The 72089-nt window shown below is 39.6% G+C and overlaps 2 protein-coding genes across 4 annotated transcripts; one reads left to right on the top strand and one right to left on the bottom strand.

The window, feature by feature from the left end:
• Positions 1-22540: 22540 nt before the first annotated feature.
• Positions 22541-61079, bottom strand: Ap3s1 (adaptor related protein complex 3 subunit sigma 1). Of its 2 annotated transcripts, XM_021214410.2 has the most exons (7): positions 60880-61079; positions 53171-53262; positions 49552-49663; positions 33786-33857; positions 32155-32262; positions 29169-29209; positions 22649-23245 (listed from the first exon to the last, which is right to left on the bottom strand). In XM_021214410.2, exons 1-6 carry the CDS (start codon positions 60946-60948, stop codon positions 29174-29176), a joined length of 489 nt encoding a protein of 162 aa, XP_021070069.1. In that variant the 5' UTR covers positions 60949-61079; the 3' UTR covers positions 22649-23245; positions 29169-29173. The 2 variants fall into 2 exon arrangements, with proteins under 2 accessions (XP_021070067.1, XP_021070069.1); XM_021214408.2 differs by lacking the exon at positions 29169-29209 and having other exon boundaries at positions 22541-23245.
• A 93-nt stretch (positions 61080-61172) lies between these two features.
• On the top strand, positions 61173-70369 carry Atg12 (autophagy related 12). 2 transcript variants are annotated; one of them, XM_021214890.2, is made up of 4 exons: positions 61186-61585; positions 65005-65141; positions 67426-67488; positions 68229-70369. In XM_021214890.2, the coding sequence occupies exons 1-4, from the start codon at positions 61420-61422 to the stop codon at positions 68286-68288; spliced, it is 426 nt and encodes a 141-aa protein (XP_021070549.1). In that variant the 5' UTR covers positions 61186-61419; the 3' UTR covers positions 68289-70369. The 2 variants fall into 2 exon arrangements, with proteins under 2 accessions (XP_029403100.1, XP_021070549.1); XM_029547240.1 differs by lacking the exons at positions 65005-65141; positions 68229-70369 and having other exon boundaries at positions 61173-61585; positions 67426-67487.
• The last annotated feature ends 1720 nt before the right edge of the window (positions 70370-72089 follow it).

Raw genomic sequence — 72089 nt, 5'->3', positions numbered from 1 at the left:
CTGGTCTGGGGAGGGGGAGAGGGAAGATAGTGAGCTCTTAGAGGTAACACCTAGCTGAGGAAGTGAGCGGCTAGGGAAGGTTTGAAAGTCCAACCCAGCCCTGGATAAGGTCTCTTTGCTTTCTCTTAGGCAATGCTAGCATGCTTTCCCTGCAGAAATAGACTGGTCCCTTTAAACTGAAAACCATAATAAATTCTTCTCTCCAGGTGCTTCCTCCATCCATCCTGTCACAGAAATAAGACAAAATGATGAATACAAAGATTCATATAACTTTAACTGTTCTCAAAGGGAATGTCTACTGGGTTGGATTTCATACACTCTTACATCATCTTCTCTACCGCCTACAACTCATAGCAGGAAATATTTACATTTCAATAATGTTAACAATAATTTATTTACTTTATTTCAAACTAGTAAAATCTTATTTTTATTTTGAGATGTTTGTGACAAATAAGAAAATGCCCAGTCCTTTTAAATTGAGGTCATAATGACCATATAATAAGATAACACATGACCCATTTCAACAAAGCAGGATTCTTCAACTGTGGGAGGTCAGCTTTCTAATTCTTTCACCTGTAGCCCAGACTGAGATTTTTGCCACACCTAGAAGTAGAACCCTCCACATGTGACTTTAGAGGAGAACACCTCGGGTCTAAGGTTCAGCTGTTTCCTCTCTTGAATTCCCTCGTGGTGTCTATTGTATTTCTCCAGCTGGAGTACCATGGCTGATCCCACAAGAACACTGAACTCCAAGAATACCATGTCTCCCAGATTTGCTGAGGGACTCTGCACTGGCCTGGTTCCTGCCTAGAAAGAGGCTCAGACCAGCCAAGCCACCTGAAAGAAACAGAGGTCATCCAAGCTGACTGAAAGAAGCTCTCTTCCCAGTCGAGCTGCCTGGAAGAACTCCAACCAACCGAGCCACCTGTAAAGGACACTCTCCAGTCCACTGAGCTGCCTGGAGGCTGTGCAGTGAGCTCCAGGTTCCCAGCTTGTGTGAGCTGTCACCCATGCTGGGGTGGGACTCTGGAGACACAGCTGTCTTTGAGTCATTTCTGATCCTGTAGTCTCTCACCCAAATTCCTGTAAGTAACCATGAAACTCATTGGTTCACTAAATCGGACATTGGTAGTTTTCACGCTTTGGTCTGTCATCAGTTCCCTATCTTCGGTGAACAGTGTCACCCAACATGATTACACTGTCTAGTAAAGCCTCCCCCAACTCCTTCCTTTTTTTTTTTTTCCCCAACTCCTTCCTAAGAGCCCACTCTGGGAAATCCAGACTAAAGGTTTGTTTCTTAGATAAGGGCAAACTTCCCACAGAACAAAGCAAGCTGTCATAGTCAAATGTTGTACTGAAGCCAGATCTCAGGGACATCTGCTGTGTGGACAGGATCTGCTCAGCCAACCCTCACCCTTCAAAGGCAAGAACCTAGATCACTCCTGTATCTTTCTACTTTCCCTTATAAGCCTTTCACTCAAATCAAGAAACTCAGAGCAGAGGGGAGTGCCCCGGGTCACTTTGTTCCCTACTCAAAATGTTGGAACTATTGTGTTTGTGTTTTCTTTTTTCTTTCTTTCTTTCTTTCTTTCTTTCTTTCTTTCTTTCTTTCTTTCTTTCTTTCTTTCTTTCTTTCTTTCTTTCTTTTCTTTTCTTTTTCTCATGAGATACAGAGCAAGGAATGTTTCAAAGTCCTTAACCCTCATCTGGTAGTGGTGTCTGCTATGGAAACATTTGTTCAGTCAAGCATCCGGCCTCTGAACACCTACCAGAGCACTTTCAGATGTGCCTTTTTGAGTAGTGCCTTGGAGGTATTCTGGCGGCAGAGTGGAAGCAAGCCAAGAGGAAACTGAAGGGGATCTATTATAGCAAGTAGATTGTTACCAGACCAATGCAATGCGCCCACGGAGCTTTTTACGGTGAAGCCTATGCTCAAATGTCACTCAGCACTGTAATTGCTTTGTCCCAGACACATTTTGTAGCTAACGTGCCTGCCAAAGGCTGGGTACTTCTCTTCCATCTGAAGAAGGAAGTTCTGGGGTAGTTATCCATGAAACAGAACTTGGAATTTGAAAAGGAAAACTGGATCACTCTTTGATGTCCACTGTTGTTACTCTCCCTGAACACCTCAGAGTATCATGAGGCATGAGGCACTGGATGCTGGGGTTTGTTTAGCATCATCCACTGTCCTCATCCAGAAGGTAAGGAGCCCACACTTGATGTATGAACCAAAACCCGGGGGGCGGGAAGGGCTTACCAGGGCTGCCAGATGCCATAGAAGTCTTGAGCTTTGTTACTTTCTTCCCTTCTCCTGCCCTACCCACTCCCGTATTGCAGGAACAGAAGCCTTACTAAAGCACTCAGCACAAGGCTCAGAGGAAGTAGTAAGAGATCAAGAGCTCTCATCAAAACATCAGGATGTTAGTGTGCCGAGACACAGGCTCTAGACAGCTGTCCAGATGTTTGCACTCCAAGGTCTCCTTTATTATATTCCTTCTCTTCCTGAAGCAATAACTCCTTTCAGGATTCTGTGAACAGGGTCCTTTGAAAGAATGTTCTCTTCTTAACCAGAAAGAAAGAAATCAAGAAAACTAGTCCATCTGAAATAAACATCAATGGCTGGGTGAGAAATCCAGATGGGATCCAGGATGCTGGTCTTAGAGAAAGGCCACAAAGGACAGCTCAACAGAACCCAATAAGGTCACTTTCAATCCGCTCCAGCCCACCACGACAGAATGGGAGTTCAGAGACTTCTAGCACACCACTGCTAGCTCCCACTGTCCTAGTTTTCTTTATCCTCTGGGAAGGACAGTCATGAGACTCCTTTGGTATTCTGAGATTCATCAGCTAGTAAAATATTAAAGTGGAATTTTGAGAATGCCACTGGATCAGAGCCTCTAATATGCTAAGTTGCTACATTCCTGGTATTATTCAAATACAGAACACAAAGTGAAGTCAGTCAATGTACTGTCACTGAATTAACTTATTGGGAACAAAATGGTAGACTACTTAGTAACAGCCACATCATACATACTGGCATATCAGAATGTTTATGAGTCTCCTGTTGTATGAATTGCTCATTTCTAATTGTGGGGTGCTAGCATGGACTGCCCTTTCTCTCTCTAAAACCTTGAAGTCCCAACCCCCAGTACTTCACAACTTAATTATATTTGGAAATAAGGTTGTTACAGATGTAATCAGTTAAAAGGAGGTCATCTTGGGGTAAAGTAGGCCACCAAGCCAACATAACTGGTGATTATTAAAAGGGGGATGAATGGAGCTGGACAGATGGCTCAGCAGTTAAGAGCACATACTGTGATTCGCGAAGTCCTGAGTTCAATTCCCAGCCCCAACTTTAAGTAGCTCACAACTGCCTGTAACTCCAGCTCAAGAGGCGTGAATGCCTTCTTCTCCTGGTCTCTGTAGGTACTACATTCCTGTGCACAAACCCATCCACCCACCCCCATACCCCCCACCTATATACATAATTTAAAAATAATAAAATACAGTATTTTAAAAGGGTAGCATAGACTAGACCACCACATGAACATGAAAACAGATTGAGCATTGAATATATAAGCCAAGGAAAACTACAAACTGTCAACAAACCTGTAGACACTATGGAGAGTTCTAGAACAGGACCAGAGGGTATGGCTGAGCTAACACCTTGATGTTGGGCTTCTAGCTATTCTCCAGAACTCTAGGACAGGTCTGTTACTAGAAAAGGCTCGTGTACGGTTCTCTGTTACAGCATCTCTAGAAACTCAAACAGAAGAGGAAGAGGTTTGGGGCCACAGGAGCAGACCCAGTACATGCAGGAAGAACACTTAGAGGTTTGGGGCAGTGTTTACTTACCAGCGAGTATAAATCTATTCAGACTTTTATCCATCTATTTCACCATAATACAACTTCTTACAAATGGTAATACTAAGCATGGGTAGCAAGCCCTGGGTAAGTCATAGCCTCATACTTAGAAATAAAATGAGAGGAACAAGAAATCCTTTCCCATTAAGTTAAAGACTCCATGTACCTTGAACTGGGGTTGGAGGACAGGAATTTTATTTGGGCTCATTTGTTGTTGTAAGTAACTTGAGGACCATTCTTTATTCGCGACACCTATTACTTACAAGTTGCATAGCTAGCCTAGACCATGACATTAGGAACAGAAACCTAACACTGTTATTTACAGGAATTTACAGCTTGCTTGTAGGGATAAGATTGGGTCCCTTGAAGAAAACAAATTAGATAAAGCAATTGGAACTCTGGTATGGTAGAATTGGTATAAAATATTACTATCATTAAGGTTAGGTAGCAGCTTAGATAAGAGACTGTTGATAGCACAGGGTTCCTGCTGTAAGACACACAGTCCTAAGATGCTGGGACCAACAGTTCCTGTCACCTCTGCCACCTTGTTACCGCATGTGCTAGCTGCTCAGAGTGTGTGGAAGTTGTTCAATATAATAAATAAACAGCAGTCATCTGTAAAGGAAGCTGACACCTCTCAGATATGAGGTGTCTTAGTATGGAAGGCCCTCAGGCATCACGGGGCCTTGAGGTGGGGGCAGAGAGGAGCAGATAGAAGCAATGCAATCAATGGAGAGATAAACTCAATGGAGCCTTAAAGGGATGGAGAGCCTTCTTTTGAAAATCTGCACAGGAATTTCATAAAGAATGAAAGTAGCATGGCCAGAATGAGGCAGGCGTGGACCTGCCTTTTCCCTTTCCCAGGGACAGGATCATTTCGGTTATAGCTTCTGAGTAGCGACCAGCCCTTCTGTCTGCTCCCTTTCCCTCAGTTGCTGGGGACTGTCAGGTGATGCTGGAGTTTTCTATAGTGAAATCAAAGATGTAGCATCATGCCACACCCATTCCAGTGGAGAGTCTTCATGACAAGTCCAACAGCTTGCTTGCGGTCCTGAGGCACAAAGTTTTCACAGAAACTTGTCTCCTGGAGTTTCTGGCATCCCATAAATGGATATGCTCCACATTTGTTCTTATGAGAGTCAGTGAATGGTCCTGCATGCTTTCCTTCAATATTGTTTTATTATAGGTACCCCCAAGGAATGATCTGACAAATAGCTAGTTAGATTGAACATTGCTTCCTGGCCTTTACCGGTGTCCCAATGTCCTAGGCAGTCCTTGAGCCAATTCTGGGCTGGAATTTAGTAAGAATATTACTTATTCAGATGAAATGCTTCCAGTATTAAAAGAGAGATAGTAAAAGAAATCAGGCATTACAATTTACTAAATAGAGTTAGAAATTTCAGGGCAAGCTTAACAAAGTAAGTTTAGAATTCTTATTCTAGTCATGTATGGCAGACTATATTACATAATAGAAGAAAGTTTGGTGGGCTCCTCTGGTAAATGGAGGTCCCTCACAAAACACTTAGAATAACAGCTGAGTCACTCCCATATACAGGAATTTACAATGGTTTAGGAAGAAGACTGGGCAGCCGTTTAAGAAGGAACTAGAGTACTGTGTTATTCACTGAAAGGTTAGCGAGTACAGACCCTCCCTAGTACATATTTTCCCTAGCCCAGAAGAATAGCATAGTTAGGTATTTACTAAAGCTGGCTGGTGGTGGGTTAAACAATAGAATTAGAACCATGGTTTGGTCGTGAAAGCCCTTGCCCCTGGAGCGTAAAGCCCTCACACCTGGCTTCTAAGAATAAGCTGACCTTAGATAGGGCTGACTTTGTCTCAGTTGTTACATTGCCTGGTTCCTGCCAGTGTTTTTTGTTTGTTTGTTTGGTTGGTTGGTTTGGTTTTTTCAAGACAGGGTTTCTCTGTATAGCCCTGGCTGTCCTGGAACTCACTCTGTAGACCAGGCTGGCCTTGAACTCAGAAATCTGCGTGCCTCTGCCTCCCAAGTGCTGGGATTAAAGGTGTGTGCCACCACTGCCTGCTTTCCTGCTAGTTTTTATGTATGCATTTTTCTGTTTTGTGTAAAGAGTCATTAAGCATCGGGTAACCTCAATATACCTTGGCTGATGTGTCACCTAACTTCCTTATTTTCTTCTGTAATATAAGTCTGATGCTCGCTTTGAGAAATTACATTCAGATCCAACACTCCCTTGTGTTCGTGTCTGTCACTCTCTGACTCCTTGTCCACCTGAGTACAGGTCCCACAGGTTGATGGACCGACTGAGTCCAGTCCAAGGCAGAATTGTGTTCCAGGAAGGAAGCACAGTATGTCGTGTTTCAGAGAAGGGGGTGACAAAGACAGGGGCTTGTGGGTGTATTCATGTCACCTGGGACCCTTGGACTTTATGATGCAGTCTTCTTTATTTGGTTGTATATGGAGTTTCTGTTAATGTGTACTGTGTTGACTGTTTGAAGTAAATTCAAACTCCAATGAACACTTTGGGGGTCCCCATTAACATTAGAAGGAGACTGAATGGGAGGGGCTTTGGGACATGGATACAGGAAAGCCCTGGGTATACTTTTCAATCCTGTGTAATGTTTACGTTGAGAAAATAAATCAAAAGCAGTGTTAAATAGCACCATTTGCACTTCAGAAATGAGTACTAACTGTATGATCCTACTATGTAAACACGACTTTTAAAACTCTTAGTAGACTTTGCATATTTTCTTTGACCAATTTGTATCATATTTAAATTTTTACACCCATCACCACTACAGGTAAAGTTTGAGAGGAAAGAATGTCATTTTTATGGAAATTTTGATATAAAAAGAAATGAACCATTTATTTTTACAATAGGTTTGGCCCATGTCTTAGTCAGGGTTTCTATTCCTGCACAAACATCATGACCAAGAAGCAAGTTGGGGAGGAAAGGGTTTATTCGGCTTACATTTCCATACTGCTGTTGATCACCAAAGGTTGCAGGACTGGAACTCAAGCAGGTCAGGAAGCAGGAGCTGATGCAGAAGCCATGGAGGGATGTTCTTTACTGGCTTGCTTCCCCTGGCTTGCTCAGCCTGCTCTCTTATAGACCCAAGACTACCAGCCCAGGGATGGCACTTGATTACTAATTGAGAAAATGCCTTACAGTTGGATCTCATGGAGGCATTTTCCCAACTGAAGCACCTTTCTCTGTGGTAACTCCAGCTGTGTCAAGTTGACACAAAACTAACCAATACAGCCCACAAATGTTTGGTATCCCTAACATGGGAAATGATTTGACTCTTAGCAGCAAACTCAGATGTAGACTGACAGACATAGCTGAATATCTTAGTAAGTTTGAAGGTTAGAGATGTGAGAATGAGAGTCTCTATGACAGTGGGGGATGGAGAAAAGTCTCTTTAATGACCCACAGAGCAATGTCCCACAGCCTGTCCCTGGAGTCTCCAACCCATGCCTTTAACAACAGCAACAACCAAAAAGGTCTAACTTTTATAACCTTGTAGGGGTGGTGGAGAGTTTCATGTCAAGTGATTTAGTTCAGCCTAGCTTACATGACAAAGAGCCTGGGAGAGCTAGGTATCATAAATTGAGACCTCTCAAGTCCTGGCACAGTCTGCCTCTTAACTCTGTCGCAGAGAGTTGCAGAGAGGCGATGACAGATTTGAGCTGTAGGATCTAAAGGTTCACAGCCATTTTCTAACTGAAGTGAGCATCTCTTTCAGCAGCTGTGAGCTGAGAACTGACTCTTTCGAAAAACAACTGGAACTTTGCCCCATCCCTTTCCACACACAATGTTAGTGTTTGCACATTTCTTTTCTTTTTTTAAAAAAAATTATTTATTTTCTTTATTTACATGCTATCCTGAAAGTTCCCCATACCCCCCGCCCCTGCTTCCCTACCCACCCACTCCCACTACTTGGCCCTGGCCTTCCCCTGTGCTGGGTCATATAAAGTTTACAAGACCAAGGGGCCTCTCTTCCCAATGATGGCCAACTAGGCCATCTTCTGCTACATATGCAGCTAGAGACACGAGCTCAGGGGGTACTGGTTAGTTCATATTGTTGTTGCACCTACAGGGTTGCAGCCCCCTACAACTCCTTGGGTACTTTCTCTAGCTCCTCCATTGGGTGCCCTGTGTTCCATCCAATAGCTGACTGTGAGCATCCACTTCTGTGTTTTACACGTTTCTTAAAATCTCAATCTTGACAGTTGTATCCATTTCCATTTGGTGTCTAGATGTCCATGTCTGTGAATGTTAAGGTAGCCAGGCTGCTTCATCAACGTCTCTGTGGCCTGTTGAGTTTTTCTGCCTGCTGAGGGCATGTGGATGTAGATTAAGCCCTTAAATGTTAGCTGTGCACTGACTGACCCTTTCTAGCAAATTCCAAAGGGAACTCTGCATTGTGAGGAAAGCATGTCTGACAGACAGGAAATGAGAGGGGAAGGGTGAGGCTAAAACATAGTCATAAGGAGGTCTTAGCAGAAGGAGCAGAGCCAGCCAGGGACACATCAGGACATGAGGTCTGCCAGGAACATGATGCACTTTTGAGCCCCTTAGGAGATAGCATGCTCCAAATGGTCACTTGTGAGTGAGAGTGAAAATGGCCCCAGAAGCCAGGACAAGTTCTGATCTCCTAGCTGATTAAGCTGGGAAATCCTGAGGGATGGAAATATGGCCACACAATTCCAGGAAGCAGCTCCGACATCTGCTGCATGTGTTCCTGGGCTCAACGGGAGGTCCTGCCAAGCCAACTGGCAAGTGATGCTCTTCTCCCAGCCAGAGTCACACGAATCCTACAAATCCAAATTCACCTTGAATTCTCTCTTCCTTCAGGAAGTTGCTTTTCTTACTGAGTTTTGTTTTTATTCTACTTAGGCTTCCCCCATCCCCGAATTACTTTAAAGCTTGAATTTAAATAGGTATTTTTTTAAAAAAATGCTGGCACTGTAGGTCTCATGTGACTGTGGTAACCACGGTTTGGGGAATGCCTGCAATAGAAATAGGATGTTATGTTGTTATGTATAAGCAGAGTCAGTGTTCTAGTTTGCTGTGTGTCTGTATTTGGAGAAATGAGGGTTCTTCCAAAAAGGAAGTCTCACCTCATAGCGCAGACTATCCTGGGCCTCCTATGGAGCCCAGGTTGGCTTCAAACTTCCAGTCCCTCCACCTCAGCCTGCTACCACACTCAGCTCCACTTGAGTCTCACGGAGATGACACCGCCATCCCTTTTCACTTGGTTTCTATACGTCCTTGGTTATTAAAAAGTCTAAATTTTCCCCGTGACCATGTGTGTCTCAAGGTACCACTGATCCGGTGTGAGCAATGCCAAGTCACCTCTCCCTCAGCTCATATTCCTTTGTCCTGTTTCTCACTTCATAGTCCTTTACAGACTCTGCGGACTTGGACTTGCAAATAGCCACTTTGCTTCTGTAAACTAAGGTCTGTATTATGTTCCCTTCTTTTTATTCCTAGTCTCAGAGATAGATTTTTTTTTACTAAGTCCTTAAGAATTTTGATTGTGATCATCTGTGGCAAACAACTTCCCACAGTCAGTGTGGAGAGTGTCTGGTGGGCTCTCACACTGCTCCTACTTGTACAATCTTCTCAGCATGCTCCTCTGAGGGGACAAATGGCACAGTCTCATTCAATCCCCAAGTGCAGGGTTTCCTGAAAATGTGGGGTAGCCACATAGGTTAATTAAAACACCAGTACACATGCTCACCACATAACAGATATTCAAAATGAAATCCACAGGAGATCGAAGTGTTTGGATATTTTCTGCCCACTGGTTGATTTGTTTGAATTGTTCTGGAGTTTTGATTTGTACTAGTCTATAGTCTGTGGGCGTCTAGCCTGGCACATAGGAAAAAGAACGGAGGAGGAAAAAACGGTATCAACGGTGGGAACCAGACTCTCCCGATGGCCTTTGCTGGTCACTGTTGAATTTGTGCTTTCCAAAAACCGTTGCACCCTACTTTGTATGTTTATCGTGGAGCTTCAATTTGCAGGAGAAGTGATATTTTAGAGAAAGTCCTTACATGACAGAAGAGCTGGGGACCACTTCTTCGATCCCCGCAGTGTCCAACACAGAGCCGTGGGTACCGATGTTTCAGGAATGTGTATTTGCTAAATTTAGACGAATTCTGAAAAGCTGCATGGGAACTCAATTTTAATACGCTAAATCACAATTTTAAGAACACATGGAGAGCACATTTAAAGGCATTCAGTATTGAACCAATCCTCCAAAGTGAGTACTTCCTGTTTTATCTGTTTTGCAATCTTGTCAGGCTCCTCTATGGCTGAGTACGATAGCCCTCTCCCATTCCTTACCTGCTACATGAAGAGGCTAAAATCCAAGATCCAAGACTAAGATGCTGAGGTCACAGAACCTAATTTTAGAAACTGATATATTTGTCCATTTTCTCCGCTTTGATGTGCAGATGAAAGATGTCTTTTTCAGCCTAGTGCCAGTCCAAGGCGCAGCTTGTGTGGAGAAAGGAGCTTATCACCTCTCAGATCACCTTGCAGGAGAGACTGGCAATGAAGTGGTTGTAGCCAGGGCCACACCCCGACCAGGAACTGCTTAGTTTACCTCTTGCCTTCTATTTAAACCTAAAGTGCAGGTCAGGACCCCGAAGATAGACTTGGGAAATCGGAGCAGCCAGGAGACTTCTTGGTTCCTTTTCCTAAAGTGGCACTGATTTAGTCTCCTTCTGCCTGTTACGTGTTTAAAGAGAGTGGACAAGCCTGGTTCTTAAGGGGCCTGACAGAGCTGAGGCTGCCTAACTCCAGTAATTTAGATATCATTCTTATCATTGATTCTCATCCCCATCCCTCCTGCCTTGTTTATCCATCAATCTATCCATCCATCCATCCATCCATCCATCCATCCATCCATCCATCCATCCATCCATCCGTCTATCCATCTATCCATCCATCTATCTATCTATCTATCTATCTATCTATCTATCTATCTATCTATCTATCTATCTATCTATCTATCTATCTATCTATCTTGTGTGTTGAGGGTGGAACACATGCCACGACACATAAGCAGAAGTCATGGGACACGTCCAGGGACCCCTACACTTGAATTCAGGTGGTCATGCTTGGCAGTACGTGCCCTTGCCTACTAAGCAGTCTTACCACACTATCCTCATGGTTTCTGGAATGAATTTTTATGATCTATGCTTTTTCTGCTCCATGTCGGATTCTTCTCAAGGCTAGATTTACCCAAGCTTGGCATTTACCTTTCTTTTCCTTCCTCTTCTCTCTTCTCTTTTGTGACTCTTGTATGGTATGTTTCTTCTCATTCGTCTTTCAAGTCCTACAGGTCCTTTTATCCCCTTGTCTTATACTGTTCAAATAGTCCTGTCAATTCCTTAAGTTCTTAGAGAAATCAACATATCCTAAATTCCCTTCGAAATGACAGATGTTTTCCTCAAGCTTCTGAATTCATTCCCATGTGTCTTCCAGTACATTTGCTCTTTTCTGCTCCCTTCCCTTCTGTGGTAGTATCTACTTGCTCTGTCTCCGTCCTAATAGTCCTTTTTATTGTCAGCTGGGGCCAAGGGTGAAAAGGGATGGGGAGGTCATAAAGTAGCCCTGAGTTTTGTTTCAGGTTAATATCAAGCAGAGGAAGGAAATGAGAGAGGTGATCATTAGCTGCTGGTGTTAAAAGGGTGATACGGTGGCCTAAGCTTCAAGCCCTATGCTCTTTGTTAAGTGGGCAGTTCTCAAATTCACATGATCTCATTAGGTTAGCAAGCAGAAGGGATCTCACTAGGCCAGCTAGCAGAAGGGATGGCCATCGCACGCCAGCAGAGCCTGCAGGCAGCTTCACTTTCCTATGTGTTGGGAAGCTTGGCCTAGAAACATTCCCTGCTTCTCCCCTGGGCAAGCTATGTTCTTGAGTCTGACCAAAATAAGCAGAGATCTTCCTAGATAGACCTCTTCACCATGTAAGCTTATTTCAGGAAAATGTTCTCCGTCAAACATCTTAGAAAGCAGGGTTAGTTTTTGTCTTTTTCCCCAGTTTGATTGCACAGTATTTCAAGTGTCCTTTTTTGACCATGTCTTTTCATTATGGAAGATGGAAAGGCTATTTGTTTTTTGTTTGTTCAGTGTTTTGGGAGTGGGTGGGGGAGGGGGAGGGCAGATTCTTTTTGCTTCTGTTCTACTGTAGATTTCTGTGAGTTTTAAGAACTGTGGTATAAAATGCTTTGTTCAATTACACTTCACAGGAACAGCCAAGGGGTTTTTAAGTCTTTCCTCCCTGACCCCTTCTCCAAATTGGCAAAGGCAGGCAACCGAACAGTGGATGGATATCATTTATCAAATAGTCAACATTAGTGTGTCCAAGTGCTCAACAGACCCAACATGAGGCCCATCTTCAGAGCCTAGTTTGCATTCCGACATCCTTGCCATCCCTCCCTTCCTCCCTCCCTTCCTGTAGCTACAGTCCTGAAAGCCCTGTTCACCGGTCTCCTCCCTTCCATCCAGCTATGAGTAGCCTTGAAGTAGGTGACTTTGCTTTCTGATATTTTATAATTTTTCACTTCATTGATGTGGTTTAGGGGAATGGAGGCTGGGTAGACGGCTCTGTGGTTATGAATGCTTTCTGCTCTTCCAGGTGACCTGAGTTCAGTTCCCAGCATCCGAGTCAGGCAGCTTACAACTTCCTGCAGGAACTTCCTGCAGCTCCGGTGTGTGTGTGTGTGTGTGTGTGTGTGTGTGTGTGTGTGTGTGTGTGAGACTCTTCTAGCCCCCCCCCCCAAGGACATCTGAACTCATGCCTACTCGAACACACACAAACACACTAAAAGTAAATCTTTAAACAGGGAGACTGGGCTCTTTAGATGGGATACTACCAAACTGTTTCTATTTGACAGTAAATATTGATTCCTAGGTTGAAAACCATTGCTCATCAAACCAGAGAGGAACAGGGAGGCTTCCTGCCTGTGTTATATATGGAAACTGAATTCCCGGTGATTTGTTGTCTATTTTGCTTTTTCTGAGACAGGGTCTTAGCAACCCAGGCAGGCCCTGAAGTTTCTAGGCAGCCAAAGCTACTCTTGAACTATTGCTCCTCCTGCCTCCACCCACCAAGTGCTGGGATTACAAACCAGCACCTCCAAGGCAGCTGGAATGTGTATTCCCCATGCTGTTACACTGTGAGCTCATCTTGTGGACAGCCAGCATTCTGTGTGAGTTAATAAATCCTCCTTTGAGAAAATTCTCTTCTTCACAGAAGCACCCCATGGAGGAGAATTTCCTTTTCATTTGGCAGTGTTATTCTTTATTGAACAATGGATCCTGTGTACACTAATCACAAATTTTAAGGAGAAATGTAACAGTATTTGCTTGGATCTCTGTGTCATGAGTGCACTTTGAAGTTTCATATCAAGAACTTCATTTGTATTTACTGAAACTGAGAAGTCACAATGGGACCTTTGAGGCAGACAAGCTCCAGGAAAACATTCTAAGGCTTGCATAATCATGTAAAATTAATTTTAGAAGAAATGTGGTGGATAAGAGCAAGCATAGTGTGCGATTAAAAAAAAAATCCTGGCATTTATGTCAGGGAGTCAGTTCCAATGCTTTGTAAGTCATGTCTAAGCACTGAATAAACTTAACCTTCCTGACAAGCAGATTTCAGTTACCACATTTCTCTCATTGTATCTTGAAGAATCACTTATGCTTGCCATGATGTTAGCGCTTAGAAATGACCACGGCAAAATTCCTGTCTGCCTTGTTGAGTCTTATCATCTGGCTCATCTTTGGGGATGCTGCTGGATAACAGGGTACAGCGTCAGTGAGTCCCTGGGCACATGACTGTTCCTGATAACTTACAGCCTTGACACTGGTGTGGTCACTGGCCAACGCACCTCTCCCTGCCTCTCTCTAATCAACCTGTACAAAACTGTGGGTGGAGTTCGGGTTTCAAATCCCTCATTCCACTTCCCATTCTGTAAATACTGGAGCCAGGACTCTATGAACTGTGTTTCAAAGAACCCCCTGGCAGCTAACTCCCTATCTGTACACCTAATACTGCGATTAGAGGGTGGGGAGGGGTATTCTTTCTCATGTTTTCTATTTCTTGTCAGCTACCCACGTATTTGGCAGTTCGTTCCAATTGGTGTCAATTAGCTCTTTTCTAGACATGACTCAGAGATGAAGCCAGCAGTTGGTCAGCCCCAGGTTCTGCATCTGAGCAGCGACTTAGCCCCACCTTTCTGTTCCCTCAGCTCTTGTTTGTCAAACCTCTCACCTACATTAAATCCTAGCTATGTCCTCTTGTTAGACCACCTATGTCTGAGTCTACCTACATCAGACTCTTGTCCACTTCGATGATGGAACATACTCTCAAAGTGGGAACAGTTAAGTCCAGCTTTATGGTTTCAGAATTCAGCCCACGGCTGGCCAGTTCTGTTGTTTGGGGTCTGTGAGAGGTGGGGAGGTTGTGGCAAGGAACACAGAGGATGCAAAGCTGCTCAGATCACAGAGGCCAGGAGGCAGTGGGGGGGGGGGGAGGCCAGGGCATTCTCTTAGGAAACTCCTTTAGTGATTTAACTTCCTCCTACTAGGCATCATTTCGACAAGTTCCACTCACTCCCACTAGTACCAGAGCCTAGAGACTAAGCCTTTGATATACAGGCTTTAGGGGACATTCAGGAACTCGGCTATAGCACTCTTTAAATACCTAGTGTTAAGAACTGTTTTCCTGACTGGACTTAAAACCCATGAGACACAGAGTGTTCAGAACTTCCAAATGCCAAGTAAGCAATTTACATTTCTTAATCTATAATTTTTTAGTTGAAAATAAAGTATATTTTGATTCATTTCCCCTCCTTCATTTCCTCCCAAATCTTCCCACCTCATTATTCTAATGCCATACCTTCTTTCTCTCTTGTAAGAACACAAATAGACAAAAAGACGAACAAGCTCAAAATTGAAAATAATAATGTGCATGCAAAAGACCAGTAAGGTTAAAAGAAACCTCAAACAAAGCAATAAGAGACAAAAATAAAACACCCCCAAAAAATCAACAACAAAAACCTCCAAAAGAATTCTTTTACTGTCATTTATTTTGTATTAAAGTTTGTATAGGGTAATATTAACTCCTGTTGTATAGAGGTCTGTGGACTTGACAAATACTCAGAAATGAGCACTAAGATGGTAACACGGGACAGCTTACTACCCCAGGTTTCTCCTGTTGTCTTTTAGAGATAGTCCCTTCCCCTAGCCCCAAGCTCTGGTAGGACACTGTGATGCTCTGCATCCCATCCTTCTGTCTTCTCTGCAAAGTTATATAAATGAAAGCACACATCACACACTTTCGAGCTGTGCTTATTTCAATGAAGAAAAATCAAATTCAAGATTTGTTTGTATTGTTGACTGAATTTTAAATTACTTCAACTTAATAACCATATATTACAGTATAATCCAAATTCTGCTCTGGGGAGTGCCTTGAAAGCTATAATTCATTGTGTATTGCCTATAATAAGTCACCATAAATTTAGGGGCTTAACATGATACCCACTAATAGCCTCTGTGGATTTGAAGCCCAGTCAGGGTGGGTGTCACAAGGCTGCAGCCACATGTGGGGCAGGGCTCAAGTCTCACTTGAAGCTCATGGAAACAGTAACGAGTCAATGCGTAGGAGACACCCCATGCCAGACTGCTGCTGTCACAGCTGGACAAGCACCCCTGCAATGTGGGTGACCCGGGACATCTCAGTAGTCACAGCTACTGCAGCCAGATGTAGTGTATCTGAAGAGGACCCAGGCGGCGCAGGCTCACAGAGAAGACATGAGACTGACTCCTGCTTCCTAATGCAGCACGGCTGTGCTCACTCTAAAAATAACTTAGTCTTAAACTTTCTGTGCTTTGCACTAGGAGGTGCTTAAGGGTGAAAGGATGAGTCAGTATCTGGCTGCTGTTATTTCTACAAGTAACCAGTATAAATACACCGTATGTTTAGGAAATGACACCTCATTAGAGCTTCTGTGAGTGGCTTCATATGGGCAGGTGCCAGCCGTGAGCATAGGGCCAGCTCCCTGGTTGGTGGAGCATGCAGCAGTGGTGACTGATGCCAAAGCCTTGATTATGGGAATGTTGTATTTCCACTTAGGGAGAACATCTCACTCCTATCACTGTTTGGGGGTCTGAGTAGGACTGTGCCTTCTGCTTCCATATGGGCATGAAAGCATCAATAAAAACAACTGCCCAGAAATGGAGGTTGCACTACGCAGATTCTAAACACAAGCAAGCATCACAATCCCTGCCTGGCTCCTGAAACAAAAATAACTTCACTGGGAAAGCACCAGGATCGGAACTTCTGTGTGGTGCTATGCAGCCCTCCCCACAGTGGGACGATCGGACCGTGGTGAAGAGTGGTCTCAGCAAGCCAAACTTCAGAAACCTTAGTAAGGTAAGGAAGGGTTTTGAAGAAAAGGCTTCCGCTGGGTGGTGGTGGCACACTCCTTTGGGAGGCAGAGGCAGGCAGATCTGAATTCAAGGCTAGCCTGGTCTACAGAGCAAGAATGGCCAGGACAGCCAGGGCTACACGGAGAAACCCTGTCTCTAAAATAAGAAGGAAAAAAAAAAAAAAAAAAGGAAGGAGGAAAGGAAGGAGAAACGCTGTCTCAAAACAAACTGACCAACAAAAAAAGAAAGAAAAAAAGAAAACAAACAAACCCCTCAAAAAGCAAAAAACACTATTTCCTAGATCTTCTATGGAGTTTCCGAAAGAGTGGCACACATGTTAAAATAAATCATCATCATCAACAACAACAACTCCACTACAACACCAACCCCATTCCCCAGAACACTGCTGACATGCATGGCACAGCACTGCACTGAGTACTTTACGTGAATTAGTGTGCACAGCCATCCCAGGGACGGAGGTCACTGAGCACCACTGACACTCCCGCTTCAGACTTGAAAACCCAGAGTTAGGAGGATTGTTTTACAAGGGACCCATGCTAGCACCAGAAAGCAGGTCAGCATGTTTCACAGCATGCTATGAAGCAATACCATGACCATGACAACTCTTCTAAAGGACAGCATTTAACTGGAGCTTGCTTACAGTTCAAAGATTTAGTCCGTTGTCATCATGGCGGAAGCATGATAGCATGCAGGCAGACTTGGTGCTGGAGAAAGTAGCCTGAGGTTTTTCTACATTGGGATTCTCTGGCAACAGGAAGAGAATGAGACAGGGCCTGGCTTGAACATCTGAAACCCCAAAGCCCACGCCCAGTGACATCCTGACTCCATCAAGGCCACATTGTCTCGTCCCTATCTAATGATCAAGCATTCAAATCTAAGAGCCTATGGGGGTCCAATCCTCAGCACAGCCGGCACTTGGGTCTTGAGGCCCTATAGTTGATCCTGAGGCATGGTGCACGAGGCTCTTCCAGGCTCTGCCTTGGCTCACTTTACAGTGTGAAGGGAATAGAAAGGTGAGTGGGTTGAAATGGAAGAAGCCAGTGAGCTGGTAACTGATGTCAATTCTATCAGCTCACAGAGCCGGCTATGAGAGCTACTTCTGACACAATGTACATCTCCTAAATCTTTTGATGTATGTGTGTAGTTACCTAGTGAATATCTTTACTCTTACCCATAAACAACAATATTATCAGGTTTATGTCCAATTCTTGTTCAAACTGATTCTTTTTTTTTTCTGAGACAGGGTTTCTCTGTATAGCCCTGGCTGTCCTGGAACTCACTCTGTAGACCAGGCTGGCCTCGAACTCAGAAATCTGCCTGCCTTTGCCTCCCAAGTGCTGGGATTAAAGGTGCGTGCCACCACTGCCCGGTGAGACTTACTTTTAATATCTGACTTTGAAACCATACCCAGTGAGCTGTAAACCAGCAGATTAGTGTATGTAAGGAGGGCCACTCATTCTTCTCCCTATGGTACCTGGGGCATATGTAGTATACTTACTGGGGACATGGCATCATATAATGGCCACTGATTTAGTTATTGATTTAACCCTGGAGAATGTGGCTCCATCTTTGTAGGGTATCTTGTCCAAGCTGGTGGCCATGCGATAATGGCCCTCCCAGATCAAAGGGGCAGTATCAAGGCAATCAGTATCTATGTGCCCACATGGGACTCTGTCATGACCCTGTAGCAGAGAACAACAATCAATCAAGACGCATTTTATCACACAAGCTATGCCAGTAATGATTTCTTGGTTTCACTTAACACACACACACACACACACACACACACACACACACATTCTTACTACAACCCCAACCCCTCCATTGATGTCCATGTGTATAACTAAAAACCTCAGCCATCAGAAGTATTTCTCTTTACCCAGTCTTGGGAGCTAAGGGAAAAATACTGGCCAACAGTACAAAGTAAACTGGGGTCAGTGCTGATCTGGCTCGTTGTGCCCTCCACCCCATCATTTCCCACATGTACTATTTCTATCTTACTACAGACTACTGTACTGCCAGCCCTGCCTATCCTTATGATCTGCCAGCTTGATAAAATCCCAACTCTATTCTGGGTGCGCAGCCCTTGCCAGTCAGGAATAAGATGCCCAAAGAACTGTTTGCCACAAGCCCTGCAATTTCCCTGTTAGTGGCATGATTTGGCTGTAAAATCCTATGCTGGATTCTCCCAATGAGGCATGCCCATAAATACCACACCATCACCTTCTCCCATCTCTGGCAGCTCTAGTACTACCGGGCGCTTAGGAAGTATGGTGCATGAAGAACCCCTTGCAGCCTGAGCTGCTGAACAGCCCTGGCCTGGGGCCTGCCCTGGAGTGTGGCTGACATGCCCAAATGATACTCCTTTGAAGAAAACTGATTTGCCCTTTAACTGTGGGTATTAATAACAGATAACTTCTTGGATAAAGATAAGATTTTGTGTCCACTGTCCCTACTCTGCTGATTTTTGCCTTGTTTGAAGTTGTGTAGGTCTTGGGCTAACTCTCAGTCTTTTTGAGTTCATGTGTTACCTGTCCTAATGTGTCTAGACGATTCTGTTTCCTTGGAGGCATCTGTCACCAAAATAAAGAAATAAAAAACAACCATCTTTCCTTGTCCATTAGAGGCCACTATTTTCAAAGTTACCTAAAGGTTCTTAGCGGGGACAGTTTAGAAATCAGGTTTGCTCCTTGGTTCCTCCTGCATGACTTTTCAGTTTCCCCTACTTGTAGGCTGTTTATGAAACTAGAAATGTTATCCTGGCTTGATTTTTTTTTTCACCAGCCAAGTTAAATCCCTCTTTCCTCTTACATCTTTTGTGTGATCAGAAGATTCATTATTAAAGCAAAAATAAATAAAAATATAGCATAAACAAAGCCAGGCATGACTTCATGTGCCCAGAACCCGAGCACTGGAGTGGTGGGCTGGGCGGTGGTGGCACACACCTTTAACCCCAGCACTCGGGAGGCAGAGACAGGCAGATTTCTGAGTTCGAGGTCAGCCTGGTCTACAGAGTGAGTTCCAGGACAGCCAGGGCTACACAGAGAAACCCTGTCTCGAAAAAAAAAAAAAAAAAAAAAAGGGAGGATGTTGAGAGCACTCTGTCGGCAAGACAGGGCAGAATGGTAAACTTCCAGCCTAGTGCGAGGCCTTTTCTTAAAGCAGTAAGGCAGAGTGACAGGAAAGATGCACACCTGAGGCTCTGGCCTCTAAATGCATGTGCACCTACACACTCACCAGAATGCATTTACCAGATCAATCGTGTATGTGTTCTAGTGAATATTTAATCTGAAATCGGGGTTTTCTACCCTGCCTTTGGTCAGTCAGTACCCAGATAAAAGACACGCAACTTTTATATTTATAATAAGCCTGTAACGCACTAGAGCTGGACAGATATCTATCCTCTAAGCTATTATGACTACTACTTCCCTGCCAATAACCCCACAATATGACTTGCCATGTTCTCTCTGGGCTGCTCTTAACTCCAACTGGCCAGCAATGATTTTTAAGCTTTTTACTTCAAGGTGTCCTCTCTTTCCTCATGGTCTCTCCTCTCTCCCCAAGCCAGGAACCAAAAACTTCACCTATCTCCTGCCCAGCTATAGGCTATCAGCATCTTTACTTAACCAAGTTTTAAACTAAGGAGCAAGGTCACATTGTACATGTGAATTATCTCATTCCTGTGGGTAACCAGGCATTGGGGGCCAGTATTAGCATTACAATACATGACAAAAGACCAAATCTCAGCATGTATGTATGTATGCATGCATGCATGTATGTTTAAATGTATGTAATATATGTATATGACACATGATTTTAATTATTTTCTGTAATATATTTATCACATTGACACAGTAGTTACAATTGGGCTGCAACCTGAAATTTGTAGTAGTTCACTATCATCTTCCAAGGCCTAGATGTAGGAAATAGATCAATTAAATGGGAACAAGAGACCTCCTACCCACAGTCTCAGAAACAGCACCAACACTGATTTATAAGAACAGTTAGAGGGAGGAACCACAGGTCTATTTGTCTATATTCACACATTTCAAAGTTATATGAAGCATTTCTTCTCTGGCAGTAATACGACCTGTTTTTAAAAATCAAAACAAAAGACACACAGGAATTCAGATCACCACCAAGTGTCACAAGGGATGTTTATGTTTATTTTTCATTAAAATTTCCCACAGAACTTTATATATATATGTTAAATCACAACCCAGGTGTCAATAGTGAGTTCTCTCATGTTCCTCAATCATCTCTACCACTGGATGTAAGTGAGCTCTGTTAAGTTTTGCCAAGATGACGTAACATGTAATTCAGTGGTTCTCAACCTGTGAGTCATGACCCCCTTGGAGGTCAAATGACCTTTACACAGGGGTCAAATATCAGATATGCAGATTACCAGATATTTAAAATTCATAACAGTAGCAAAATCACAGTTATTAAGTAGCAATGAAAATAATTGTATGGTCGGGGGTCACCACAACAAGAGGAAGTGTATTAAACAGTTGCAGCACTAAGAAGGTTGAGAATCTGTGATCTAGAGTTGACAGGCAACATCTGCTACGACCTTGCAGCCCTTTCCTCCCCTCTGCACCTACAAGCCAGTTCTCTACCAACAAAGATGCTGAAGGCCTGATCTTAAATGGAAACTTCCAAACCTATTAAAAAACAAGTGCCATGTGTTTATAAGCTACTTTGAGCGTTTATAGCAGCTCACAGAGAGTGAGACACTGCTTAAAACTTTTATATGGAAATGCTAACTACTGAAGACTAGAGAGATGGCTCAGTGGTTAAGAGCACTGACTGCTCTTCCAGAGGTCCTGAGTTCAACTCCCAGCAACCACATGGTGGCTCAAAACTATCTGTAATAGGATCTAATGTCCTCTTCTGGTGTGTCTGAAGAGAGCAACAGTGCACTCATATAAATAAAATAAATAAATAATGTTCTCTGTAGATGTCTTTGAAAAAAAGAAAGAAATCCTAACCACCAATGAAAAAGTATGACGGAGCCCTTTAGAGGTAATTATGTCACGAGGATGAGGCTCTTATGAATGGGATTAGTGTCCCTACCAGGTCCCGAAGCTAGTCCGTTTATCCTCAAAGGACACAACTAAGAGGTATTTGTCTAGACCAAATAACCAAGACCCTTGCCAGACTAAAATAAAAATAAAAAACAAACAAACAAAAAATATGTTGATTTCTTGATCTGAAATGTCTTAGTCTCCAAAATAGTGAGAATATATTTCTGCCATGTATAATGTACCCAATGTATATTATTTTATTACATAGTACCATGCCAACTAGGGCACTAGTAGGAGTCTTTTTCAATATGTACTCTGAGGGCCCTTAAACTTCAAAACTATTACCACCCAGGTAAATATTAAGAAAAATGGAAGATGGACATGCATGCTAACGTCCCTTTATCTTCTGACTTCTTCCTGACCACCCTTCCTTCACAAGTTCCCACTTGTACAGCTTTCCCCTAAGTCTCAGAACTGGTGGAAATTGCAAAAACTGAAGATTCAATTTTCTTTTACCTCAATATGATAAAGTCTGTGATTCCACATAGAAATAAATATGATTCAGTGTAAGGGGAAAAAAAAACCTCTATTAATAACATTTTTTTATTTTATTGCTTAAAACGGTGAAATAAATGAGACAAAGCTTGAAAAAAAAGTGATATTTTTTTCCTTACAGAATTCTTAGAGTAAAATTTATATATAAAACGAATCTGGAGAAGTGCTTCAAAGAAACCGTGTTTGGAAAGAGAACTATACGGAGACCATGGTCTAGCTAGGGGAGGAACCCTTAGTTCCTCAAGGAAAAGCATGTGTGAAATTATGTGCCAACAAGAACTTACATCATGTGCCAGAATTTAAGAGGCAAAGCCAACCAATCAAGACCAACAGTTAGCTTAGCTGTGGCTTTGTAACACTTTGTGCAACCTTCACAAACAGCGATCTGCTGACATCACTGTTCATCATCTGGGCAAGAATGGGAGGCAAAGAGTTTAAGGCAAGGATATTTATAGAAAAACAAAACATATCTTCAACACTTTTGAAAAAGACCCACCATCTCCCACTGTAAGTTTCATCATACAGAATAAACACCCTGAGACACAGCACTTCCTCTTTGACAGCGCAGTTTCTGTGATTCAGTGAGCCCCTGACAAGTAAAAACATGAGTATGAGTTGAAAAAGTCAACACTGACAGTTGCTTAACAGTGGGAAAATATACTTTTATTTACTTTGTTGAATCAGAAGGTTGTAAAAAAAAAGTTATTGCTAAAGTAGATACCAAGCAAAGCAGAAAGGTACTTTAGAAGTCCAGTTACCTTGGAGTTTATTTAAACTAAAGAAAAGGTCATGTTTTCATGCAATACATACTTGGTTCTTTAAATAACAATTGTGACAAACAGCAGAAAGAATTACAGATTGCTGCACTTGGGATCCATACAAAACATCAACATCTTGGGTTGTACATAAAGAAACATCTCACTTTTTTAAATACTGTAATAGCCAATATATAGAGGCATGCCTTTATGTGGGCATAGGAATGCAATTTAGAAAAGAAAAAAATAAATCACACGGGAACTAGTCAATTTCTTTAAAATCACTGAGCAAGAAAAGCAACATTGAACTTCCATACTGATTTTATGCAGCTTCTATACAGTACCTTGACTTAATCCAAGAGCAAAGTTAAGACTCTCCTCCTCTATTTTTGGTAAACAACTGCATGGTAAACTTAGATGACGTTCCCTCTGGGTTTTACCTGGGAGTGGCCTTTTTAATATTTATTTAAAAGAGGGCAGGTTTGGCACTTTTATACTGATGTCACCAATGTTAATATTTCTTGGGATCTCAGGAAGATTCATATTCTTTACAGCTGATACAGCACGGGCTGGAGCTCCTGCTAAGCCAGCCTGTATACGGAAGCAAATAAAAGAAAAAGAAAATGTACAACTCAGGTGCAGCTCATTACAGACAAACTTAGCAATGGGAGACAATGATAAAGGGTTTCACATAACAAGCTTAGAGCAGATGGTAGTTTGAATCAGTATGAGATGGTTACTTTGAAATACTAATCTATAAAGAAAAACAGTTGACACATTAGAAAATACAGTGAATACATGCAATAACAATGTAAAGAAAGATTTAAGTACGAGTTATGTGTGCTATCCAGATACCACACACAATGTTCACATAAAACCTAAATTTTTAGCTACAATTTTAATAGTGATGAGTTTTGAAGAATGATTATTATTAGTTTCCTTATTAAAATGCCCTAATCAAGCATGACAAATTTATTTTTTATTTTAAAATGGAAATTATCATCAATATATGTTTGTAAAATAAAAGTAATAGTAGTTATTTAGTTTCTTCATTCCGGGTTCCCCTTACATTTCAAAACAATGAAATTGGCTTTAATACTATGAGGGCTCTTCCAAACTTTTCTAAAGAAAGGTCTAATACACTAAATTAAAAAATAAAAATCACACCTTTAGGGAAGCCTTAGTCTAAAAAGAACAATTTTGCCCAAAGCTGAAACTGCATGGAGACTCTTTTGAGCAACTCATTAGTGGAAATCTAATGATTAAACATGCTTTGTCATCTGAAGTAAACTCAATGACACAAGTCAAGTTTCAACCACACAAACTTGGAGAAAGAATAGTATATGTAAAGAAATGAATTTTAAATTTATAGTTATCACCATTAGCTCATAACACTTGGCTTCCTCTAGTAGGAACATTTGTAATTTGTCAAATAATTTGACAAAAACTAAGCTTTAAATGAATATATATAACTTTTGAATTTTATTAATAGGCTTCATTGTCAAGATTTAACATACACCAATAAGATTTCATTGTTTTTTAAAAATCCAGACTATATAAAAAGCAAAAGCCAACAAATACATCTGAATTCGATGACATTGTTTTACACAAAACAAATACACATATATATATATATATATATATATATATATATATATATATGAAAAGAAAATACCCATAAAATTAGAAGCAATAGTTTTAAAGTCCCTTTTCATAATTTAAGTTTTTGTCTTCTGTAATCCTACCTCTCTTAATTAAAATAATAATAATAATAAAGCTGTTGTTACCTGAGAAAAATCTTGACTGATACAAAATAGGCCAGTGTAAACTATTTGCTGAATAAAGGATACAAACATTGTTAAGCAATAAAATAAAAGCCATGGATTATCAATTTAGGATTGGAAATAGAAAAATTAATAAAATTGTATAATAATTGCAGGCAACGATATGGGTGACGATGGATGAAAGTTCCACACCCAAGTCCAGATAGGGTGGGATAATTCAATTTCTGTAACTTAATGAAGGTTGTTTTTGAAGCAAGATTGAAACTTTGACTGACTTCATTTGTACCTACCTGAAACAATGAAGTTTACACCTCTTCCTTCCCACCCTCTCCCAAAGATGTTAAAAATACAACTAAATATCACATCTTCAGAATAATATAACTGAATACATATCCTATTCAAAAGGATCTTTAACTTGATAATTTCAAGTAAAAGTCCTAGCTATCAAAATTTAGAATGACTTGGGTGGGATCAAATAATTCAGTTCAAATATGGTTACCACCCTGTAAGTTTTCTTATCCCAAGAACATGTTGTCTGCAAGGGAACAGAAATTACTTCAAAGTTGTAGGCATCTGAAACTATCGTAATTTTTCCAGGCAAAGGACTTGGGAAATTTTCAAATTGCCAGACCAATTTGCCACTATTTTAGTGTGAAATTCCCACAAGGGGATTACGTATGAAAAATTAACAATGGAAAATTGAATGTAAATATTTTTTAAAGGTATCAATTATTAAAAGATTTTATTATTGTAAAAGGATGTGTCTTATTTTGCTCATTTTATAGTTTACCTTTGTATACAGGAGCCCTATTTTCACTATGGTGAAGCCTTGTTTTCTATAATACCATGTGTATAGCTAAGCTCAGGCAAAGAAAAAGAAAAACATCCTGTTAAGATTTCATTAAACTGTTTCTGTGACCAAAGATAGTTTCTTAGCTACTAATTAAAATACACAAAGTCACCATAGAAACTGATGTCAATGGCATTTATATGCCACATAGTGCTAAGCAAAACCAGGAGTTTCTAAGTGCAACAATCTAGACCTCTTCTAAACATATGCAGCAAGCCATAGACATGCAGAGGATGGGAACTATTTAGAACACGCAGATGAATTAGCAGAATCAAATTATTTCTCAAGCATGTTCAATGCTTTTGTGTACTAGGTATATTAGGAAAGTAAATGGTAATAAATAATGAAATATATATTTTAGTTACTCTAATATTCAAAGAGATCAGATTCTGCAGAATGTAAATTAAAAAAAAAATGGGCCTACTAATTACTTCATAAAGCTTTCATGGATTATAGATGTTTGAAGATATATTATGACTTAAACCAAAAGACTGTGTTACTCATATAACACCAAAACAGAAAATAAATTTCATTTTCAGACATCCTTGACTGTAAGTCTGAAACAGTTTTACTAAAACATAAAATATGGAAAAGGTAATTTCCCATTAGGAAATCAGTTTTCTGACACAGATGACAGTAATTTCCATCGTGGCTCAGCTCTTTTTGAAGATGTACTCAAAGCAAATTGGTAACCTTTACTAAGGACTTTTCCAACAGCAACATTTACAGAAATTAAGTTCATCTAAATTTTTAGTAGTATATATAATTTTAAAATGTAAAATATAAGCTATTCTTGACACTACAGTATTGCTGGTAAAGATTTAAGATTGCATAGTGAACACAAAGCAAAAATAAGAAGAATGAAATTCTACTGGAGAAATAACTTGTTTCCATCTGTTACACTAGCGCACTACCACGGCAGCTAAGCAGCGGCCACTCCACTAACAAAAACAAATCTATGAATCCAAAGCAGCTAAGAGTATGAACTGGATGAAAGAATGAAGTACCACAGAGAAAAGAATGGCCATGTTTTCTCTCCCATGAGGTTAAATAAATTAACAGAATTAAGAGAAAGAAAACAAAATGAAGTCTGCAGGTATACCAAAATGAGGCCAAACAGATAGAAGACTTGTACAGACATACTCTTGGGAATTTCAAGCACCTGAATCACGAAGATAGTAATGGATGGATATGATTTGGTTTTGGTTTTGTTTTTAAATTGCCAGACCCAAAAATAAACAAAATATGTGCAAGCAAAACTGAAAAAGCAGCATTGCTAAAATATATTTGAAAGAACCTGAAAATTTCCCTTTCCTCATGCAGTAATCAATTTTCTTGAAGGGAAACAGAAATTAATAGTTTATGTACTTATTTCATAATGTATAAAATACCATCCTACCACCTTGAAGTATTTTCTTCAAGCTTGAAATATAGCATTGTAAGATGGTAGTTGGAATAATCTATACAAACTGAAGTCTTTCTTTAACCTTTCTTCTAGAAACTGCTATATGAACATTCGTAATTTTGAACTAACAGCCAAATCAAAAAGACCAACATTAATAAACATAATATTAAATGGTTTCAGAGTCAAAATCATTAACAAAATAATGACATTATTAATTAATTAAATGTAATTAACATTAATTTTTTTTAGTAAAACAGAAAATCCCAAATCTTTTAATTTTTGAATGTGAGGCAGATTAACTTTTAATATGGGAATTTATATAGCCTTGTTCTTGCAGGGCACAGTGGCACACACATGTAATCCCAGAACTCAATTAAAACTCAGCCTGAGCTATACTGCCAAACTAGGTCTCAAAAAAACAAAACAAAAAACAAGCAAGACAAAACAGGCTTGTTTCTTGCTTCGAAGGCAGTGCTTAAAATCAGTTACAAACACATTAGACATTCTGAGGACAATCTAGTGAGCCTGACCTGTAGTACTTTATAAACAATTTTAGCAAATTTTCAAAAGCTTTTAAACCCTAAAAAAATAAATTTATATATCATCTTCAATTTCAATTTTAATTTTCCTCTCTCCCTCCCCCCCACCCACTCTCGTTCTGTTTCTTTAAGTAACGCTGGCTGGCTGGTAGATCTCTATGAAAAGCAAATTGGCTTTGAACTCTGCTTGCTTCTGCTGCACAAGTACTGGGAATAAAGGTGTGTGCCACCACGCCTGGCCCCACAGTTTCAATATGTGACAGAGAATCTGCTTGAGTGAAATAAATACAGCAGACTAATACCATTCATGAGCTGATTATAGGTAGTTCTGAGCACAGCACATGACCTCAGGGGTCCTCAGAATAATTTTGTAAAAATACTACATAAATGTTCCTATCAAGTTAATGGAAAAGTATCAACTCATGTGCCAACCTTCCCATATTTCTATCTTCTGCTCTTCTGAAAGAGATATTTAATTTCTTTAAACTCAATTTCTAGTTTTAGGGATAAAAGTTAAAAGACCTAAGTGGTTATTGTCTCTTTTACTAGAAAATACTTTACTACAAGTAATTACTGGAACATAGAAACTGCTGGTGATCTCAACCAATGAGGGGAAGAGGTCATTAGATACAGGGACCAAAGGTTGCATCTGAACTACTAAAAATAACCTGCGATCTCAGAATAAGATATAAACTATACTAATTACTATAAATCTATTACTATTCATCACCACTTCTCAAGCCCATCCTGACTAGTAATGTCATGGCTAAAGAACTGTGCCAGACTTTCAGGAAGATTTTTCTAGTCAGTCAGGACAGGTAACAACTGTTAGCTTATAGAGCACTTTATCTCCCATAGAGTAAATTATTTTGATTTGTCTCCACTCAGTAAATTATTTTGATTTGGAAATTTTCAATCAGAAGTTTATAGCCATCTTAATTATTTTTTCCAAAAATGATTTTATTAAAAAAGCAAACAAAAAAGTGCTCATCATCATCACCACCATAAAGTTTTTTTAAACAGCAATTCACTGCTAATTTATGAAACAATCAAAGGTATGTGTGTTTGTTTGTATGTTTTAAGGTAAGTGGATGGGGGGTGTTGTGGGTGTGTTTATGTTTAGCATAAACAAGAAAAAATAGTTTGGTAAACCTAGGAGTTTATTTAAAAATTTTCCAATACTTTCCAATAAACTTTATAAACACAATGTGTTTGGAATTTTGGTATATATAATTTTAGTTTTAGATCCCATTCATCTTTTAAAAGTTAAATCTTCTTGTTAGCCAGTGTTACTATGCACCTGTAGGTCAAAACTGTAAAAACAATTCTGTTAAGATTTTGGAACTGAAAACCATTTTACAAGGAAAGAGATTTTAATTATTTAACAGTTATTATTCTAAACCGTCACTGTTTCCCACTTTTATGGAAAACTCAAAAGGCTCAGCGTTTGGTTTTCAAATTCACAGCTTCCAAGACCCAGCAGGGAATTTTATGTTGGAACCTTAATGTAGAAAAATTTTTTAAAAAAATACAGGCATATCTCTATATAAATTGCCAGAGTTAAAATGAGATTGGTTCTGTTAAGGGGATGCTCATAATTAACTTTTTGTATGTACAGTAAATTATCATTTCTACAAATGTCATTTTTAAATTAAATGACCATATTTTTATAAAAAACAAAATAATTAAAAATTTCCTCTTACAATGCAGGCAGACAAAACAGAACAAACATGACGCCAATGATATACTAGTAAAATACACTACGTCCAATAAAAGATGGAGAAACTACAAGGAGAAACTAGAATGGAAAATAGGCTACAGGGACTATATGGGTTTATTAACACAAAGAATTTTTGAGTCTGGCCTAAAAAGTAATTGCCTTCGACATCATTTTGCTTTCCCTTTGTTAAGTACGTTTTCTCAAAGTCAGCAATACCTTGTCTACCTGTCCTGTCTGGGAGACTGAAAGATAAAGGTCTGCAAGAGAGAAGAATGGAAAGAGCTAGAAAGATCAGGATGTTCAGGAAAAAGGAGGACTGACTTAAAAAGTAGTAACTGGATTCAGATCCATTTATCCCCTTAAGAGTAACATGAAATACATAATTCCAACAAGTCTCCACCCCATCCCCTTACCACCCCCAGAATTCCTTTTATTCCCTGGCAGATTACTGGGTGACCCTCAAGCTTCCCGAAACCCCACCAACCTCCCAGCTTAATCCCCCTTTCCCCAAATCCCAAAGAAACAGTAAACCACTTTTTTCTATCAAATCACAATAGATGAAAATGCACTGCATGTCTTTGCCTCTCTCCTCCTTCAGGACGGGGCAGACCTGTCCTTCTACCTGTCTAGACGCTAGGAAACTGGTCACTTTCTTCCATCACTGCAAACTCACTGCCTCAAAGTCACCATATTTAATTATTAAAATAGTCACCATATTTCATTATTAAAATAGGTAACCTAAATAAATTCATACTTTAAAAAGCCATAAATTAATTAAATTCAGGGAGATTTTTCAAAAGCTAGAGAATAATCCTAAAATAGTTCATAAGTATTTAAAAAATATGATCAGTTCTTTTTACCAATCAGAATTTTAGTTATGTCTTCCTTATTATTTTTCTTTATGATAATTTAACTGGAATTTACTAAGAAATTAATACTTTACTCTCAAATAATTTTGGATCAGTCTGTGGAGCCACCTGGCTGGTTAGTTAACCTGAAGTTAACTAAAAAACTTAAAGACTTGAATTCTTGAAGACTTGAATATGAAAATATTAAGACTTGAATTTTAGTGTGTGGCCTTCCAAACATTGAAAATATAGCTAAGTTAATGACAACGAAGTCAATAAATTTATTAACACTATTTCGAGAAATAGGATGTAATGTAATTTGGTGGTTCATGCACATAGAAAAATACTAATCTGACAGAAGATATCAGCTGATTTTATATATATTAAAACATGGCCAGTGGATGACCATTAGAAGCATTCATCAATATTCTAAACTATAAACAAGAGTATTCCTGTGAAAGAATGTTTTTGCATAATAATTTTACAACTATAGCATTCCCAACAAAAATGTAAATTCAGCATCTTGCTACTCTCCGTAAGTAAAAAAAACTGTCTTATTAATATAGTCTACTCAAAAATTAAAAACCAAAGACCCAAAATTGACTTCTTACTCATTACTTTTACAAATATGATTCAAAACATTATATAGAGCAAAAGGAAACAGAAGAAATAAAAGAAAAGGAAAGAAAAGAAAGGAAGAAAGGAAAAAAAGAGGAGGAAAGGAGGGACCATCACTACTAAGTAATGAGTCCCTAAAATGTGAAAAACCAGTCATGTGACTAGTGTGTGTTTACAGATTACAGAGTTCACAAACAAACCCTATATTTTAGACCAACCACTGAGGCATTATGTTACTATGGTCTTGGCATTTAAACACTGTGTTTATGTAGTTTTGTGAAGCAATGCTGAAAAATTTGCATACATTTCAAGTCAACATTTAAAAATTTTAAATGATAAATTCAAGTTGCTAATAGTTTTTCTTTTACTGTACTGAATGTTACAAATAAATATGCTGAATAACACTATTCTTTTCCTTGATCTAGCACAAAACTTTCTTTAATAATATACTGCATATTTTCTGCTTTCAAAAGTCAGTAATGTAAAAACAGGTGGTAGAACATATATGATACACAGTTACTTTATGAGTCCTGTCCTTAAGCTCTTCATCCCCATCACAAGCATCTCCTTTGGAAACTAATAGGGATGGCAAAGGGAGATAAAGAGAAATGGAAGGTACTTTTATTTTAAAACACAGGAAAGTGTTTTTATAAGGAGCTTCAACTTTTTCTGGCTCATATCCTGCATTTTCTTCAATTAAAATGATTATAAAAGTATATCAAACTGAACTTTAAATATGAACAAGATATTTTCAGAACTCACCTGTTGTAAATTAATTTAGTGCAGTCACCCTACTCCTTTTACTGACTTATATTGACTTGAAACTGACCAAGTATCTGAACTTCCACTAATAATCATGTGAATGTATTTGTTGTTGTTTTGTTTTATTTCTAATCTGAGTTATTAAATGTAAGAGTACCCTTAAGGGCTGGGTATGGTAATACATGTTTTGAAATCCCATTACCCAGAAGACAGAAACAGGTGGAGCTCTGTGAATGCAGGCTAGCCAGGACAATACAGTAAGACTCTGTCTCAAATAATAAAAGAATGTCATCAAATAATTATAATACTGAATAAGGTATCAAGACCGAACATATTTCTAAACCTGTGCCCTAAGCAGCAGTCACCAAGATAATGTGAGCTTAAAGAGTCCAGATGCAGCACCTGTGGCTGGCTGATCTGAAGCCGAGCTCTTGGGAGAAGTGACTCAAGTTCTAGCGTGAAGTGCAAATAGCCTTACTCAACCTATTCTGAGGCTGAATCTCACAGCACAGAATTAGCCACAAACATGTTTCCATTATAGAAAACAGTAAAATATCTGTTAGTGTATAAACTATGGAATGTAACAAGCTGTTATTGACCTTTGGGAAGGATCTAAAAAAGATTAAGGTACTCAATCTCCTTGTCTCACTATGCAGTTTGACCAAACACCTATTACAAAACATGGATTCCTCAGAATTCCTACTTCCTCTCCTTTCCCCCTCCAGAAACAGTTTAAAACCATATTTTTAGGAAGCTATGACTGTGGTTAAAGAAATACAAAAGCTATTTGGAGATTAGCAGTCTTGGGACATTTTGACATACTAAAATGTGCATACTCATTTTCTGAAACGGGCACTCCAGCTGCTAAGGGTAGATATACTGAAGGAGAAGCAGTGAGAGCTACAAAGTCATACATAGAGATAGCTCATGGTCATGCTCAGAGCCCTCACTAACTGAGCATTCTCCCATCTTACCTCAGATTTCTCCAGTTTATTTTGTGCATCAATTTGTGTGACAATCTCATTCATGTTGGTCTCCAATACCATTCCCCCCATCACCATTTCTGCAAGAATATTATGAACCTAAAAGAAAAATTAATATAAACAGACAAGTCACTGCAAAAAGTTTCTTTGTTTCAGTAATTTTTGTTTTAAAAACTAGTGAAATAATTTGTAATAAAAGCTCAAAGTCCACTTTCATCAGTACTATAAACTTCAGACAATTACACAGCCCACATAGGTCTTAAGTGTAATGAGTTGAAAACAGAGATAATATTAATTCTCCACAAGATTACTGAAAGGACTGACTAGAACATTCTATAAAAGTGACTGAAATAAGTGATAAATATTTGTTACAGAATTCTCTCTCATCTGTATTATCACTTCCTTATTCACCTGCAGTCAATTTTGGTCCATAAGCATTAAGTGGAAAACCCAAAGAAATAAACAATTCATAATTGTTGAAAAAAATTCACAAATAAACATATGATTGAATGAATGTTTCACTCCATTCTGTCCAGGGTGTAAATCAACTTATTCTCAGAAATAACAACAGGGGTTAGAGACATGGGCAGAGATTAAGAGTACTGGCTGCTCTCTTGGAGGTCCCAGGATCAATCCCCAGCACCCCAAATGTCACCTCACATCTGTCTGCAACTTCAGTTCTGGGAGATTCAGTCAGATACCCTCTTCTGGCTTCTGCAGGCAGCACATATGCATATAGTACACATACATACATGCAGACAAAACACTAGACACACCCAGAAAGACACACACAGACACACAGAAACACACACAGAGACGCACACACACACACACACACACACAGACACACACACACACATACACACACAGACACACAGATAGACAGACACACACACACACACACACACACACACACACACACAACCTGGTTAAACCTTGAAATTTTTTTCTCGGCTTTTAATAGCTATTAACTCTGACCAAATGTTTCTTTAGCTTCCCTTGGTGGGAATTTCCTTTTGACTATTTCAACAAGCTCTTAATTCACTTGCTTTACATCTCAATGTCTACAGACCTAATGTCTAGGCTGCAGGAAAAAGAAGTCTTCCACCAAACACATAAAAACAAAACAACACTGCCAAGGGAAAGTTGCTTAAAATAGTAAACTGCTTCAGAATAAAGTCCAAAATTTAAGGCAGTAACAGCTCATCTTCAAAATCAGCCCTCTTGATCAAAACCAAGCCCTCTTTACAGAACAGCCTGTATTCAATTTCTGCCACTGTTTCTCTGCTTTTCTAGTCTCCTTTTCTGTTCATAGAACTTTTATTCATTTTTATAACCCAGTTTAAATATGATTTCCTCCACTCACAGACCCCTAGGCAGAGGCAACAATGTTTCTACCAATACTATGTCCATACTATTTCCTCTTCTAGATATGAACTCTTCTAGGGCACACACAGTCTTACTATTGTCCTGCAAGCACAGTGGCCTGATTCATGGGAAAAATAACTAATCAGGATAAAAAGTATTACTCATTAAATGCCATTTTACGCTGACAAATGCAAATTAATGTTTCTCTAAAAAAAAAAGTAAAATAGTTGACAATAGAGAAAACAAAACAGTACCTTGTCTACATGGAATATTAAATCCAGTTCACAAACATTTTCAAAACATTTGTCTAATGTTTCCACAAATACCTATGAAAAAGGAAAAGAAAAAGATATTTTTGAAAAGTAGATAAATGCATTCAAACTTATTATCTATAAGGCAGGCAATCCTTATTATATAAAAACTTGTATTATCAGAACCTCCTTTTGAACAATCAAAACTGTAATAAAAACATGTTACTTTCCAGTAAATTATATTTTGGTATATCAAACAAACTTCTCACAATTACTAAAATTAAATATCATCAGCACCATTATTTATAATTTTAAAAACTCACTTAAACATTCACATAAGGCCTCTTCAGGAAAGAGTTTGGATAAAAGCTTATTAGATAGTTTTAATGGACACAGAGTCAAAGTTTCTTTCACATCTAATGTGGCCGTATTTTTTTGGGTTTTTTTTGGTTGTTTTTTTTTTGTTTTTTCAAGACAGAGTTTCTCTGTATAGCCATGGCTGTCCTGGAACTCACTCTGTAGACCAGGCTGGCCTCGAACTCAGAAATCTGACTGCCTCTTGAGTGCTGGGATTAAAGGCCTGCACTACCACGCCCTGCGTGGCCAGTTATTTTTAACTAGGAAATTACTGTAAATGATCACTAGATATTAGAGAAAGAACAAGACCTCATTATCAGACTCAACTGAGTTTGAATAATTTGTATGCCTTATGAAGTTACCTCAGTAGGCACAGGTTCAAACTCTAAACACAAATACCTAAAATGACCTGTTTTCAGGACTTGCCTTTGGTCAGCTCCTAAGAACTAAGTTCTGACTTTTTAGAATATTCTGTCTGATAAGTGGTTTGAAACACATAGAGTAATTGGGCCTTACCTTATCAATCTGAGCAGATTATCAGTCTGTGTTAAAAATATAATTTAGGGCCACACCTGCTTTTTTCCCTAGGGATCTTTAACAAAACCAAGGTCAGCCACATGCAATTCAAATAGACCCACAGTGTGACACATCTTACAGAGCAAGCTGGGTGCTATTTCTACTAGCAGGACTACCCTCTGCTTTTCTCTCATAGAACATTTGCTCATTCTTTAAAATCTAGTTTAAACACAATTTCCTCTACTCACATGAGTATGATTTATTTGAGTTGTGTGTATGTATGTGTACATAATGACTTGCTATTCACCCTCCTGATAGTTTTTACCATAAAGTCTGATTTTTCTGATTTTTTTTTCCTTTTACAGTTTGTTGTTGGCAGGTTTCAATTTAAGAAAACATTACCTACAACAAAGACAGGAAAACTATTTCCCAGGAGAAAACAAAAATACTTTTAAATCACATGTATCTGGACCTGGTTTTCTTAAGACTCCCCAATCCTAAATCCTTAGTAGACTTATGACTCAAAAGCACATCTTCAATGGCCTGGCATGCTTACGCCTACCTTAGTTCTGTGGTTTTAACTGACATGCTGTAGTCATCCTGTTTTTAGTACCAAAAGAGTAACTATGTTGGTGAGGATGACATACAAACAGCTTCCCTTCACTTGCTTGTTCTTACAAAAGATTGGAAGAACCTACTTAATGTGCAGGTAATGTTGGGTAAAAGAAGACCAAGTTTCTAAGACCACTATGCGTGCCAATGGAGAACTACAATGGCGTAAAACAGACTGCCCATACAAGCAGTATGATGTAGTGAAAACTAAGCTTTGAAATCATTAAGGTTTCGCTTCAACTTTTTATTCTGCTGCTATCCAGCTTTAGGGCCCTCAGCATCATTTAACTTCTTTCTAGTCTCAGAACTGTAAGGTGATAATAGGACTACTCACTTTCTGGATTATTGGAAAGATTTAGTTAAACTGCTTGACTGGAATATTCAGGGCACGGTTATCAAACTCCAGCTAACAAATGACAGCCAATATTGTGTACCTGGGATAGATGTATAAACACGGGATGATTCTAAAATTAACAGAGTAATGGAATAATCTAATTCTGCCTGTAAGAACTGATATAGAAATAAGACAAGATAAATACCTGCTGCAGTTGCCAAGACTGTGTGATTTTTCTTTTTAACTTAACCACATGCTAACTGGCCTGGCAGAGAAGAGGATATTCTAAAGAGAAACTTTGTATTTCTCAATCTATCAGATTATTGAAACAATGAACCCCAAAGAGATGATAATTTCCCCTAGTGATCTCATGTTCAGAGAGAGAAAAGGCACCAGCCAGATTGGGGAGTCTCCCAAAAAGAGACCGCCTAATTCTAACAGCTAATGAAACTACCTTTCAGAAGGAGACTGAAGTCCAGATAAGAATGGGCTAACAGTGGCAGGACCACACCTTGACTAGAACTGCTTAGATACACACATCCTTTGTCCTTCAGGGCATCTCTTTGTCCTTCTTGCCAATGTCCTTACAAAAGAAACCCTTTTCTACTTTGCACCTGTAATTGGCTTACTGAGGACAGGTGGTGAGATCTGACTTGGGCACAGATTGTGCCTCTTATATTTGATGGAAGCATCAGCTCTGAAAATCTTGTATAATAGATGAACAACAAGAGCTCATTATAACTACATGTTCTTAGTTTATGAAAACAATTCTTAAGATTCAAACAGTAAGTGTGGTTGAAACCCTCTTTCAAATGGCTATTGGACAATTTTCTTTTCATTCAGCAAAAACTACTTAATATAATTAGAAAATTTTAAATAAATAGAAACCCAGAACCCACAAGTTACATATTTAGCATGAAACTATCTGCAAAAGTACAAAAAAAGGACTTTTTTAATTATTTAAAGGACCATGGAGGTTCTAACCTGGACCACAAATAATAAAAGCACTATCCTATTATAATTTCTCAAGGAGAATGGTTTTTAAAAAGCCAAAACTTAGAAGAGATATGGTAAATAGCACCCCCTTGTGTCTCACTGTTTTAAAATGATAAAGTTTAGATCCTTCTTCCAGTTTCCGTCTGCACCTGGAGCTGACCCTGTGCCACAGCTCTGCATACCCAAATCCTGCTGGGAGGGAGCTGGTTTCTCAGGAGTGCTGACAGACCTCTGAGCACAGGTGAGACCATCATTTCTGCTCAAATTCCTGGCCCAAGGACCCGCTCAGAGTCATCAAGACACAGTAAACAGGGAACAGGATCCTTCTGGTTTCCGTCTGCGCCCCAGAGCTGACCCTGTGCCACAGCTGTCCATACCCAAATTCCTCTTGGAGAGAGCTGGTCTCCCAGGAGTGCTGACACACAGATTTACAGGAGGGACAAGTCACATTCAGAGACAGCAAGACCAGCTAACACCAAGGATAACCAGATGGCGAGAGGCAAGTGCAAGAACATAAGCAGCAGAAACCAAGGCTACTTGGCATCATCAGAAACCAGTTCTCCCACCACAGCAAGCCCTGGATACCCCAACACACCAGAAAAGCAAGATTCTGAGTTAAAAAAAAAATTACATCTCATGATGATGATAGAGGACATTAAGAAGGACATAAATAACTCCCTTCAAGAAATACAGGAGAACACAGATAAACAGGTAGAAGCCCTTAAAGAGGAAACACAAAAATCCCTCAAAGAATTACAGGAATACACAACCAAACAGGTGAAGGAATTGAACAAAACCATTCAGGATCTAAAAATGGAATTAGAAACAATAAAGAAATCACAAAAAGAGGCAACTCTAAAGAAAGAAAACCTAGGAAAGAGAATAGGAGTCATAGATGCAAGCATCACCAACAGAATACAAGAAATAGAAGAGAGAATTTCAGGTGCAGAAGATACCATACAAACATTGACACAACAGTCAAAAAAGAAAATGCAAAATGCAAAAAGCTCCTAATACAAAACATCCAGGAAATCCAGGACACAATGAGAAGAGTAAACCTAAGGATAATAGGTATAGAAGAAAGTGAAGATTTCCAACTTAAAGGGCCAGTAAATATCTTCAACAAAATTATAGAAGAAAACTTCCCTAACCTAAAGAAACAGATGCCCATAAACATACAAGAAGCTTACAGAACTCCAAATAGATTGGACCAGAAAAGAAATCCCTCCTGTCACATAATAGTTAAAACACAAAATGCACAAAGAAAGATTATTAAAAGCAGTAAGGGAAAAAGGTCAAGTAACATATAAAGGCAGACCTATCAGAATTACACCAGACTTCTCACCAGAGGCTATGAAAGCTAGAAGATCCTGGGCAGATGTGTCATCCAGACCCTATGAGAACACAAATGCCAACCCAGGTTACTATATCCAGCAAAACTCTCAATTACCATAGATGGAGAAACCAAGATATTCCATGACAAAACCAAACTTACACAATATCTCTCCACAAACCCAGCCCTACAATGGATAATAGATGGAAAACTCCAACATAAGGAGGGAAACTACACCCTAGAAAAAGCAAGAAAGTAATCTTCTTTAAACAAACTCCAAAGAAGATAGCCACACAGACATAATTTCACCTCTAACAACAAAAATAACAGGAAGCAACAATCACTATTCCTTAATATCTCTTAACATCAATGGAGTCAATTCCCCAATAAAAGACATAGACTAATAGACTAAATATCCAATATATACAAAGAACTCAAGAAATTATACTCCAGAGAACCAAATAGCCCTATCAAAAAATGGGGAACAGAGCTAAAGAGAGAATTCTCAACTGAGGAAACTTGAATGGCCGAGAAGCACTTAAAAGAAATGTTCAACATCCTTAGTCATCAGGGAAATGCAAATCAAAACAACAACCCTGAGATTCCACCTCACACCAGTCAGGATGGCTAAGATCAAAAATTCAGGTGACAGCAAGAACACCCTTCCATTGTTGGTGGGATTGCAAGCTGGTACAACCACTCTGGAAATCAGTCTGGAAGTTCCTCAGAAAAGTGGACATAGTACTACCTGAGGACCCAGCTATACCACTCCTGGGCATATAACCAGAGGATACTCCAACATGTAATAAGGACACATGCTCCACTATGTTCATATCAGCCTTATTTATAATAGCCAGGAGCTGGAAAGAACCCAGATGTTCTTCAATAGTGGAATGGATACAGAAAATGTGGCACATTTATACAATGGAGTACTACTCAGATATTAAAAATGATGAATTCATGAATTCTTAAGCAAATGAACTAGAAAATATCATCTTGAGTGAGGTAACCCAATCACAAAAGAACTCACATGGTATACACTCACTGATAAGTGGATATTAGCCAAAAAGCTCCAAATAACCAAGATATAATTCACAGATCACATGAAGCTCAAGAAGGAAGACCAAAATGTGGGTGTTTCAGTCCTTCTTAGAAGGAGAAGAAAATACTCACAGAAATAAATTTGGAGATAAAGTATAGAGCAGAGACTGAAGGAAAGGCCATCCAGAGACTGTCCCACCTCAGGATTCATCCCATATAGTTACCAAACCCAGACACTATTGTGGATGCCAAGAAAGTACGTGCTGAAAGAAGCCCGATATGGCTGTCTCCTGAGACAGAGCCTCACAAATACAGAGACAATGCTTGCAGCCAACCACTGGACTGAGCACGGGGTCCCCAATAAAGGAGTTAGAGAAAGGACTGGAGGAGCTGAAGGGGATTGCAACTCCACAGGAAGAAGAGCAATATCAACTAACCAGTCCCCCAAGAGCTCCCAGGGACTGAGCCATCAACAAAGGAGTACACATGGCTCCAGCTGCTTATCTTGCAGAGGATGGCCAGCTAGTCCATTTATCCTCAAAGGACACAACTAAGAGGTATTTGTCTAGACCAAATAACCAAGACCCTTGCCAGACTAAAATAAAAATAAAAAACAAACAAACAAAAAATATGTTGATTTCTTGATCTGAAATGTCTTAGTCTCCAAAATAGTGAGAATATATTTCTGCCATGTATAATGTACCCAATGTATATTATTTTATTACATAGTACCAGGCCAACTAGGGCACTAGTAGGAGTCTTTTTCAATATGTACTCTGAGGGCCCTTAAACTTCAAAACTATTACCACCCAGGTAAATATTAAGAAAAATGGAAGATGGACATGCATGCTAACTTCCCTTTGTCTTCTGACTCCTCCACCTATGCAATTTTATGGACTGAGTCTCTTCATTTTACCTTCTACTCCCTAAATGTCTTTTATTTTTCTAGAAAGTGAACTTTATCTTCTAGTCCTTTCATCTAAATATTCAATTTTATAGTATTTAAAAATATATCCAATAACTGGATTTAAACTCCCTCTGTCCCAGGCTGACTGAATGCAGGCCTTTGCCTTTGCAAGCACAGACAATAGGTTAGCTGGGTGGGATCTTGCACTGTGCTCACCACTCCCTCAATCTCTTCATCTCCTTCCTTAGTATCTTTCTGACAACTGGCTCATAGTACAGCTGCCTCTCTTCTTTTAGGTCTGTGAAGCCAGCAATCTCAGAACCAGGGAGTTGAGGCCAGATTGAGTTAGAAAAATGTCTATTTATCCAATAATTTCATTTCCTTCCCCAAATCTTTTAAATATAGGTATGGAAAAGTGTATTAGGATTGGCTGTTGCTACAAGACTTTTTTCTTCAAATTACTTTTACTTTTTTTTTTAAACCGTTTTTTTTTTTTTTTTTTTTTTTTTTTTTTTTTTTTTTGGTTTTTCGAGACAGGGTTTTTCTATATAGCCCTGGCTGTCCTGGAACTCACTTTGTAGACCAGGCTGGCCTCNAACTCAGAAATNCACCTGCCTCTGCCTCCCGAGTGCTGGGATTAAAGGTGTGCGCCACCACACCCGGCTACTTTTGCTTTTTTACAATCTAGTCATTACCCCTTCTGGTTCACCCTCCCCATCTCCAAGATCATGTCCTCACCCTCCCATCCCACCCCACCCCACCCCACTCCTGCCAGGCCTCCCCACTTCCTGGGACCTAAAGCCTCTCTCGACCATAATGTGACTCTAAACAACCTGGTAGAACATTATACGACACCTTCCCGTGACTGAGGTAGCAATACAGTATATACATTAGGAAAGTAGACATTACCAAATCTGAATGGCAGTAGAATGTACTAAGTGATCTTCCCATTTCTAATTTCTGAAAAGTAGACATGTCAACCATGAAAACATGATTGGAAAGAGAGTTTAGGAATATGAGCAAGTCTAACTTATAGCGTTTATAAAAATATTTTCTTGTTTACATACACACATACTCACTCATGTTCATACAAATATATGCAAACACACACACACACAGAGAGACAAGAAATAAGTCACACTGAAAACAGAAACCTTAATATATTTTGTCTAACAGTGTAGGAGGCAAATTTTTCCCAAAACAATTCCTGAAACATCCCCTCTAGACTGCTCAGAATGGAGGCCGAAGGGCATCCCTTCCTCCATTAGAAATGTATAGGAATTTACCTTCCCACGTGAGCAGAGGGGATTTCCTCTCAACAGAAGACTGCAACTATCCACAGTCCTTTGACAATGGATAGTTGGTTTTCCCAAACAATCTTTTAGAAGCATGTGGATTCTAAATCCAGATAGCGTTAAACAGCTATGTTTCACCCACTAATGAGAATTCTTTCAAGTCACCCTCAGAATAAAATGACAGAGGCAGTAGTGGCTTGATTAGAACATGCCACCAGGCAATCTGGTAGGCCAGTAACAATCACGTCAGTGTAATTTATTATAGGATAAAGGGAAGATTAGGAGATCTTTTTCAGGTCAGCATTCTTTGCTTATCAACTGCTCTAAATAAGCCTACTATTTTTTTAAGCTTGTTATTTTTAATTGTGAGTGTGCATGTGAGTATAGCACCTGGAAGACCAGTAGAGTATGTCTAATATCCTGGAGTCACAGGAAGTTTTAAGCCACGTGATGTGGGTGCTGGAAACTGAATTCAGGTCCTCTGTAAGACTAGTATGTGTTTTTAACTGCTGAGCCATCTCTCCAGCTAAGTCTTCTTATCATATATATGTGCCACCTTGTAAAACTCGTCCCAAGACATTGTACAGCATATAGGGGGAAAGATGTATAAATATTTCTAAAAATAAGACAGAAAAATGAATCATCAATTCAGTCTGTGTACTAATGAAGTCACCCTTTATATTTCTTTCTTTAAAATTTATGATTTGATGAAAAGTGTTAACTGAAAACAAAACTGAAATTATACAGATTGTCTTTTCAATGCTCACACCTATTTGGCATTATTAGTTGCCCATAAAAAGAAAACTAGAGTCAAAGGCTAAACATCTAGTACATGGCAGAACCTGAACACTTAAGATACAATACACCGCACTGTTTGAATTCACTGACCTCTCTAATCACCCCATCAGCTCTGTAAGTAGCACCTTCAAAACAAATACATTTTCTAGACAAAGTGTACTTTTTTTATAGGTATACAGAGCTTTAGTAACTCTGTGAATACTACTCTAATTTAGCACAGCATCCAAAAGTGAAGTAATCACAGAAAAATAGTCTAGCAGTACTGTAATCATAGCCAATGTTATACGTGGAGCTTTAAATTAAACACAAAGTCCAACACCATGGTTCTTCCTAACTAAACTCAATTCTGTCATTACAAATGAGCCAGGTCAATACTGTGGTAAGTGCTAAATGTAGTATACAAAACCACAGCAACAATTTGGAATTATCCATTATCGTGCTTCCATTATCTGTGTGGTACAAACTGAGGATAATATGACTGCTTATAAATAACTCAAATGACCCAACATTAATATTACATGAACTCCTATTCTTACTGTGTAAATATTTAAGCATTTCTAATGTACACATGCCAGAACAGAAGAGAACCTTAAGGACAGCTTTTACATAAGCTAGGTCATCACAGCACAATAGTGCATGCATATCAAGGCTCGACGAGGGGCCCAGTGTGGTTACACCTTTATTCCTGCACTTACGAGGCAGAAGAAGGAGGATCTCTGTGAGCTGGAGGCTAGCCTGGTCTATATAGTGAGTTCCAGGACAGTCAGGACTACATAGAGAGTCTGTCTCAAAAACAAACAAAGAAATAAAAAAAAAATTCAATTAAAAGGGCTATTTCTTTTTATCAACTTATGAGCAAATTAAAACAAATAGAGCTATTTTTCAAGTAGGTGACATAATGACATAAATTCCACATAGAATATATTTGAATGCTTCTTCCAGATTTTACACAGCACATAAAGGCAAACCCAGGAACACATGCATACATTAAGAACACCATATCTCTGCATAAAAATATTTTTTTTCAACAGTTATTTGAATAGTACTCTTTTAACACTAGAAATATCACAATCCAGGGCATATGTTTACTAAGATGTGCTAATGTTTGCTTGCTCTCTCTTCTAAGGAACATGGGTCTCAGCTCAGCTCTTATAGGTTCCTCATTTTCCACTTTTAATTTTTTTACATTAGAGATGTTGTCTCACAACCAAATGATGAAAGTACCCAAGAAAATTAGTTCTAAATAAACTTTCAACAGTGGCTTGATGAAACAAAAGCAAAAATGATGATCTCCTCCAATCAACTTTGTTCACTGGACCACGTATTATGCTAACTGGCTCACACATGTTCAGTGTTCCCTTGTAAGCAATAAATCAACCAGAAACTAAGAGCAATGACACGAACATGCTCATGGTGATGACAAAGTCACTACCTTTAGGGAAATCACAGAACTTTTCTTTGTAACATAGTAAGTTGACATGTAATAACACCAAAGGGTCTTATAAAAATAGCTCTGGCCTTTTTTTTTTTATAATTTTATTTTTATTTTTGTGTATTCATGGGTATCTGTGTGGGTGTGTGCCTCATGTGTGAGTGTGCCTGTGGAAGCAAGAAGAGGGTATTGGACCCCTCTGAGGTAGAGTTACAGGCAAGCCTAAGTGTGTAGGTGCTACACACTTGATGGTGGGTGCTAGAACTGAACTCGAGTTTTCTGTAAGAACACCTCTTAACCACTGAGCTATGTCTCCAGCTCCTCTAAGTCTACTTTTATAATAAGTAAAACGATAGAACTTTCCTGAAACGCTCTTTTCTGCATTTTATCTAATCAAAACAATCAGGATGCAACATGGTTCACTAGTAAGAGTCATGCTTAGCACATGTAAGGCTCTGGGTTTAATCACTGACACAAATTCAAATCCCATTACCACCAAAGTTACTAATGTTTGAACCATAAAGCCAAAACCATTAACGAGACACAAGAGGCATTTTCCTTTTCCTAAAGTACATGATGGAATCCCTTTAGTTACATGGTACAATTCCTGTCCTTTGACAGTTCCTCTTCTAATTCCCTGAAACAAACAGCTGTCCTATTAGACATGTAGTTGGGCCTCAACATCAACACCTAAGTACACAAGTACAGAGTACTTCTGCTTTACCGCTAAGAAAACTCACATCCATGTTAGTCTTTCTCAGTAAGGCAGACTAAATTTTAAATGAGTTCTTTCTCTTGTTTTAACTCTAGAGACTACTAATGAATGGCTAGCAAAGGTAATTCAAAAAGTTTAAATGTTGCATAAGTCTACCATTCTCTTCAGCCAAGGATGGCCAACAGAGAAACAGAAACCACAGAAAATTATTTTCTAAAGAAATGTAAAGTTTTAGAATAAAACTATAATTATGTATCAAATAAATTAGTAAGTGTAATAATGAATTCAGAAGACAAAGTAAAATACAGTCCTCATCACTCCCTCTCTGTCACTCTATCACTCCAAGCCATATAAAATCAAGAATTGTCATCTCTTTCTTTACTGGGAAAGTATACAGGGAAACAAAACCCTGACTAAGTGGTCTTCAGAGGTACGGACGAACAGCTGAGAAACTGGAGTCATAGTTACTGCAAGCTCAAAACTCCTTTGAAGTCTCTGCTTAGAGTTTTAAATCAACTTTATCCTATATGTTTATCTTAAAATTATCATTTTTTCCCACAACTACCACCAATTTAGGATGAAAGGAATGGAAAGAAAAAGGGAGAAACAGACACACAGCAAATGTTTACCATGATTACTTTGTGGTTTCATGTAACTGATACCTGCCAAGTACTCAAAAACCAGTGTAAGAAATTATAGATTTGGAAGCTGGAGAGCTAGAAAAGAGGTGAAGAACACTTAAGATTCTTTCAGAAGCACTAAATTCAGTTCTCAGAATCCTCACTGGGCACTCACAATGGCCTCTGGTGAGCCAACACTCTTCTGGCTTCCTTGGGTAATCTAATGCACATGCACAGACATACACATAAAACAAAAAAGAATTACTTTCCAAGTGTGATAGTACACACCTTTAATCCCAGTACACCTTTAATCCCAGCACTCATGAGGCAGAGATAGGCAGATCTCTGAGTTCAAGGCCAGCCTGAACTACATAAGCATGAAGCCAGCCAGGGCTACATGAGACCCTTTCTTTAAAAAAACAAAAAGAGAAGGAAAAGAAAAAAAAGAAGGAAAAAAAGAGAGAGAGAGAAGAAACCCAGCATTAGAAGTTTAAGAGTAAAGTGGAGTACTAAGAGCTCCACTGGCACTGTTCTTATTTTGCTAACAAAAGCAATACCAAAAGCTTTATTTAGTCTTGTCGCTTATATTTCTAAGCTTGGCCACTCAGAATATATTACTAACTTTTCCTGCTTAGTAATTTCTCATTTAAAATCAAAGGATGCTTCCTTCCTTCCTGCAGATTTAAAAACCATACCTCATTTGACAAAGAAATCCTTTTACATGCAGCTTTTCCCAGCTTACAACTTACTGATGCCACATCTCTATTTGTGTTCTATTCAGAAAAGAAAAAGAAATTCTGTATATTTCCTCTTGATAATCTTGATTCAATACAAATTATTTGTAATAATCTTTTATTTTTATTAGTGTTTACACACACACACACACACACACACACACACACACACACACACACACACACAGAGCTACATGTGTGGAGGTTAGAGGACAACTTCATGGAGCTGGTTCTTTCTACCATGTAGATTCTGTTCACAGACTGAACTCAAGTCAGTCCACTTGCAAGGCAAGTGCTTTTACCTATTCCCTGGCCTACAACTACATTTGTGAATGCAATTTACTTTTTTCTTCTTTTTCTCTTTAGCTTTTAGAGATGGTATGGCATATAAAATGAAAATATAAAAATCTCACACACACACACACACACACACACACACACACACATATATATATGTGTGTGTATATATATATATATATATATGTGTTATATATATATATATATATATATATATATATATATATATATATATATATGACTTAATGCCAAATCAAGTAGAACTCAGATAAGAAAATGTCCATAGCATGTTAGTGACAGCTATACTTTCCATATAACTTTTCTAACTAACTTTTTGGCTTTATTGTCAGTTATTTTATACTAAATACTGTATATGGGCATTAAATTCATTCATTTACTCACACATCAAACAATTATTTGTTGAAGACCTACTATTCCTTGTATAAGATAAATCAGCAACAATAATTCAACACAATATATAGTCCTGGTAGATAAGTCAATAAATAACATAACTCTAGGCCCTCATTGAGCTTTTATTCTATTAGTAGTAAATAACAATAAAGCATCATATAAAATAATGGGTGCTAAGGGAAAATACAGCAGATCAATGGTTAGAAATACAGAGGGGTCTGTTAGAAAGCATGGCTAGAGAATTCTGTATTGAAAAGGCAGTTTCTAGTCAAAATCTGGAAGAATGAAATGGAGCCTGCCAAGTGAATACCAAAAGAAAGAACATCCCAGGTATAAAAGTCAGAAAGTACAAAGTCTAAAGTAAGCAAATGCCTGTCCTGTAGCATCAACAAGAGGCTAAGCACACGAGGAGACAGAAGACAAACAACAGGAGGGGGATCAGAACACATAGGCTCCTGGGTAGCCTATGACAAATGTGGCTTTTACTCTAATAAAAGCTGAGGTTATAAAGAGTCTAGAATAAAAGGTGTGAGATGTGGCATGTTACAAGAGCACTTGACTGATGTACTAAGTAAAGACCCAAAACAGTAGAGAGACCAGTCAGGAAACTGCCAGAATATAGGTAAATGTCACAGCTTGGACCACAGTGAAGAAATAAGAGGTCAGGCAAAGGATTTGCTTAAGATGGAGCAGAACACAGAGAATAAGACCCAAGAACAAGCAAGCACTCAGGTTCTGACTCATCCACTTGAAGAGTTCAGCTGTTAATAACAGTAAGACAGAAACTGCAGAAAATATATATTTTAAATCTACCTCAGTGTGAGATCTTCATGTAATACCCAAGCGGAGACATCCAAGAGGAAATTGGATCTAAAAATCAGCCTTTCAAATGAAAGGTCTAGGATAAAGATTAAATTCGGTACCCTCAATATGAAATTTTGCAGATATTATTTGGATGAAATCACATTACCAAAGGAATAAAGAGAAGATACTCAAGACAAAAAGCAGGGAAGAAAACTATCCTCAAGTTGAAGTAGAGTACTTGTCAAGAGAGAATGGCAATCTGAATCCAACAGAGGAAGACTGCTGGAATCTGCAATTCAGCAACAATAACGCAAGAAAACAAAACAGTTCCAGGTATTCCTTCTGTAGCTATATAAATATTTGCTATCAAAGGAGGGAAGGAAATTAAGAGAGCGGTAGAAAGGGAGCGAAGGTGGCAGGGCCCAGGGCTGGATGGGGGAGTCATTTAGAAGAGGCTACACATGCTACAGAGTGAGGGTGTTGCTGGAGCAAGAGGAAGTGAAGTGAAAGCTAACCGCAAACGGCCTGGTTCCTCAGCTAGGAGCACAGTGAGTGAAATGTCTCTACAACACAGTAGACGGGCAGGCAGACAGCAAGAGCCTGCCAGGGTTCTCTCCTGACTGCTCCAATTTTGCTTGTGATGGTCGAGAAGTGAGGTCTAGCTACAGTGTAGAGAAATGATGTCAAGAGAGAAAAATGGAGCACAGAGATAAACCGTAATCAGTGGATAGCACTGAGGACTTCCTGAGAGCCATGCTCATGGATCTAAAGTGGACAGGAAATAGGACTATGCTTTTCTTCTACATATTTTCAGATGTCTGAGAACAGGCCAGGAGTTAAGTGCATAGGCACACTGACTGCCCATGGAATCTAAGCTGAATAAAGACAAGCCAGACCTCAGTAGGATCAGGGAGAATGAAAAAACATGACATGTTGAAACCTGAGGAGCCTAGAATAAGAGAAACAGTAAAACAGAAAGGTAAAAAGACAACTGAAAGAAGAAACTGAAACAGGTTGTCGACTGAGTAGCACTTTGTATAAAAACGAGACATGAATAGAAAGCTGGACAGAAGGCAAAGCTCTGAAGGAATGTGGCTCCAAGTTTGAAGACATGAGGCTACTGAATATTACACATGCGAACACTGAAGTCCCCACACATGCAGTCCTTCACACATGCAGTCTTCTATTGACTGTCACTGGGTAAGAAGCAACTCTGAAAAGTCTACAAATTGTAGGTTTCTGCAGTCCTGGGAACAGAGGCAATTGTTATCTATGTCTTGGACTATCTTTTCAAATCTGTCCAACTGACAAATAGCCTTGGAAAATAGTGTCTTACTTCACAGAAAAGGATAAGCTTACCTTTTCTTTTAAAGAGAATCTCATCCTTTTCAGAGCAGACATGATTCACCCATTATAAAGAATTTCAGCTCCCTAACTCTGAGTCTGTCCCCTATGTGATCTGATCTATTGTGGTGCAGCATCACCTGACTCTTTCATAGCACCCTGTGGAACTGAGAACTAATGCAGGCAAATGTTAGCATGGTTTGGGGGTTCTGTTTTGTGGATAATGCTTCTGTTATTAGTAATGCAAGAAGAAATCTTCTGTCTCATCGTCTGCTATTACCCTTTAAACTACAGGTTAATCTCTAACCCTCTACAGTTGCATGGGAGATAGACAGAGATGGATACAACTAAACGGGTAGCAAGATGACTAGTCTGATAACATGAGATAAAATCTGGAGATGTTATAAAAGAAAATATCCTGGAAAAAACAAATAGAACATCTCTAGGCTCAATGATATGAAGAGGCAAACATATACACACACAAACTGTTCTTGTGAAGATTGAAAGCAATGATGAAGAAGAAGCAAGGTTTAAAGAGCTGAAGCAGTATTAACAGGTAAGATTCAAAACATGAGTTTTCTGGTAACTGACAAGTCCCAGACATCCCAAAAGCTTTTCAGAAGAGCTAAGTCTTTAGGTCAGATTCAGAAGCATGCAGAGAGACTCACAATCTTGGCTTCCTTGCAGTAACACATATGAACAGAAACGGCATGATGAAATTAAGTTTTAATTGGTCCTAATCAACTTAGTTTCTACAAGTCCTTGACTTGGTTTGAACTGGATCATGATTCACTGTCTCTCTAAGTGAATTAGTCTACTTACAAGTTCATAGCTAAACAGGGAATTAGGAGATGGAACCTGGTCGGAAGAAGGGGTCACTGGGGGTGTCTTTGAAATGTTTATCTTGTCCCTGGCCCCGTGCCCTCTTTGCTTCCCACCTGCCATGAGGGCAGCAGCTTTCTTCTACCAAGCTCTTTCTTCCACCATGCTTCTCCTTTGCAATGGGATCATTTGGAAGACAGAAATTTCCAGAACTGTGAACCAAAATAAATCTTTCCCCTAACTTGACTTATGTGGCACTACGCCACAGTATACCCGCCTAATACCTAATATGGAACAGCTCTTATCAAACAAACATCATTTTAAAAAATTGTAATCTTACATTTATAAAAAATAGAATCAAAATACTAATTAATAATAGTAAGATGCAACTGTGAACTTACTTGAATTAGATCTAAAATGCCAAGTTCACTTTCTGAGGAGTCCACACAGAAGACAAAATATAGTGTTGCATAATGTCTGTAAATGAGCTTGTTGTCAGATCCTCCGATTAATCTAAATGACAAAACAAGTTAATTGAAATGGTGCAAGAAGCAAAATGTAGAACATTTTATTAGCTCATACAAAATCACATTGGTTAAAAACTTTTATAAAACAAAATATATAACAATGGCATAGCATTCAAGTAAACTTACTTCAGAAACTAAATTAAGATAGCAATTTTCTTCAGAAATGTCAAGTAAAAGAAACCAGTGCTTAATTTTAGTTAGTTTATTCATTAAAGTATTCACCGAGTAGTACTGTGTGTCAGGCACTGACAGCAGGTAAAGAGACAAGAAAGTTAACAGGTAGGGGAGTGTGTCACCCAGAGAACCAAGACAGGTCCCGAGCATATCCATGGAGTCCCCACTTCAGAGTGGACACTGAGAGACGGTGCTATCCAGACTGACATCTAATCAGGAGCACCTTGGGCTAAGATAGCAACGACTGAAAAGGTCTGTTTCATCAAGACAATAAGCACTTTCAATGAGATGTGAGGCCAGGAGACAACAAGAAATTAGTAAACAATGAGGCTAAAGGAACAGGCAGAAACCAGATCACAGGGCATGTGCAAGTGCTTACAAGATCACAACTTCATAGGTCACAGTAAAACACACAGCTTAAGGCTGATTATCAGCTAGAAAACAGAAAAAAAAAAAGAGTATTTTTAAGCTTTAAATAAATGTGGCATCAAGATGCTCTCCAAAAACATTTTTCTTAAATCTAAATGTAAGAATATCATGCTAATGAATATTCAATATTTTCATCAAATACTTTTATTCATATATTCATACTGGTTAGAGTTTAGCATTTTAAAAATAATTTAGGAATCATTTGAGGAATCTTATGTTTTTCCAAATATACTTTAGCAGCATAATAGTTAATTTCAGAATAGCAAATTTACCTTCTCAAGACCACTTCAACATTAACATAATTTAAAACCAGGCTATACACAATCAAAACTGAGAGCATTCTTAACAATATAGGATGTGGCATTTTTCCTATTCCATAAATATAACACTAAACTCACAAACTCATAGAAACTACTTCTCTAAGTACATATACTTTCTTGTCCTGTAAGAACAAAAGTAGAAATGATCTTGGGTAAAAAAAAAAAATGAAGGATTCCTACTATGCTGTGTTACTTGTCTAGACAGGATTTAATTTAAAAGTCTTTATGTACACTTTAAATATTCTGAGATTGTTATGACAATCTCAGTTACAGTTGTTCACGGGAGTGGCGAAATGAGCCCATCAGCAATCTAACTGCAGGTTTTTTTATTTGGTTTTGTTTTAAAAGAATGCCATGCTTCTGAAAAATATGTTACAAAGTAGCCATCAGTGCTCAGAGACACTAAGGCTCTCTGCAAGGCAAGTATACAGTTGGCCTTGAAAACACAATTTCACTTTAAACTGGTCTAATACTGATTTGTTAGGGTTTCTGTTGCTATGATCAAACACCATGACCAAAAGACAGGTCAGTGAGGAAAGGGTTAAGGTGGCTTACACTTCCATAGCAGTCCATCATTGAAGGAAATCAGGGCAAGAACTCAAGGCAAGAGCTGATGCAGAGGCCATGGAGGGATGCTCCTTATTGGCTTGCTTCCCTTGGCTTGCTCAGCCTACTTTCTTATAGAACCCAGGACCACCAGCTCAGAGACAGCACCATGCACAATGGGCTGGGTCCTCCCCCATCAATCACTAAGAAAATGCCTTACAGCTGGATCTCATGGAGACATGTTCTCAATTGAGGCTCCCTCCTCTCTGAGGACTCTAGTTTGTGTCAAGCTAATGTAACACTAGACAGTACATACAGTATGTAAAATTTTGCAAACAGAAATTGCTAATTTTTGATATCTTCTTAGATATCTTTGGAGAAGAAAATGAAGTTTCAAGAATTTGAACAATCTGACCCAGTGTACTGACTAGCCAGACTCAGAGCCATAACAAGGACAGATAGGCACAGTAGTTGGTTCCCATTTTTTAAATGGTTAGGAAAGAATCTCAATTTCAAAGTATAATTTCCATCCAAACAGGATCCTCTTTGAATCACTCTGGTTCTCACAGTCTATCTTGTGCAATGCACTTCGCAAGGTGAAGAAGTCTGTGAGATAAAATATGAAGATGAAAGAGAAACAATATCTATAGCAAAGATAACTAAATTCCTACAGTACAGAGATATACAGAAACACAAGTGGCTGCCTTGGCCATTAAATTAGAGTCTGGAGGGGTTAAGAGCAAAATCTACAAATCATGAATATGCATAAGTACAGCATGATATAACAGTTTTAAATGCAAGCAACAAGGTAGCTGCTGATGTGCAAATAAACTTTCCACATGATAAAAAAATCAATGTATAGTCAGACAAAACTGGGCTCTGTTGCCCCAATTATTGTTTACAATATGTATCTTATCATTCATGAGGCTTAGCTCATACTTAGCTTTAATTCTCAATGAGAAAATATTAAGTATATTAATTATATAATCAGGGAGGAAGTATTTCTAGAAATATTTAGAGGTAAATTGCTTTCAATAGACTCCATTTTAAAGTATTTATTTAAAGTTAGGGATGGACATCAGTTGAAAAGCACTTGCCAAGCATACAGAAAGCCTTGGGTTTGATTCCCAATGTTGCAAACAATGAAAAAGAAATAAAAAAATATTTATAATATTTGTTTAGTTGAGCAAGATATCTTTTTTTTCATTTTAAAAATAGAAACATCTACAGGCTCAGTCTATACTAGTGGTATATGGGTTCATATATATATATATAACTGAAACCGACAATGTTTATAATAAAATAAAGAATATGATCTGAAATTTTATGTGTATTCACCAGTTATACAATACCAATTATAAAGAATGCTATTCCAGATTTTTAAAAATGCATTACATCTGTGTGTGTGTGTGTGTGTGTGTGTGTGTGTGTGTGTGTGTGACTGAGTAGGGGGGGATTGATAACTTGTGGGAATAAGTTCTCTCTTTCTACTATATGGGTCCTAGGGATCAAATTCAGAGCATCAGGATTGGCAGCTAGCACACATGCACCTTTACTAGATAAGCTCCATTTCTCCAGATGTGTTTATAGATAAAACTTTACAAAATATTAAGCAAAAAAGCAATATGCAAATGAACATTAAGTGTGATCTCATAAGTAATTACTGTAAGGCTCTATTTTTATATGTCAGTAAATATAATATGTACTTTCTAGAAGGATATACAAGAAACTAGGGGAAAGAACTAAGATTGGGAGAAGAAAAGTAATTTAAAAATTTATATTTCCCTATAATAAATGAATTCTACTATATGAATATATTAATGTTATATAAAATAACACTATAAAAATTTTAGAAAGATTGCATATTTTAAAAAGTGTATAGACTAGACTTATACCTAAGAGTGGTAGCAATGAAATTACCTAATTTAATTAATTATAATGAGAAATTTTCACCATAAATTGGCTAGTAATATACACTGTCATCACAGTGGAAATGAGACAAGCCCATGAAACGCTGTACTTACAATCCTCCTTCTAGGAAATTACAGACATTCTCATCTCGCTTAGACACCAAATGGAAAGTCTCCCTGATGATTTGCTGCTGTGTATCTTCACTCTGAGGAAGGGTAGTTCATATGCATTAACATCAAGTTTGCAGGTTTAACAGTATTTTAAGACATTCTGAAAATAAAAGGTAGTAATTTTAATCTGGAAAATTCTGGCAGAAGAGGAAAAGGTCCTTGAAAAACAAATTCAAATTACAGAAGCAAAAACTTACAGTATTTGATGAAAGTGGGAAAAAAAATCACCACAGTTTACTACTACAATGAAAATAACTTATTTCTATCTTCAAAACCAAATGAGAAACAGAACACTCAGACACATTTGTAAATAAGGAAAATAGACATCAGCTAGCCAGACTGCTGTTTACAAATGACTAAACTGAGCAGAGAAGTAACATTAGTTAGATACTTCAGGAAACGTTATCAACTATATTTGAGTGTGGGGACAATAGAGAAAGCCTGAAGTTTGCAGGTAAACCAAAACTTGAGAAAATACAGATTAAGGCTATGAGTCTGACGCATTCACCTGAATATATCCAAACTAGAGAAGTATGTTCAATGTGCCCATATCCCTCCCTTGCTCTGGGAAGGGTGGAAAAGTAGGACACAATCCTCTTCCAACTTCAATTAAATGAAATAGATATGCCTCTGGAGGTACTTGAAGATGGAATGGAACCCAACCTGAGGCCACTGTAGTCAGAGAGATAAGTGAAATAGAGGAGGGCTCCTACTGGCACCTGCACCCACGGGACCCTGCAAGTAGAGATGGGGAAGAATGCTACAATCTCTCTTTGACCAAAGAGACATCTATGATGCAGTATTTTAAGATCAGTAAATTACAACAATAAATAGCAAGGCGGGGTAAAGGGATTCCTGTTAGAAAGTTTAAGTGGAACTGGGGTGACATCCGTACTTCTTAGAGGGCATCCTAAGAAGGGTGTTTTAGGATCCTCAGTTTCCACAGCTCCCAACCATCTCTAGTTGAGCCTTTGGTCAGATCCTTCTCCATCCCTTATTCCTGACATCCACTTCATAGGTTCAGTAATACTAACCCCATCATGGTTGGTTAAAAGGAAAACCTTGGTCACTGGGCACAGAAGGACTTGAGACCCTACCTAAAAACAGGTTCTGATAAAAATAAGACCTACCAATATGAATCCAAACTGGAGAAAAAGATCTAAAAAAACTATTTTCAAAGATTGTGTGTGTGTGTGTGTGTGTGTGTGTGTGTGTGTGTGTGTGTGTCAGAGAGAGACAGAGACAGACAGAGAATGTGTGCATGAACCAACCACATGTAGCAAAGTGAAAAGATTCAAAATTCATATGTAAAACTCCCTTCCACACCATAAGCATCTTCCAAATCCCCTTTGGACCACCTGTGACATTTTCTCGCCTGCTGCTCTCCCCGACATTTTCTCGCCTGCTGCTCTCCCCTACCGAAGCAGATCAGCCACAATGAATTTTTCACAGATCTCTTCAGCTTCCTCCCTCTGTCTTGAAACACCTCGTTCACCCTATTTGCTATCAGTACCTCCTTAAATCTCAGCTAACCTTTATCACTCTGTGCACTTTTCTGACTCTGAGAGAAAAAGCTGTCCTTTCTGCCTCCGTGCTTCCTTAGAATCGTTTTTATTCCTGCTACATACTGAAAACAACATGCCTGAATAGACTCCTTTGTAGACTCCAAATTCTAGCAGCAGAATCTCAGCTCTGTATCTGAAACACTCAGGAGAAAAGTATACCACGAAACAATCAAAATTCAGAAATTAAGGAGGGTATCATGAAAATTGTAAACTCAAGAAATTTTCAAATTCAGGATATAAATTAGAAAAAAAACTTCAGAAAAATATCTACAGAAGAGATTGGAGGGAACTTTTAAGAATTTACAATAGTCCAGAGGAATGAAGTAAAGACTCATAGAACAGAGCAAGGAACTGATTGCTGTGTAAGCATGATGACGGCCTAGAATCAGATCCTTAGTATTGATGTTAAAAAACCAAGTGCAGTAGCATGTGCTGCTAATCCCAGAACCAAGGGAGTAAAGACAAGAAGTTCTCTGGTACTTCCTAGCCAGGAGTTTGAATTGATAGAGGAAGCAGAGTTTCAGTGAGGAAACCCTGTGTCAAAAGTTAAGGTAGAGGGCTAGAGCAATGGTTCAGGAGTTAAGTAATTGTTGGGGCTGAAGAGATGACTCAGTGGTTAAGAGCACTGACTGTTCTTCCAGAGGTCCTAAGTTCAGTTCCCAGCAACCACATGGTTGTAAGTACTGGGAGTACAGCTGAGTGCCACACTGAATAACAACTGGCTGGGGGAGTAGCACATCCAAGTGGTACAGCACATCCAAGCATACGAACGTTCTGGGTTTCACCCCCAGCCCAGGGAAAAAGTAAAAAAGGATGGAAAAGAATGCATTTAACTATCCTACCTGCCACACTGTCACTAAAAGGAAAGTCACTAAAAAAGAAACCAACAGCATAGATAGAACTACTTTTTTTTTTAAAGAATTATTTATTTTATGTATATAAGTTCATTATAGCTGTCTTCAGACACAACAGAAGAGAGCATCAGATCCCTTTACAGATGTTGTGAGCCACCATGGGGTTGCTGGGAATTGAACTCAGGACCCTTGGAAGAACACTCAGTGTTCTTAAACATTGAACCATCTCTCTAGCCCCTAGATATAACTTCTTTTCTTTTCTTTTCTTTTCTTTTCTTTTTCATTTTTTGTTTTGTTTTTTGTTTGTTTGTTTGTTTTGTTTTTTGTTTTTTTCGAGACAGGGTTTCTCTGTGTAGCCCTGGCTGTCCTGGAACTCACTCTGTAGACCAGGCTGCCCTTGAACTCAGAAATCCACCTGCCTCTGCCTCCCAAGTGCTGGGATTAAAGGTGTGTGCCACCACCGCCCGGCTAGATATAACTTTTTAAAAGAAAAACTATACATTCAAAACCCCCTATTTTATATTTTAAGGACTTAAAGAACATAGTCCCTTCTAGAATCTGAAGTTGTTAAACAACCTAATACTTAAACACAAGTTATAAGGATATTGTGGGGTAACTCATGCATTTTACAGTTTACAAATGTCATGCTTATACTTTAATTGTGTGGTAATCTTTAATATCTGTGGAAACAAGGACAGCAACTCACATATTCCCACTTTATTAGTATGATTCACTAAAGACTATGTTATGGCTTACCAATAATACAGAAATCATGTAGCTCAAGGAGGTTTTGTTGCATTCTTGCTTAACAGCTATGTAAAAATACAAATTGGATCGAGTGTCAGTAATATACTAAAAATTTCTAGCCAGGCAGTGGTGGTGCACACCTTTAATTCCAGCACTTGGGAGGCAGAGGCAGGTGGATTTCCGAGTTCGAGGCCACCCTGGTCCACAGAATGAGTTCTAGGACAGCCAGGGCTACACAGAGAAACCCTGTCTCGGGGAGAAAAAAAATAAAAATTAAAATTAAAATTTCTAGGTAACAAGAATAAAAGTCACTACTGCCAGACTGCTGTGGCTAAGCATCCCTAGAAATATAAAATGCACATGTACGTGTGAGTGTACACACACACACACACACACACACACACACACACACACACGTGCACACACGAATTAGGAACTTCTGTAGTGACAATCTCAAAGATACAGATGGCAAAATAAAAGGGGAAGTACTGAGCCCACCCTTCCTTAGTATTTGACTCTAGCAGAATGAGCCAAAACTTTAGCTCAGCAAAGACTAGCAAAATTCTTGTGTTACCTCATATGACACAAACGGCACACATCAGTTGACAGACATGACCTATTACCTATGACAACACAACATCTACACTACAAAGGAATAGAGATAACCACCTGAAGAAGCCTAAATGTAGAGTAAAAGCCTATCGTGGTAGGGAACGTGTTGTTAAAGCTAAGCAATTTTCAAACTGAGTATTAACCATGAATGTTGAGCTCAGACCTCAGCACCCTGCCAGGGTTCAAAACTGCTGGCCTAGAAATACCCATATATATTGCTAATTTACTTAACTTGAAACTGTTAGTCTACTGAATATAATATACTTCCTTTTAAATTAAAAAATATATATATTAACTTACTTGTGTGAGGGAGACACCAAAGGGCTAGAGGACGACATTCAAGAGGGGTCCTTTCCTTCCACCACACGGGTTCTGAGGACAGAGCTCAGGTCACCAGGCTGGACAGTAAAGGTCTCAGCAGCTGAGCCATCCTGCCAGTCTTGACGAACATGACTTAGAGGTTTCCTTCACCCTAGCCCAGGAATGGCTGAAGTTACTCTGGTAACTTCATTACTTTTGGGCAATATACATATTCAGAAAATCTCTGCTTAATGAAGGACTAAATGTTAACAGTAGGAAAGAAATTTAACGAATCATTTTTAATCCAAGTTTTATCCCAAAGTAATGCCTTCAACAGCAACCCACTGGTTTACTACAGGGGCTAGAGAAGATTGTTGGGTTACTGCTCGTGCAGGGGTCAAGTTTGGTTCCCAGCACCTACTTCAGGCAGCTCACAACCGATTGAAACTCCAGTTCAAGAGGAACCCACTCCTTCTGGCCTCTGCAGGCACCAGCATGCATGCAGTACATGCAGATATGTCAGACACACACACACGCACATACACACACACACACAAAGAAAAACTAACTTTTTAAAAAGTTTAATACACTAAAGACTTAATGTTGACTGCTGGAGGTAACACAAAAATACTTAAATTGTAACTTCAATCAAAAATTCTATAGGATATTCTAAGGAGTTATGGGCAGTGAAACAGAATACCATACCATAAAAAATAAAATTCTAAGACAAGAATAGCAGCAGGTAAATTCCTTCAGAAAATGTGAATTTGGTGTTTGGGGCTAGGCAAAGAGCAAAAATTCTATTTTAGACATGTCACGAAGAAAGGGATTACCTAGGGAAGGACCTACGCAAACAAATGCTCTTCCCAACAATGCTTCCCCACAGCCTCCATTTGCAATGCTTGTATTCTTGTTCACTCTTCGAACACTCCACTTCTGCATCAGGATCTGTATACTCATTTTCCTCAGCCTGGAATGCCCTTTTTCTTAGGTATCTCTCTGCAAGGCTGCCTTTCTCACCACAGTCCACACTTTGCTTAACAATTACTTTTTGATGAGAAAGTAACTGACTGTCAAATTTCTTCCTCCCACTTTCTCTTCCTTTACTTATTTTTTTAAAGATTTATTTATTTATTATATGTAAGTACACTGTAGCTATCTTCTGTAGACATCCCAGAAAAGGGCATCAGATCTCATTACAGATGGTTGTGAGGTATCATGTGGTTGCTGGGATTTGAACTCACAACCTTTGGAAGAGCAGTCGGCACTTTTAACCGCTGAGCCATCTCTCCAGCCCACTTTACTTTTTCCACATCACTTATTAGTATTAAAACCTGAAATATCGTATAGGCTATTCCCTAGCCATGGTTGCACCCACAAAGCAGAAGGAAGATGTATTTGTTCACATACAGTGCCTACACGTGGCAGACATGCAGTGCACATGACAAGCTGACAATGGAATACATAAATGAAGAATAGTATCTGCCCTCACAGGGGTAACAGTCTAGTGCAAGAAGCAAAACAATAAATTACTCTCCATTATTTCTGAGAGATGATTTAGCCCATGGCTAGGGAAATCCGATTTGTAAAGACTGACACAAAGAACCAGCCTTTGGTGTGCCACCTCTACACACCCAGTATACTTTTTAAAAACTTTCCGTCTTCACATTTCCAGCAGTACCGCCACTCAGGCAATGGCCACTATAATACCACTACAGCTCCTTCAACTGCCGTGTCCCACACAGGATTTCACTACTATCCAATAATTAAAGGTAAAAGACAGCTGTAACTCTAGACTTTCAAGTTAAATTCATATTTCATGATTTAATTCTACCTATGCAGTGATTACAATTTTATTATAGATTGGCCAAGGGATGCATTATTCTGTTTAAGAATTGAATAATTGAGTAATGTTTAATAATTAATTTTATGACTAGGGATTGGAGCCAGGACATTGTAGACATTAGACGCACTATCACTGGTCCACCTTTTATTTTCTGTATTGAGACAAGGTCTCACCAAATTTCTTGAACATAGTAGCCAGGGCCTTGAACTTCCAATGCTCCTGCCTCAGCTTTCTGAGTAGCTGGAATTACAGGCCTTCACCATCAAGCCAAAACAATTACTAACTTTAAATATGGAAAACAAAAACAAAAAAAAAAAACTCTTTTCAACTTAATTCATTACTGGAACCTACCTTTTCTACCCAGCAAAGGGACTCAGCAAGAGCTCGTTGACATTTTAGGTATCTATTAGGTAATGATATCAAGGTAATGCCATTTTCCTCAGAGGGAACAACTAGAATTTTATTTTGGATTCAAGAATGATCTAGAATTTTTAAACAGACCATTAGCGTTTAAGTTACGCCACACTAAAAACCCACACAAAAGTAGAGCAAAGTGTTCTTTGTCATTAGGAAACGCAAAGCAGCTTAAGGGAATGAGACGGCTCTGTTTCTCACTTCAACCAACACCTCCACAGACTGCATTATCACTTCAGGCAAACTGACATTTTCACGTTTCATTTTTTAATGGCAGGAATAATTTCCATCTGGGGCCATGCGCTTAAAGTGTTGGTCTTGGCACGTCTTCAACACTAAATTGAAAGTCCGTGTCTGGCTATAAAAGCAAAACGCCCCAAGATAGCACAAACAGCGACAGAGCTGCCATTCACCCTACAAATGGCAGTTCAGACCTAGTATTTAGTTTTGCCCTCAGGTAAGGCATAGAAACCTATTACCTCTCCTCGAACGCTTATAAATTATCTTCGCGACGTTTCAGTCATCTGCTCCTAGCGATATTAAACAATGTTCACAGTTCTAGAAGAGAACTTTCACAGATGCTACTTCGTTTATACTAAAACCCAGGGTAAATGTCCATATGTTCTGGTTTAAAAAGAAAAACCATACAAAATGAAATCGCTGATCCCCAGATACAGAAACCCTTTCTGATGGGTCAACCACGTACGCTGCCAATTATGTCAAGAGTAAATTCACACAGTAGGTTAAAAGTCCAAGAAAAACCTCAGCACCCCCACCCCCAACCCCCTTAATGTCTTCTTTCAATCGCCACCGGGAAGTCACACTGGGCTTCCGATGCTTCCGTATGGAAACACCCTGGACAGACTGGCCAGGGCGTGCGGCGAGCCAAAGTTGCTGAGCTCGGAGAGGATTAGGGCGGACACGGTGGCCCATCTGTCCGCGGACGACAGAAAGCGGTCCACCGGGGCCAGCCTGGGCTGCAGGGAGCGGGACCGGACACCGGCTATACCCGCTGCGGTCGCCCGACCGGAAAACAGCGGCTCGGCCGCGGTGTGGGACTGAGGGGCCGGCCTGAGAAACCGGGCAGGTGGGCAGCGCCCCTTGAGACGGAGAAACCGCCTCGCCCACTGACCGCCAGCGGCCGGCGGGGAGTGGCAGCGGCTCCCCGCCGTCCGAGCTGACAGCCCGCGGCGCGAGAAGTCGGACGCCGGGAGGGCCGCGGCGGCGCGAGGGTCGTTCGGAGGAAGCCGCTGGGCGCTGCCCGGCGGCCGGCGCTCGCCCTCGCCCGGGGCTCCGCGGCAGGGGCATACTCACGTAGGGCTGATAGAACTTGGAGAGCCGCGGCTTCCCGTGGTTGTTGAAGATGAGGATGGCCTTGATCATGGCTGGGCCGGGGCCGACCGGGTGGGCGCTGGGGCCAGGGCGGGGGCGGGCGCGCGAGCCTCGCCTCCGGGAGCTTGGTGCCGCGGCTTCCCCACCCGCCCCCTCCCGCACGCGCGCGCGCGCTCCCGCGCCTGGGGGCGGGGCCTGGGGGCGGGGCCTGGGCGGGGGCGGGCCGGGAGGAAACGGAAGCGTCCCGGAGCCAGCCAACTCTCCGGAGGGGTACGTGGTCCTATGGCTGCTCACGGAGGCGCGTCACGGAAGCCCCTCAGAACTCGCTGCGACTAGATAACGCTCCCTACTCGGTTAACTACCGTGTTTCCAACAGGATATCTACCTGGACCGCTCTCTAGACATCCCCAAAAATTGCACTGTTAATCCGGGTCCCACCTCCTTCACGACGCTTCCTGGGACAAGGCCCAACCCCCTTCACGCTGTCACGTCACTTCCGCCGCCGACTCGCAGCCTGCAAAGATGTCGGAAGACTCTGAAGCGGTGTTGCAGCTCCCCGCGGCTCCGGCCGCAGCCGGCGGCGAGAGCCTTCCGGAACTCTCCCCGGAAACAGCCACCCCAGAGCCCCCGTCCTCGACTGCAGTTTCGCCCGGTACCGAGGAACCTCCCGGAGACACCAAGAAAAAAAGTAATGTCAACATCCCTTTGTGGGCGGGGGCGGGAGACTCGCAAAGAAGCAAAAGCTAAAGATGGGCGCATCGCAGAGGTGCGCTTTCTACTCTTAGACTTGAGCAAAAGTGTTAGACCTGAGGTGTGTGACGAGGGTAACGTTTACACGGCTGTCCGAGGAAACCAAGCTGTATTTAGAAATGCAAAAGGGACTGACCAGACGACTGCCTGCCCCTAAATCGGGGTTTTAGAGAGCAGCCCTCACTGGCTTTTGAGGTCCTTTTTAAGTGGAAGGGTTAGAGTTGATTGAAAACAACTGCCAAGATAATTGAATGTTAGCATCTAGATAGAAGAGTAGGGGACTCAGGTCTCAAGGCCACGTGTGGGGAGCATAAGAGTAAGGATGCATCATGTGAAAGGGGAGTCATCACGGGTGTTCGGGAGTTTAGAAAGGCATACGTCATGGGGTTATAAGTTCAGCGTAGATTCAAAAACATGGTTTGTAGGATACATGAGGTTTAGGAAATAGACTTGTTCCTGGAAGGTATGGAGACTTAATAACAATGTGTGGCTCCTGTTCGGGTTTCACAAAAGTGGTCTTACAGCACCGTTTGAGTGCTTAGGTGAACCGAGTGGTTCCCCATCGTTGGCACCTTTTACAGCATTTGGTCTTTGAAGGTGGGAGCCAAGTGGGATCTCAGTAGCTCCAGGTACTTAACCCAAGACTGGTCACTGGAGTAAAACTTTAAAGTGACAGGGGTGACCAGTGGGTTACAGTCCACGAATTCGGGCGAGTTCCCTAGGGGGTTGTCCCAACTGAATATTAATTTATTTTTTAGAACAAGAAGAATAAAAAACTGGAACTTTAGATACTGAAGATTGCTAAGGGGAAACTAAAGGTATAGGTGTTACCTTTTTGCTAGCTTTTCATGCCTTATGTAAGTCACTGAATTACTTGAACTAGTTGTCCTCAACCTCTGTATTGTCATAGGGTTGTGCTTGCCACTGGAAAGTAAAGGAAATTCAGATTAACTTGCACTGAACACTGTGGAGTTAGTCTATTTTTTTCTTTCTTGTTGAGTTGGGGATTGAACTCGTGGACCTTTTGTAACGTTCTACTCCTGAGCTCCATATGCCTGCGCCCCCCCAGCAATGCTGGGGGACAATTCTCCCAGGCAGCATAAACAAGGTGGTGAGATTAAGGAGCAGAGACCACATCCAGAGCTACATTTTATGTCTCTGAAAGGAGAACAGATAAGGACAAAGTTTACCTTTTCCTTGAAATATGTTTACTTGCTGATTTTTCTTATAGTCAACTCTAACTAAAATGACCCATAATCCAAGCTATTGCCTGAGATGACTATTTATTTGGATCTATATTTTCCTTTACTTTTGTCTTTTGTCTTTTTTCTTTTCTTTTTTTTTTTTACAGATTGAATTCCTGTTTTTATCCTTATGTAGAGAATTTTATGAGAAGGACCCTAGTGGCACAGTATTAACAGGCTTACCTAACTAAGCTTTTGAATACCAGTGCTAAGATCCTACTTTGCAAAAGATTTCAGTTTGGTTGCTGTGTATATTAACTGTTCTCCAGTTGATGCTAACATGTAACCAGGCTTCTGAGCTATAAGCAAATCATTTGGGAACTGTAGCTGTAATATAGTAATAATAATAATAATTATTATTATTATAATAAACACTTCTCTAGCTTCTTTCCTTCTGGCTCTTCTGTCTTCAGTAGTGCAACTTGGTGCCTAATTGCCACTGAGTTACTGATTGCCTCGGGGTTGAGGGAACTAGGGACAAAGGTATGAAAGATAGGCTAATCAAAATCATCTTTCTTCCTTTCCAACTTATCCAATGTTCCCAAAATAATGAAAGGATGCTTAGATTGTTCTTTAGAAAGATAAGCTGCGTGACATGTTCTAGGAGCCTGTATTTTATTTCAGTTTGTAGACCAGCCCACCTGCCTTTGCTTCATGAGGCTAGGATTAAAAACCTGAATCACCACGCCTGGCTTCTGGAAGAAATTTGGATAAATTGATCCCATCTTTGAATACAAGCAAATGGGGCAGGTGTGGTAGCAGCAGTTCAGCTCTTCCAGGGAAGCTTTTGTTGTAGCGCTCTCTTTTTTAAATATTTATTTATTTATTATATTACACTGTAGCTGACTTCAGACATTCTAGAAAGGGAGTCAGATCTCATTACGGATGGTTGTGAGCCACCATGTGGTTGCTGGGATTTGAACTCAGGACCTTCAGAAGAGCAATAGGGTGCTCTTACCCGCTGAGCCATCTCACCAGCCCTTGTTGTAGCTCTCTCTTAAAGGGACATAAGGATTTAATTAAGGATACACATATCTTTTTTTGAATCTTTGAAACATCTTTTGAGCCTCCGATTGTGTTTTTTTAAATAATAGGTTATTATTATTATTATTATTACATAATTATTAAAAAATTGGTATTTACAGAAAGCCATGTCATGACTATGAAAACATTTTGATGTGTATCAATACTAATATTAGTATGTGTTTGTAATACTTTGTTAATGAAGTTGAGGTTATATACACATGATTTTTATTTTGTACATTTTGTCAACTTAAACTATTGGCCACCTTTATAATGTGTTTTTAAGCAGCTATGTAATAATCTTAAAGCTCTGACTATAAGTCTGGTCTGGGTACTGTTGTGCACATACATTAACTCAATGGTCACATCAACCTTGTGAGGAAGTAGGTGTGTTATAGGGTTTTGAGAATGAAAGATTACAAAGCTTGTAGCTCTAACAAGTGACAGAGCCACAGTTTGGACCCAGTTTGGAATGTGTATTTAATAAATTCTGTCATAAAGCATCTCGTACTTTATTTTTTCCCATCTGTATGTGTATGTTGAATATATAAATTTACTGCTTTTCCCTGTAAAAGTATATGCTTTGATGAAGGTGACATACTTCTAAGTGAATCTATAAATCTCAAGCTTTTTAAGACTCTACGTAGTATGGTCTTGAGTCAAGGCAGATCTGAATGTTAGATATGTATTAGCCTTTTGCTCTCCAGAAAGGTTTGCCATGTCACAGTGGCCACAGCAGTATCACCTGACCCTTCACCCTACTTTTACAAAACACCAGTTAGGCGGGAGAAAGGGCGAGAGATTTGTTTCTCTGGGCTATTTAGGTGTTGTTTTATATCATGGCCAGTTCTGTTTCTTATCTTTAAAATTCTGTTGTGCCAAAGTGTGTCTTAAAGTTTAATCCTATAGGGAGAACTTTGTAGGATCAAGGGGTAAAATAGTGGAAGAGACTAATATTTTTATGTCTCTGATGTAGCTCCAGAGTACTAATTACATGAACTCTGAAGATAAAAGGTTTAAGCTTTCTGAACCATTGAACATCACATTCTCATCAGATGTTTCAGTACAGTTGTCTTTTTTTTTTTTTAAGTTGACATCCTGCTGAAGGCTGTAGGAGACACTCCTATAATGAAAACAAAGAAATGGGCTGTGGAGCGAACCCGGACCATCCAAGGACTCATTGACTTCATCAAAAAGTTCCTTAAACTGGTGGCCTCAGAACAGTTGGTATGAAGACAGTAATGATTGTTTGCCTATAAAAATTCACAGCAGCATCTAGGCAGCCGTGGGTAACACATGTGCACACAAAGCTACACATTGCTTTTCTTCTCTCCTGTCCTCTCATCTGGGGTGAGACCTATGTACTGTATCAGAAGATACTTTGAGAAGCTCTGGAATGAGACATTTGGATTCACTTGGCTACCTAAAAGTTGTTTTTTATTATTTAATGTTTATCTCAAGCTTTTTAAGATTCTCGAGGTTGGGATGTTCATGCAGAGGTCAGAGGACAATCCTTGGAAGTGGGTTCTCTTTCAACCATGTTCCTGGAAATCTCTCAGGTCATCAGGAGGTGCCCTAACCTGTCCAGTCAGCTTGATAGCCCTTAACATTATCTTTATTATTACTATTACTGCTGTCCAGGATATTTTTTTTCTAAGTCTGGGGTTTTAATTACTTTCCTCAAAATATCACTGAATATTTATGCAAAATACTTGTCATTGAGCACTGTGTCCTCTTTATGTTAGTAAAGTTTGTTTAGTTTACTTTGATTCTCTATTACTTTTGTCCCCGTTCATCAGGTTAGCAGTGTATCTTTCACATAGTGTCTGCCTATTTCACAGTGTAGTATATGTAAGCACTGCATTGGGATGGTATTTTTAGTAACAGGTTTGTTTCTTTGAAGAACCTTGGGTACAGTGGCACGCTTCATTTGCCATTCATCTTGTTTTGTTTTGTTCGAGACAGTTTAATTGGCCTAAACTTCACCAAGTAGGCTAGTCTGGCTACCCAGTAAGTCTCAGAGGTCTACCTGTCTCTAGCTCCACAGCGCTGGGATCACAAGCATGTTCTACCATTCCTAGATTTTCGTGGAGTATATGAGGGTTAGAACCCAAGTCTTCATGCTTGCATATCAAGCACTCACATCATTTAACAATAGATACATTTGAGAAATGCATTATTAGACAGTTTTATTCTGGTGTGAACATCTTAGAGTATGGTTATGCAAACTAGAACAGAACATTATATGAAGGTAGGAGCTTACAGGACCATAGTATGTAGTCCTTCTGTAACTAAATCATCACTAAAACACAACTATGCTTGGCATTATATATTACTTGATATGTATTTTATCTTTTAAGTAGCCCCATGAGATACAAATACTTTTATCTTCAGTCCCATTTGTATACATAGGATAGGCTTTGAAATGTTTGTATTTAACTCGAGGACTCTTAACTGTTTCATTCAGTACTGAAGGAGAAAAAAATTAACCAACATTTATTGTTGTATAAATAACATACTCTTTCTTTAAAAAAAGAGAAAGAAATAAGATTGTTGAGCATAAAATACTTTATTCTTAGATCTGGAGGTGAATGTTGTATGCTACATTCCACTTTCCTTCTATTTTCTAAAAAAAAATAGTTGATCAAAAGCATCTCTGGTACTGTGACCTTTTGCTTTAATATCTTTAGGAATTTTTTAAGTACTAGAAATATTTTAATTTAAAGCAGATTAAAGTCTGGAACAATGAATTCTTTTTGTCTGCAAGTAATTTAATACTAATAGTGTCCAGCTTGAAATTCAGTACCCCTGAAATTTTTCAAAAGTAGTAAAGGTCAAAAAGAAAGAAAAATGTATGTAAAATAACCAAAGAAAATACCTAATATCAAATATATTAATTTTTAACTGCATATGTGAAGTAATTAGAAGAAATTTTATCCTTTATTGTGGCTCAGTGGGACTTTTTTCTTCTTTTGAGGTACTCTCACTATTTAGACTGGCCTTGAATCCTGTGCATTTTGGTAGTGTTCTGAATATCCTTGCAAAAGCTATTTGTGGACAATTACTTAAAATGTATTTATCTGGGGGAATAGATCAGTCTATAAAGTGCCTTCCATTTAACAAAGTACAGGGCCCCAGCACTTACACTCGGGGCCCTGTACTCACATATGTAACCTCAACTCCGGGCGGGGAGATCCTGGATCCCACTGGCCAGCCTCTCTAGCCATTGGACGAGCTCCATACTCAGGGAGAGAGAGACTCTGTCGCAAAGTAGTAAGGCAAGAGAGCCATCAAGGAAGACACCCAGTGTCACTCAATCTCTCTCTCTCTCTCTCTCTCTCTCTCTCTCTCTCTCTCTCTCTCTCTCTGCTGTGCACGCATGTGCGCTTGCATGTGCACATGCACACACATAACACATTTAAAAGTGTCTTAGTTATTACAAAAACCTGAGAACAAAGCCTTGTATTTTATAATACCATTTTGAATCCATTTCTTTTTTGCTTCCCTATAGTTTATTTATGTGAATCAGTCCTTTGCCCCTTCCCCAGACCAAGAAGTTGGAACTCTATATGAGGTAAGTACCCTCACCCCACGGGCACCATGTCTGTGTATAGTGTGAGTCGCTAATTCACAACGTCTTTAAGAGATGGCATGCCATCTTAATTATCAGTGTAGAAGGAGAACCTTGTTCTGTTATGTCGTGAGCACCTTCAGAGTAAAGTCTTATCAATAAGTTAAGCTTAAACAGTCAAGAAATAGGTTCTGTTTAAAAGTCATTGTTTTCTTAGAATTTTCGTCTAATCTGTATCACTTCTGCATTATTTATTACTGTCTATAGTGGAGTGCTCCAAAAATTTGGTTAAAATGCACTAAAATGACCTTATTCAACAGTGTTGCTTCCTGGCAGTAATCATTAATATATATGCTAGCACCACTGGGAAGGAGCTGAAAGTACTTCATGTTCAGAGAGGTTGTAAAGACAATGGAAGTATTGAAGCCACACCCAGGGCACCCTGGTTTTGTTGAATGTTTATAAATAGTGATGGATGTGATAGGAAGAGACAGCTTTTGGAAAAGGTAGTATGTTATAGAATGTATGAGTGCTCTTTCTGCATATACAACTGAATGCCAGAAGAGGGCATCAGATCCCTTTATAGATGGACATGAGCCACTGTGGTAGCTTGGAATTGAACCCAGGACCTCTAGAAGAACAGCCAGTGCTTTTAACTGCTGAGCCGTCTCACCAACCCAATAGGACTCTTAATCTAACAGAATTAATGTTTTATATGTTGCCTTTTTTTTCTTTTTTTATAGTGTTTTGGCAGTGATGGTAAACTGGTCCTGCATTACTGCAAATCACAGGCATGGGGATGAGCCACAAATGAACAACTTGATAGTTTCACAGAAGAAAAAAATTCAAGAGACGTTTCAGTGCTGTGGGAAGAGACTTACTATCAAATATTCAGCATGAATCTGTTATGACTTGTGTTTATGTGTAAGAAAACATCATAGAGTAAATAGACTAAAGAATGAGATTTATGTCACCATAAAATCATCATGAGAGATTGCCATTAGAGTGTGACATTACTCCCACACACTCCTGTTCTAGGGTTAGAAAGGAGACTGGAATTGTATATGGATTGCAGGTCTCAGGATGACTGAAGTTATTTACTTGTGGGATTGGCACTATGTTGATTCCACGATAAAAACTAATTTACTGATGGGTTTGTGTTTTGAGGTAATTTTAGTTTTTTAGCTTATTCAGGGGACCTCTGTTTGGGATATAGAATGTTTACATTTATCCGTGTTGTTAAAAACAAAGTGCACTGATCTAAGTTGTCCTGTAGAGGGCAGGCAGTTGGCAAAAAGGCTTGACAGTTTTCACAGCTTTGCCAGGTGATTGGGGGAAAGACTGTTGAACCTAATTTCTAGTTAATGTGTAATCCGGAAAGCAGCTGTGTTGACACACTGGAGGATGTGCATAGTTTAAAATTAATCATACAGGGACACAGCTTTACAAATCGTGAGCAGATGAGTCTCAACTCTTCAGTCCTGTCATGTCTGGTTCTTGAGCCTTGTCCTGGGCATTGTGATCCACACCTACAGTCTCAGCGCTCAGGAAAGAGTGGAGTCCACAACGAGACTGGACTGCAAAAGAACCTGTCCCAAAAAGATTCTAGAGCCCTACCCAGTGTGGGGACCAAGCAGCACCAACTTACCTATCTCCTCTCAAACCTCACTTCTCATCTCTGTGTGGTTTTAGTGTGTATTTTTTTGCAGGCCTGTAGATCATTCCCCTTGCCTTGTACACTCAAGGCATGGGCTTTGCTGAGCTGCATCTCTCCAGCATTCATTGAGTGTTCATAATTTATTTCCCAAATTGAAAGTATTCAGAGCTAATGGTTGAAAACAAGTATCCAATTTTATGTGTATTCCGTGCCATCACAAAAAAGAGTGCAACTGTCACTGGTGATGTTTGCCTGGCCATTGCTTGAACTAACGTTTGACCTTTTTCTTACATATTTTATCTCAAACTTTTTTTTGAGACTGGGTCTCACTGTGTAGATCTGCCTAGTGTGGGACTCCCAGAGATCAGGGTGTCTGCTATGCCTGCAAAGTGCTGAGACTGAAGGGATAGGCCACTTCACCCAGCTCCACAGCACTCCTAAATCCCAACCAGAAGCACACATGGCAGCATACCTAGCATTGAGGAAGTGAGGACAAGAAGATTGAAAGTTTAAGACTCTGGGCTACAGAGTAAGATTGTCTCACCTCTGGGGGAAAAATTACAGTAAATGGCATGTCTAAAGAGGATTACGGGGTTTGAAGTATGTAAGGATCCCAAGTGTTTACTTTCAAAGGTGAGGATAGAAGTGTATTTTGTATCAAAAGAAAAACCTTGAAGACTTGAAACGCTGCCCTGTTGTTGTTTGAGATTGGCTGTGTCACTCAGGCTGACCTGCCTCAGGCTCCCGACTTGCAGTTGTGCACCACTGCATCTGGCTCCTTTTAACTCTTTAGCCTAGAGTGTGCTTTAGAGTAGTCCCAGCCATGTGAGCCATGGAAGATGCTGTGGAACAACATGGTGCAGTGCTGGCCACTTGTTGTCTTCTGTGCAAGAGTGTGAATTGTGGACATGCCCTTTCCCAGCACACCTTACAGTGAGGTCATGCAGGGAGCAGTCACAGAGCACTATGGACAGTGGCTTATGCACAGTACAGCCTTAGGAAAACACCTTACATCTTGAAAGCTGGGCCGTATTATTTTTGTACAATGTCAGTGGGAAAGGGAAAAGATTTGTTCTAGCTTTTCCTGGTAGTTGGTGACTGAAAGAACATAGTAGTAAATATTTACAGGAGAAGTGTATTGAATTTATTGTTGGCTGGTATTCATTCGAGATGACAGAATGCTTATTACCTCTATGAAATAAAAAATAAACTTGAATTTGAAACATTTTTACCAGGATAACTTATTATCACATAAAATCAAAAGTTAACTATGTATACCACATTTGTTTCCTTTCCCCAGTAGCTTTGAGGGCTGTGTAGGGCTGTCTAGCTCTCAGGAAATTTCATCAGACTGTTTTACATCGTCTATTGGTCTTTGCCCAAATAATTTTCAGCAGTGACGTTATAACAGTCTGGGAGCCTGGGAGTGGTGAGGTGACTGGGCAGCCTAAAGTCTCTCAGATGCAACTGAAGCTTAGGAGGAAGGAAGCCTTCAGTTTCTATTTTCAGTGTTCCATGATACAAGTGGAGTAATGCCACACTCAATGTCACTGTGCAGAGGCACAGCAGCACACTGAGTATATAAGACATGGGTAAAAAAATATCCCACACCCGTCCTTAACATTATGCTAAGGATTTCATTATATATATATATATATATATATATATGACATAAAGCAAGTTAAAAATGATTTATTGTTAATCAAAATAAGAATTGGTACTTCCTGGAGTCTGATTCCTAGACATTTTAACCTTAAAGGGCTTTTGTCATAGTTGCTAACCAGATGAGAAAACTGAAAATTGTAAGCGCTGCCTCAGATTACATAACTTTAGTTAGCCAGTTCACTTGTGTAACTTAACAGAAGGTAGCATTACATTATAAGAGGATGGAAATGAGAATGAGTAGCTTCTTAGGAAGTTCCAGTCCGTGTTCCAAGTATTCTATGTTGGGTAAGCCTTTGGCATGAAAAAGCCAGCTGCAGGCCGCTTAGTGACAGGGAAGATGTCGGGGAAACTTGGGGCTTTGTCCCCTGAAGCATTCTGCTGCTTTGTGGCTGTATTGGGTTAGTCGTTCCCTGGTTTCCTGCTGGTCTTTGTTTGCTCCTCCAGGGACTCTAATTAGAGTTTTGAACTCCAAAAATCTGTATGAAATGACTCCAGGAGAGCCCCTCCTCACAAGAACACTTAGAGAAAACCAGCACCATGACAGCACCTAGCCGCATGCTGCCATGGGGCCTGGAGAGGTAATGGGGGGTGTCATCTGTTTCTTTTCAGTGACCAAAGTAAGAGTGCTTTAACTTCAAAAGCAGCAGAGGAAGTCTTTAGCTTCTGTGCAGCAGAAGGGAACAGAAAACACTTGGAATGCATGGGGAGATTAACATTCAATATATGGATTTATTTGGGTAAGGAAAACACAATAGGCAAAAAGAAAATGCAGGCCTGGGGTAAGCCCCCACCCCAAATAATTAAAAGGTGAGAAATGGCTGATGAGTGTGAGAAGGCCCTTGGGTGATTAAAAACTCTAAATGTCAGTAAGTAAAAGCAAACCTTGGTGGTCTAGTGGTGGGAAGTAAGCCTTGCTGTCCTCCGTGGCTGGAGGGTAGGTCCTTGCTTCCATTTTTAGGGGATTGTGGTGCCAGTACCCAAAAATAAAAAGCCCTGAAATGAAGTGTTAACTTTGATCCATGACACTTGCAGTGGAGTAAGTAGGTTTTCTTATTTTAAGCCTTAAGGGTTTGAAGGTGTTCAGGGGTTTTTTGGGGGAGGGGGGGAGGAAAGGGGGCTTGTTTTCTTAGTTTTAGTGCATGAATGATCAAACGGGAAAGGCCGTGCTCTAATTCAGACATCAAGATTGTATCAATCCCAAGGATTTTTGCACTTAAAGTTTCCTCCACTTGGGCCGGGCATGGTGACGCACGCCTTTAATCCCAGCACTTGGGAGGCAGAG

This window comes from Mus pahari, chromosome 15 (assembly GCF_900095145.1).
Source record: "Mus pahari chromosome 15, PAHARI_EIJ_v1.1, whole genome shotgun sequence".
NCBI classification, from domain to species: Eukaryota; Metazoa; Chordata; class Mammalia; order Rodentia; family Muridae; genus Mus; species Mus pahari.
The sequence above is the reverse complement of the archived record's forward strand: the minus strand, read 5'-3'. Positions and strand labels throughout refer to the sequence as shown.

What these genes read in the sequence shown, in the direction of transcription:
- Ap3s1 (XM_021214408.2), bottom strand. Translation starts at nt 60,948, where the DNA reads ATGATCAAGGCCATCCTCATCTTCAACAACCACGGGAAGCCGCGGCTC. An exon ending in AATTTCCTAGAAGGAGGATT is followed by an intron (nt 49,664 to 53,170) that starts GTAAGTACAGCG and finishes TTTGTCATTTAG; the next exon opens with ATTAATCGGAGGATCTGACA. An exon ending in TAATATTCCATGTAGACAAG is followed by an intron (nt 32,263 to 33,785) that starts GTACTGTTTTGT and finishes TTTTTCTTTTAG; the next exon opens with GTTCATAATATTCTTGCAGA.
- Atg12 (XM_021214890.2), top strand. Translation starts at nt 61,420, where the DNA reads ATGTCGGAAGACTCTGAAGCGGTGTTGCAGCTCCCCGCGGCTCCGGCC. An exon ending in CGGAGACACCAAGAAAAAAA is followed by an intron (nt 61,586 to 65,004) that starts GTAATGTCAACA and finishes TTTTTTTTTAAG; the next exon opens with TTGACATCCTGCTGAAGGCT. An exon ending in TGGTGGCCTCAGAACAGTTG is followed by an intron (nt 65,142 to 67,425) that starts GTATGAAGACAG and finishes GCTTCCCTATAG; the next exon opens with TTTATTTATGTGAATCAGTC.